The 72089-nt window shown below is 48.1% G+C and overlaps 1 protein-coding gene across 1 annotated transcript; it reads right to left on the bottom strand.

Annotated features, from left to right (window-relative positions):
- Window positions 1-4868: 4868 nt before the first annotated feature.
- On the bottom strand, window positions 4869-59248 carry snrpa1 (small nuclear ribonucleoprotein polypeptide A'). Its single transcript, XM_072468813.1, has 9 exons — window positions 59081-59248; window positions 56271-56418; window positions 56112-56190; window positions 46954-47000; window positions 38013-38115; window positions 28817-28896; window positions 28398-28473; window positions 16516-16609; window positions 4869-5271 (listed from the first exon to the last, which is right to left on the bottom strand). Exons 1-9 carry the CDS (start codon window positions 59160-59162, stop codon window positions 5210-5212), a joined length of 771 nt encoding a protein of 256 aa, XP_072324914.1. The 5' UTR covers window positions 59163-59248; the 3' UTR covers window positions 4869-5209.
- Between the last annotated feature and the right edge of the window lie 12841 nt (window positions 59249-72089).

The raw sequence follows: 72089 nt of genomic DNA on the forward strand, positions 1-72089 counted from the left end.
GCAAACAACCCCCCTAGTTCCAGTCTGCCCAGGTGTAGATCATCCGATTTGTAATGGTCCCATCACTCACAAACCGGTTCCAATGTCCCAAAAATCTGAATCCCTCCCTCCTGCACCGTCTCTCAAGCCACGCATTCATCCTGTCTATCCTGTCATTCCTACGCAGACTAGCATGAGACACTGGTAGCAATCCCGAGATTACGACCTTTGAGGTCCTACTTTTTAGTTTAGCTCCCAACTTCCTAAATTCAGCATGCAGGACCTCATCCTGTTTTTTTACCTATATCACTGGTGCCGATATGCACGACAGCTGGCTGGTCACCCTCTGCCATTAGAATATCCTGCAGCCATTCTGAGACATCCAGGACCCTTGCACCCGGGAGGCAACATACCTTCCTGGTGTCTCATTTGCAACTGCAGAAACGCCTGTCTACTCCCCTTACAATCGAATCCCCATAACTATAGCTCTACCACTCTTTTCCTGCCGTGCTGCACAGCAGAGCCAGCCACAGTCCCAAGAACGTGGCTACTGCTGCCTAGCCCTGGTGAGCCATCTCCCCCAGCAGTATCCAAAGCGGTATACCTGTTTTGGAGAGAGAAAACCGCATGGGAGCCCTGCACTGCCTTTCTACTCTTTCTCTGCCTTTTGGTCACCCATTCCCTATCTCCCTCAGTACTCTTTATCTGCGGTGTGACCAACTCACTAAACATGCTATCCACGACTTCCTCAGCATCGTGGATGCTCCAATTTGAGTCCATCCGCAGCTCTAGAGCCGTCAAGCGGTCTAACAGGAGCTGCAGCTGGACACACTTCTTGCACATGAAGGAGCCAGGGACAGTGGATGTCCCAAACTAAATAGCTAAATTACCCAATTTAACCACCCAGTGTAACCAATTCATTTTTTTTTTCCCAATTAAGGGGCAATTTAGCGTGGCCAATCCACCTACCCTGCACATCTTTGGGTTGAGGGTGAAACCCACGCAAACACGGGGAGAATGTGCAAACTCCACACAGTGACCCAGAGCCAGGTTCGAACCTGGGACCTTGGTGCCATGAGGCTGCAGTGCTAACCCACTGTGCCACCGTGCTGCCCGTTTGGGGGCACTGTTAGTGGCACCTCTGCCGTTCTCGCCGGCTCGGTACTCCACAAGCCCGGTTAGTAGTGGCAGCCCTGAGGGTGTGGTGACAGTGGAGGCAGCACATGGGAGTTGGTGGGGGCGTCGGTGTGGGCACCGATATGTGATAACCACCGGTTCGCCCCAGGACTGGATGGTGGCTTTCAGAGGTGGCCGCAGGCGGGGATCAAGAGATTTGGGGATCTGTTTATTGATGAGGGTTTCCCGAGCTTGGAGGAGCTGTCGGAGGTGTCCGAGTTGCCAGGTGGGAATGGGTTCCGGTATGTCCAGGTGAGGGATTTTATGCGGCGGCAGGTTGACCTTCTCGCACCTGCTGCTCCAGGGGCTACAGGATAAGGTGGTGTCAAGAACAGGAGTAGGCGAGGGGAAGGTCTCAGAGATCTATAAGGAGCTGATGGAGTGGGATGGAGCCCCGATAGGAGAGGTGAAGAGGAAGTGGGAAGAAGAGCTGGGGTGTTGGAGGCCAGGTTATGGGAGGATGTCCAGAGGACAGTTAATGCACCCTCGTTGTATGCCATGCTCATCCTGATACAATTTAAGGTGGTTCACAGGGCACCCATGACTGTGGCCCTGATGAGCAGGTTCTTTGAGCGAGTGGAGGATAGGTGTGGACGCTGGGCGGGGAGGGGGGTCCTGCGAACCTTGCCCATATGTTTTGGGCGTGTCCGAGACAGAGGGGTTTGATGTCATGTCAGAGGTCTTAAAAGGGAGGGTGGTTCCGAGTCCAGAGGTGGCAATCTTCGGTGTGTCACAAGACCAGAGAGTGAGGGGCAGGTGTCTTGGCCTTTGCCTCCCTGGTGACCGGAGACGGGTCTTACTAGGGTGGAGGGACTCGGATTCCCTGAAGTCGGGGGTGTGGGTTAGCCACATGTGGTTTCTCAGACTCAAAAAAATTAAATACGCCGTGAAGGGTTCATTGCCGGGCTTGCCCGGCGGTGGCAGCTGTTCATCGACTTCTTCGAGGAAAGTTAGGCTGTCAGCAGAGGTGGGGGGGGGGGGGAGGCGAGTAATGATAGGAGAAACAACAGAGGGGTGGAGTAGGTGGCACTATTTGTGTAAGCAACATTGGCTGGAGTTTGTTGGTTATAGTGTGCTTTTGTGTTTGTTGAAATTTAATATTTAAAATTGTTAAAATTATAAATGCCTCAATAAAATATCTTCTAAAAAAAAAAAATGTAAGCCTAATTGTGACCATAACAGCTCCATTTCTATTTTTTGCTTGGTTTCCCATGCAGTCCCTTGCCCATTGGTACCATGGTCTGGTTTGCACTCCTTCAAGTTCCAATGTGGAGTAGAGGTTTAAGTGGCACATTCTGAACAATTAGATACTTTCTGCCTCTTGCTATTCTCCTGGGTGGCCACCTATCCTCAACTCATTGCCTGTGGGCTGACCGATTCTGGAAACACAACCTCCCCAATGCTCCACAGTGACTCCAGCTACCCTGAGCTCAGAAGTGCAGCTAGACACTTCCTACACTGGTGGTCCTCCCTAGACATGGGTGCCCTGAAGTTCACACGTCGCAGCAATGTTAATCATTTGATTACCCTGCACGTTGTGGTCCTTGATCATGATTTTAAACGCTGGATGTTCTTTTAGAATCTAGTTGTATATTATTTAAACTATTGTTAATCCATGTCCCTTGACCTATTAATTCTGTAGATGGGTCATATGGACTCAAAACGTTAACTGTTTCTCTCTCCACAGATGCTGCCAGACCGGAGTATATTTATTTATTTGTTCATGGAAAGTGGGCTTTGCAGGCTGTGCCAGCATTTATTGCCCATACCGAATTACCCTTGAGGGGGCAGTTCTCACTCTTTCAACTTCTTCCATTGGGCAGGAGATACAAAAACCTGAGAACACGCATGAACAGATTCAAAAACAGCTTCTTCCCCGCTGTTACCAAACTCCTAAACGACCCTCTTATGGACTGACCTGATTAAAACTACACTCCTGTATGCTTCACCCGATGCCAGTGTCTAGGTATTTACATAATGTATCTTGTGTTGTCCCATTATGTATTTTCTTTTCATGTACTAAAGATCTGTTTGAGCTGCACGCAGAAAAATACTTTTCATGTGACGATAAACAAATCCATCCATCCAACCAACCACATTGCTGTGGGACAGGAGTCATATCTAGGCAAGAACATCAGATTTCCTTCCCTAAAGGACATTAGTGAACCAGATGGGGTTTTCATGGCAGTCGACAATGGTTTCATGGTCATCATTAGACTTTAATTCCAGATTTTTATGGAATTCAAATTTCTCCATCTGCAGTGGTGGGATTTGCCTGGGTCCCCAGAGCAAAACTCTGGGTCTCTGGTTTACTAGTCCAGTGACAATACCACTATGCCGTCGCTTATTCAGCATTTGTTGTATTTCACTGTTATACCAGTTTAAATATTTTCCAGCTCCTATTTTAAAAACACCCTAGTTTAGAGGGAGAATGATACTCACCAAATAATCACTTACCCACTTTCTTCTGATGTCAGGTTTTTCCTTTGTGTTGAACCCACTCGCTGTCTTCCACATTGCTTTCAGCTGGTGATTTCTGGTACTATGTTCTCTCAAGCTTGATCCCTTACTCCATTGATCAGCCCAAGCTTAAATGTTGTCCAGGTCTTGCTTCGTGCTAACACAAACTTCTTCATATGAAGAGTTGCAACTGGCACTGAAGACTGCAATTATCAGCATACTTCTGATGTCGTAATGGAGGAAAGGCCACTGATGAACTAACTTCAGATGCATGAATTCCTCAGGGTGACGCCCTGGGACCAAGATTATTGGCCTCCAACAAACACCACCATTTCCTTTGTACTAGATATGACTAAGAGCTTGCCTCAATTTCTATTGACATCAATTTTACTGATGCCGCACTCAGTGAGTGACTCCCCTTGATATCAAATGCTGCCTTGATATCAAGGGGAGTCACTCACCTCACCTCTGGAATACAGCTTTTTTTCCTCATGTTTGGACCAAGGCTATAATTAGGTCAGGGACCAGTTAATCCTGGTACAATGCAAATTGGTGAAGTTATTGTTGAGTAAATGCCACTTGATGGCACTGTTGACACCTTCCATCACATTGATGAGAGTAGACTAATGGGCTGGGCTTTTTGTGGACAGGACATATCTGGGAAATTTCCCACTTGTTTAAAATCTTGCCAACTTTTACAACTTTGACAAACAATCGTTGATATGAAACGTTAACTCTGTTGCTCACTCCATAGATGTTGCCTCAAGTGCTGGTTATTTCCAACATTTTATGTTCTTGTTTGGATTGAATAAAAATGAGCAGGCCATTTGGAATCTGGCACCTGCTCCACTATTCAATAAGATAATGGCTAATCTCCCACTTCAACTTCCCGCTCATTCCCCGTGTCCCTTGATTCTCTTTGCATCCAAAAAAGTGTTGACTCAGCACTGAGAAGTACTCTTTAGGTCGATGGTACAAGTGAGTGAAGAAATTACTCCTCCTCTTGGCCCAAAATGACTGATCCCTTATCCGGAGACTGTGACCCCTAATTCTAAACTCCTCAGCCTGAGGAAATATGCTCCAAACATCTACCTTGTAAAACCCTTTAAGGCACTTTATATTCCAATGGGATCACCTCATTCCTCTAAACTCCTGCTATTAGGGGCCCCACCCTATGTCCTGTCTGGCAATCCCCTTTCTCCCAGGAGCCAGCCAATTGAACTAAACCCAAATCCAGACCGACAACACACAAATGAAATGTAAACAAAAACGTTTATTATCAAAACTCTGGCAAAAATAACATTTACAATCTGAACATGATAATTAAGTTGCAAAAGTGAATTTCCTACTCAATTAAGAGTATAAATGTAAAACAAATCAATATTTACTGAAGTGAGTACTGATGTATATGGACATTGGGCAGAGGTGCCTCTGTACCTATTGCTATCCAGGAACCAGATGCAAAAACTCAAACAGGCTCCAGTTGAGATTAGAGTCCACCCACCACACCGGCCACTCAGTAAAACTGAAAAATATTCTCTCGAAACTGGAGCCTGTAAAACAAGAACAGCTAACACAAGCACAGAGGGAAACATTAGTTGCCATTGGTAATGGGATCCTCTTCCATATCTTCCTCTTCAACCTCATCAGCAGGACCTGGAAAATCACAAAGCAAAACATTTACCCAAAGTATTTCACTTGCTTTTTATATTAGTTCAAAGGCCAAATCAAACATTTATTACATTATTAAAATCACTTTCGATTTGATAAGTTTCCGTAAACAGCTGTAACATGTGCCTCAGAAGAATGAGTGGGCCAGTCACAAAGCAGGGTGTAAATTCCACCTCAAACATCTGGGAACATGGACCAAAAAGAAGCTGTTTTAATATGACCAAATTTCTGCCTCGGAGTGGTTCGGACCGCATGGTTTTACTCAAGTGCAGCTTTTTCTTCAGTTATTCAGGCAAAACGTCCTTATACGGGGGGGGCAGGAGGCCCACAGGTTGTTACACTGAATGGAAGGCACAAGATGTCAACACCTGTCGAAAATGGCAACTTGAAGCTTGTTAAAACTTGAAATCTTGTCACACTCTTACCAGTCGGTTGCTGGAAATTCAAATATCTTTATAAACGTCATCAGTCTCTTTGGTGTCTGTAACATTACATGTGTTTTGTGCTGTATTTTGAAGTTATGCTCTATGTTCTCAAGTCGGGGTCAGGATATATATCAAAAAGAACAGCGGTCTAACCACCAACTGCAGAGTGACGCCAATGACACCTGTGCACAACGACTCTGCTTTCTAGCTATTTGACAATTTTGTATCCATGCTGCCACTGCCCCTTTCATCACAGACTTGGACTTAAAGTGGTTTTAAAATATCAACTCCATGTCGTCAACTCTTAAGTTACTTCAAAGAATTCAATCAAGTTAGCCAAATAAGATTTGGTTTTAACAAATCAGTGCTGACTTTTGTTTACTCACTCTTATTTTCCCAAATGCCAATTTGTTTAGTCCAGGCATCGTCAAACTCGGGAGCGTGACCGGCGGGTGGGTCGCAGGCGGGTATCGGGAGGGTCGCGGAGCTCCCGATCGCGCAAATCCGTGCGCAACAGCCGGCTTTTAATAATGCCAGCTGAGCCAGGAACAGACGAAAGAAATTTGGCCGCACAGCGCATGCGCGCCCGATCATCGGTGCACATATGCAGTGCGGCCGCATTTGTTTTGTTTTTTTAATGGTCGCAGCCTTTTGTTTTTACAAGTTGGGGGGGCCAAAGGGACAAAGCAACCATTGGGGCCAAAGGGACCCAAAACCATTTCCTCCATTTTTGTCAGCAACAATGCAAGAGAAAATGGTGGGTCACGAAGGTCAGCCGGCGTGGGCCACGGAGGTTGGCAAAAATGGGTCCCCGGAAAAAAAGTTTGAAAAACACTGATTTAGTCTATAGAATCCCTACGGTGCAGAAGGAGGCCATTCGGCCTATCAAGTTTGCACCCACCCTTCGCAAGAGCACTCCATCCAGGTCCGCTCCCCTGCTTAATCCACGTCCTTCCAAAATCTAACCTGCACATCTTTGGACTGTGGGAGGAAGCCAGGGCACCTGGAGGAAACCCCGCAGACCACGGGGAGAACGTGTAAACTCCTCAGACAGTCACTTACAGGAAGAATCGAACCCGGGTCCCTGCCGCTGTGAGGCAGCAGTGCTGACCACTGTGTCAGTGGATCAATGTGTCAAAATCTCCCCATTTCCTTTTTTAAATGGCTGTAAATGTTCAACACTACAATCCTCTAGCTCCACACCCATGTCCAAAGGAAGGTATGGAAGATTGTGACCACTCCGCTATCTTCACCCGTATCTCCATCAGTGGTCATAGAGGTGTACAGCAGAGAAGGCCCTTTCATCCATCGTGTCAGCGCCAGTCAAAAGACACAACCCAAGTATTGTAATCCAATTTATTAGTTTTTTTAAAATTCATTTACGGAATGTGGGCCTTAAGACCATAAGACACAGGAGCAGAATTAGGCCAATCGAGTCTGCTCTGCCATTCAATCATGGCTGATATTTTACTCATCCCCATTCTCCTGCCTTCTCTCCATAACCCCTGAACCCCATATTAATCAAGAAGCTATCTATTTCTGTCTTAAAGACACTGTGGTTTGGCCTCCACAGCCTCCGATGGCAAAGAGTTCCACAGATTCACTACCCTCTGCCATCGCTGGTTAGGCCAGCATTTATTGCCCATCCCTACTTGCCCTTCAGGTGGTGAGTTTCCTTCTTGAACCGCTGCAGTTTCTGTGTAGGTACATCCACTGTGTTGTTAATTGAGGGAGTTCAAGGATTCTGCCGCAGCGACAGTGAAGGAACAGCGATATATTTCCAAGTCAGGGTGGTGAGTGACTTGGAAGGGAACCTCCAGGTGTTGGGGTTCCCAGCTAGCTTCTGCTCTTGTCCTTCCAGATGGTAGTGGTCGTGGGTTTGGAAGGTGCTGTCTAAGGAACCGTGGCGAGTTCCTGCAGTGAATTTAGTAGATGGTACACGGCTGCCATTGTTCGTCGGTGGTGAAAGTTTGAATGTTTGTGGAAGGCGAAGCAATCAAGTGGGCTGCTTTGTCTTGGGTGGTGTTGAGCTTAAGAGTGTTGTTGGAGCTGCACTCATCCAGGCAAGTGGAATATTCCATTGCACTCTTGACTTTTGCCTTGGAGATGGTGGACAGGCTTGGTGGGACGTGTGTCAGGAGGCGAGTTACTCACCGTAGGATTCGTAGCCTTTGACCTGCCCTGGTAGCCACAGTATTTATATGGCTAGCCCAGTTCAGTTTCTGATCAATGGTAAACCCCTGGGATGTTTTTGTGCCCTCAACGCATCTGCCTTGTTTGTCACACTCTTGCATTAAAATAGCTACCATGCAATTTTGCCAATCACCCTTGCAACTTAACCGGTCTATAATTGTTATGGCCTTCCTGACTCAGTTCCTGTCGTTTCTAATTTTGGCTGTGCATCTCCTCCTGCTGAACCTTCTCCTAGCATCCCATCCCCAGCCAAGTTATTGTCAAACCTCCCTACAAGGATGCTGGTCCCATTTCGGTTCAGGCTTAACCCGTCCACCTTGTACAGATCCCAGACTCCTAAACGACCCTCTTATGGACTGATGTGATCTCTTCACACATCTTCACCTGATGCCTGTGTCTATGTATTTACATTGTGTATTTTATGTTTGCCCTATTATGTATTTTCATTTTATGTACGGAATGATCTGTTTGAGCTGCACGCAGGACAATACTTTTCACTGTACCTCGGTACACGTTACAATAAACCAATCTTCCAATTTGCCATGGAGTTCTCAACATTGACTCCGGACCCCAAGAAGCCTCATGGCATCACATCAAGCACGGGTAAGGAGCATAGATGAAGCAATACTCCTCCACGTTGAACATCTATTGAAGAAGTACCGAGGGTGGCAAGGACACAATGTTCTCTTGGTGGGAGACTTCAATGTCCATCACCAAGAGTGCTTGACTGCACCACTGCGAACCAGAAGTCTGAAGGATTTATAAAGGAAAGGGAGTAGCATACTAGCTTGCCCTCACCAATCTACCTATGCAGATGCACATGTTATTTTTTAATTCATTCAAGGGACGTAGGCATCACTGGTTAGGCCAGCATTCATTGCTCATCCCTAATTGTCCTTGTGAAGATGGAGGCGAGCTGCCACCTTGAATCACTGCAGTCCATGACAGTATTGGCAAGAATGAACACCACAGAGTTCTTGTGGAGATGAAACACCACCTTCACTACCACCGTGCTAAATGGGGCATATTCTGAAAAGATGTAGCAACTCAAAAACTGGCCATCATCAACAGCAGAATGTAGTCAACTACTGCACTGTAAATTCTATGTTACAACCGTTAACCTTCTGCCCAATATGTTGTTCACTCTAACCTTACCATCAAGCCAAGATCGAAGAATAGAGACAAGGCAAGAGAGAAAGGTATTAATGTAGGAAATGCTAAATGGACCATGACATGAAGTGGCAGGGTGTAGAAATAAAGAGTAAATCATCCGATAAGACTTGAGAATACAAAAATAATAAAGGAACAAAACTGAAGGCTCAGTATCGGAATATACATAGCATTTGCAACAAAACAAGTGAACTGAAAGCAGAACTATAAACCAGTATAAATTATCCGATAGCCATCATAGAGACATTGCTGCAACATGACCTAAATTGGGACCAGAGTATTGAAAGGGACATGACATTTAGGCCTGTCAGGAAGCTAGGAAAAGATGGAGGGTTGGCTCTGTTAGTTAATGTTACTTTTAGCACAATACAGATGACCCAAGTTTCAGGTAACCAGGATGGAGAAGCAGTTTGGGTAGAGATGTGCAGCATGATGCCAAGGTGGTTAGCACTGCTGCCTCACAGCGCCAGGGACCGGAGTTAGATTCCGGTCTTGGGTGACTGACTTTGTACGCTTTCCCAGTGTCTGCATGGGTTTCCTCTGGGTGCTCCGGTTTCCTCCCACCGTCTAACGGTGTGCAGTATAGGTGGGTTGGCTATGATCAAAGGTGCCGGGTTATGGCGGGGGAGTGGGGTGCTCTTTCAGAGGGCTGGTGCAGATTGATGAGCCAAATGGCTTCCTTTTGCATTGTAGAGGTTCTAGGAGATGAGAAATGATGAAGGCAAGAAGTTACTTGTGGGAGTGGTGTACAGGCCCCCTATCAGTAACCATATGATAGGACGGACTATAAAGGAAGAAACAATAGGGGCTCATCAAAAAAAAAAAAGGGGGGGATTTTAATCTACATACAGATTGGAAAAATCAGAAGTAACCTAGATGAGGGATTCAAAGAATGTTTCTGGGATAGTTTCTTAGAACAATACGCTCTTCAGGTAGCCAGAGAGCAGGCTCTCAGAGCTGGTATTGAGAGAGATTGGATTAATTAATGACCTCATGATGAAGCCACCCCTTGATAGCAGTGACCATAATATCATTGAATTTTATTTTCAGTTTAAGGGAGAAGACAGTGTCTAAGGCTAGTATTTTAACCTTAAATAAGGACAATTATGAAGGCATGAAAGCAGAGCTAGCTAAAGTGAACTTGCAAATTAGGTTAAGGGATAGGTCAATAGAGATGCTGTCGCATACATTTAAAGGAGATATTTCAGAATAGAACGAAAAAGAAAAATTCCAAGGGCCCACAATCCAAGGTGAACTAAAGTTAAAGATGTCAAACTTAAACAAAAAACATAATTGTACAAAGGTGGGTGGTAGATCAGAAGATTGGAGAGAATATAAAAACAGTAAGGAATGACTGAAAGATTGATAAAGAAGGAAACATTTTAGAATAAGCTAGCTAGAAATATTTTTATAGAAAATATTTTATTGAGGCATCTATAATTTTAACACTATTCACCAATAATATCCAGCAGAACCCACAATCAAATAACCATCATCCCCCCCAAACACAAACCCTAACCAACATGGCTTATAAAAACACACCACCAGCCCTTTCCTTTAAGATCCTGAGGGGTAGTGACAGGGTGGATGTGGAGAGGATGTTTCCTCTTGTGGGACCCCGAGAAACAGGGTTACTGTTTAAAAATAAAGGGTCACTCAATTAAAACAGAGATGAGGCGAATTTCTTTCTCTGCGGAACAGGAGTCTTTACAACTCACTTCCTCAAAGGTGGTGGAAGCAGAGTCTTCGAATATTTTTAAGGCAGAGTTGGATAGATTCTGGATTAACAAGGGGGAGGAGAAAGGTTATCCGCAGTAGGCAGGAATGTAGCGGTTGAGGTTCTTATTGAATGGTAGGGCAGACTCAAAGGGTCGAGTGGCTCTCTGTTTCTTCTCATTCTTTTGTTCATATGGGAGTTCATATGTAACCCTGGTTCAATGAAAGGTGCAGGAGGGAATGCCTGGAGCAGCACCAACACATGCAAAAATGAGGTGTCAACCTGGTGAAGCTAATACACAGGATTACTGGTATCCCAAACTGTGGAAGCAGCATTTGACGGACAGAGCCAAGAAATCCCACAACCAATGGATCAGCTCAAATTTCTGCAGTCCTGCCACATCCAATCGTGAATGGTGGAGGGCAATTATAGGCTAAGTGGAGGAAGAGGTTCCACAAATAACCCCAGCATCAGTAGGGTGGATAAGGTACATTTGCAACAATCTTCAGCCAGAAGTGCCATGTAGATGGACCATGCCGGCCTCCTCCGAAGGTCCCTAGCATCACTGACATCAGTCTTCACACTCCACGTGGTAAAAAATGGCTGAAGGTACTGAATACTGCAAAGGCAATGGGTACTGATAACATTTTGGCAGCAGTACTGAAGATTTGTGCTCCAGAGCTAGTCACACCCATATGTGAAATGTGGAAAATATGCCCTGTCCACAAAAAGCAGGACAAATCCAACCCAGCCAATTATTGCTTCATCAGTCTACTCTTTCTTGATCACCAGCAAAGTGATGGAAAGTATCATCACAAGTGCTATCAAGCAACACTTACTCAGCAACAATCTGCTCACCAATGCTCAGCTTGGGTTCCTACAGAACCACTTAGCACCTGACTTCATTACAACCTTGGTTTAAATGTGCAATAAAGAACTGAACTCGAGTGAGAGTTATAGCCCTGGACATCAAAACAGCATTTGAGAGTGTGGCATCAAGGAGCCCTGGCAAACCTGAAGAAAATGGAATAGGAAAACTCTCCACTGGTTGGGAATCATACCTAGCACAAACAAAAGGTAGTTGTTGGAGGACAATCATCTCAGTCCCAGGGCCTTGCTGCAGCAGTTCTTCAGGTAGTGTCAAAAGCTCAATCTTCAGTTGCTTTATCAATGGCCTTCTCTCCGTAAGGTCAAAAGTTCAGGATGTTCACTGATGATTGCAGAGCTGATATTCGCAACGCTCCAGATAACGAAGCAGTGTGTGTACATGTACAGTAAGGCCTGGAAAACATTTGTGCCACATATGTGCCAGGCAATGACCATATGAGGTTGAGTGTAGTTTTAGATTGAAGGCAGCCTGGGGTGAACAGTTTCCCCATTTGTTCTGTGGATTATCTCCACACTTGTGGGTAATTTGCAGGTGGTGAGGTGCAGTATTGCAGTGAGGAAAATGGAGAACACATTTGATGCAATGACACTGCCTTGTCTGACCGCAGTTTTCACTAAGGCAGAATTTAGAATCATCGAATACTTAGTGCAGGAGGCAATTCAGCCTTCTCAAGGAGGCACCGACCCTCTCAAAGAGCACCCTACCCAAGCCCACTCCCCCACCCTATCCCCGTACCCCATAACCCAAACTAACCTGCACATCTTTAGACTGTGGGTTAAAGCTGTTTTGATGTCCAGGGCTATAACTCTCACTCGAGTTCAGTTCTTTATTGCACATTTAACCCATGCACACATGGGGAAAATGTGCAAACTCCACACAGTCGGCCAAGGCCGGAATTGAACCTGGGTGCTTGGTGCTGTGAGGCAGCAGTGCTGATCACTGTGCCACCATACAGCCAAATTGGAGGCAGACACTCCATAAGTCATTGCAATTGAGAGTGTACTGCCAAAATTCCACCAGCACATCTCCTGTCCCACCAGAGGCGACAACACACTTGACCACTGCTACTCAAAAATCAAGGGCGCCCATCGTTCCATCCCCCGACCGCACTTTGGGAAATCAGACCATAAGACGGTGCTCCTTCTCCCGGCATACAAGCAGAAACTCAAGCGGGAGAATCCAGCCAAGAAGGTTGTGCAGTGCTGGTCCAAGGAGACAGAAGAGCTCTTACGTGACTGCTTGGAGACAGTGGACTGGTCCATATTTAAGAACTCAGCGACCAACTTAAATGAGCATGCCACCACCGTCCCAGACTTCATCATCAAATGTGTGGACGACTGCGTGCCAAAGAAAGCAGTATGTGCGTTCCCCAACCGGAAATCATGGCTCAATCGCGAGATTGACTCCCTACTGAAGGACAGATCTGAGGCGTTCAAGGCAGACGACCCTGACCTATACAAGAAATCCAGATACGACCTCCGCAAAGCCATCCAGAATGCCAAGAGAGAATATCAAACCAAGCTAGAGTCACAGACAGACTCTCGGCGGTTGTGGCAAGGACTAAACAACATAACGGGCTACAAAGCGAAGCCGAACAGTATCTCTGGCAGCAGCGCACCCCTCCCCGATGAACTCAATGCATTCTATGCTCGGTTCGAGCAGGTAACCAACAATCCACTGTCGAGTGCCCCAGCAGCCCATAATTCACCCATACCCACCATCACAGCTTCCGAAGTCAGATTGGCCTTCCTGAAAGTGAACCCTCAGAAGGCGACGGGCCCGGACGGGATCCTTGGTCTCGCACTCAGAGCCTGCGCGGACCAGCTGGCAGAGGTATTCACGGACATCTTTAACCTGTCCCTACTCCACTCCGAGGTCCCCACCTGCTTCAAGAAGACCACCATCATACCGGTACCAAAGAAGAAACAGGCAACGTGCCTCAATGACTATCGACCAGTGGCCCTGACTTCAGTCGTAATGAAGTGCTTCGAGAGGTTGATCATGAAGCGCATCACCTCCATACTCCCAGAACGCCCTGATCCACTGCAATTCGCATACCGCTGCAACCGGTCCACATCAGACACCATTTCCCTGGCCCTACACTCATCCCCAGAGCATCTCGAAAACAAGGACTCCTACATTAGACTCCTATTTATTGACTACAGCTCCGCCTTCAACACCATAATCCCAGCCAAGTTCATATCAAAGCTCCAAAACCTAGGACTTGGTTCCCCACTCTGCAACTGGATCCTCGATTTTCTGACCAACAGACCACAATCAGTAAAAATGAACAACACCTCCTCCACAATAGTCCTCAACACCGGCGCCCCGCAAGGCTGCGTACTTAGCCCCCTACTCTACTCCCTGTACACACACGACTACGTGGCAAAACTTGGTTCCAACTCCATCTACAAGTTTGCTGACGATACGACCATAGTGGGCCAGATCTCGAATAACGATGAGTCTGAATACAGGAGGGAGATAGGGAACCTAGTGGAGTTGTGTAGCGACAACAATCTCTCCCTCAATGCCAGCAAAACTAAAGAGCTGGTCATTGACTTCAGGAAGCAAAGTACTGTACACACCCCTGTCAGCATCAACGGGGCCGAGGTGGAGATGGTTAGCAGTTTCAAATTCCTAGGGGTGCACATCTCCAAAAATCTGTCCTGGTCCACCCACGTCGACGCTACCACCAAGAAAGCACAACAGCGCCTATACTTCCTCAGGAAACTAAGGAAATTCAGCATGTCCACATTGACTCTTACCAACTTTTTACAGATGCACCATAGAAAGCATCCTATCGGGCTGCATCATAGCCTGGTATGGAAACTGCTTGGCCCAGGACCGCAAGAAACTTCAGAGAGTCGTGAACACCGCCCAGTCTATCACACGAACCTGCCTCCCATCCATTGACTCCATCTACACCTCCCGCTGCCTGGGGAAAGCGGGCAGTATAATCAAAGATCCCTCCCACCCAGCTTACTCGCTCTTCCAACTTTTTCCATCGGGCAGGAGATACAGAAGTCTGAGAACACGCACGAACAGACTCAAAAACAGCTTCTTCCCCACTGTCACCAGACTCCGAAATGACCCTCTTATGGACTGACTTCATGGACAATACACCCTGTATGTTTCATCCGATGCCAGTGCTTATATAGTTACATTGTATATGTTGTGTTGCCCTGTTATGTATTTTCTTTTATTCCGTTTTCTTCTCATGTACTTAATGATCTGTTGAGCTGCTCGCAGAAAAATACTTTTCACTGTACCTCAGCACACGTGACAATAAACAAATCCAATCCAAAGGCTTTCACGAAGTGAAAAAGGCCATGTACAGTGGTTGGTGCCATTCCTCGCCTTGTGCTTGAATTTGCTGCACAGTGAAGATCATGTGTGTGGTGTTTCTCAATAGGTGGAAACTGCAGTGTGACTCTGGGAGGAGTTCCTTGGCCACTGGGAGGAGGTGGAGGCCTTGCCATTGGGCTCCGAAGGAGTGCACACCATGATGTTTGGCTGCAGGAGTTGTTGAAATATGCCGAAAATAACACACGACTGTATCATGGGGTTCCACTCCAGATTTTCTGTTAGGGTTTACATCCTTAGCCTTAGTCCTTCCCAAGACGCCCACAAGGGAGTGGGGCTTGTATTCTTGAGCAGGGACTCTGACCGGCTACCGTCAGCTGAGCCCAGGTCTCGAAGCCAGGGTTGACACCCCCTGCAGTAGCGCCAGTTCACAGGCGCTACCCATTATCCCAGTAACTCAGTTATTCACCCCATTCATACATTTACACACATGTTCCCTATCCGGCCTTCACTTTAATGGTAGCTGTATATCCCATTCTTCTGTACACCTTGCATCCCCTCAATAATGCTTAATCCTGACAGTGCTACTCCAACCTTCCAAATTAATTTAAATGCTCCCACACATTTGCTAACCGCCCCACATGCATATTGGTCCCAGCCTTGCTGATGTTTAACTGGCCCATCATCTCCACAACTGGTCACAACACATGTAGAATCTGAAGTTTCATCTCATCTTACCTTACTAAGTGAGATCCAGTGATTAACTCCTTTTGAGACTCTCTAGCCATCATGCTCCCGAGCTCTCAAAACTACCCTTTCCAAGCTACATCACTGGTTCTCGTCTGCACCATCCCTTCTGGTTGTTCCCCTTTTCCACACAACATATTCTGTATCCATACACAATTTACTCCTATAGACTCAATTAGAAGGAAGCATCAACATTTCTAACTCCTGAACTATGAGTTTTCGTAATAAGGCATTAATAATTCAAGCCACTCGGGGCTTTTCACAGTAACTTCATTGCAGTGTTAATGTAAACCTACTTGTGACAATAAAGATTATTATTACACAGTACATCAGAATTGTGCTTTCTGCTAGTTGGAACGTAGAGCAGGACTTCCACACTTTACAACTCAGTAGTACAAGCGAGGCTGTCTGCTCTGATACACAAACCCTGATACATGACAGAAAAGGCTAGGCTTCACTTGCTGGGAGGCAGACCTGTGGAGAGACTGGGAGTGAACACGTGTTACAAAGTTCAGAGAGTAGGTAGAAAGCAATGCCCAAACTTGAGATTAGAAAACCCACAAGCACAGCCAGATGGGCACATGGGGCAGACATTAATGAAAGTGATCAATGTCTGCCACAGGGGAAGATTAGGTTCTCTAGACGTGATGATTATGGTACAAAAACAATGGGTAGCCCACGATAGAAACATTCCACGTGGATCTTGGATAGAATGGCTTTAATGGCTGAATAGCCTTTCCTTTCTCAGGAGTCCATGATGCTGTCTTTTACTGCCAGCCACTCACCAGCCTTCCTGTCCCTGCCTGGGATTTGTCCAGCCTGTAGCATGCCCTTCAGTTTCTCCACCTCAGCCAGTGTTGATGCATTTGCAATAGCATTCTGCAAATCAATAAAAGGTACTTTTAACTCAACATATGCATTTCAGGATTTACAGGTTCACGGGCATTTTGATGTTCCTGAAACCTTCAGCCTTTTCACGTCTTGATTACCATGCTCCAAGCACAGGTGTTCCAGGCAAAACCCCCCACAGCAAGTATGTATTGTGTGTGTATATATATATATATATATATATCCACAGTTAAGAGAAGTAGCTAGTTGGACCTCAATAACCATTCACATGAAGCAACAAAAATACTAGGTGAATAAAAAAAACTTTAGGGGAGAAGCCAATATAAATGGGGATGGCCATAGAGATATTTGAAGGAAGAGGGGAAGCGGAGACACCTGGTGAGAGAAAAGTTACTTCTTCAAATCTAAGTTAAAGAACCTCTGTTGATAGGCCAGAGACGCTTCTAGATCGGTTAAAAACATCTGGCCCGGACTTCTGGTTGCGGCCATGCCAGAATAAGGCCATAAGCCATTGGAGCGGAAGTAAGACCATTCGGCCCACCGAGTCCACTCCACCATTCAATCATGGCTGATTTCAACTCCATTTACCCACTCTCTCTCCATAGCCCTTAATTCCTCGAGAAATCAAGAATTTATCAACTTCTGTCTTAAAAACACTCAACGTCCCGGCCTCCACCGCCCTCTGTGGCAATGAATTCCACAGACCCACCCTCTCTGGCTGAAGAAATTTCTCCGCATCTCTGTTCTGAAGTGACTCCCTTTTATTCTAAGGCTGTGCCCCCGGGTCCTAGTCTCCCCTGCTAATGGAAACAACTTCCCTACATCCACCCTATCTAAGCCATTCATTATCTTGTAAGTTTCTATTAGATCTCCCCTCAACCTCCTAAACTCCAATGAATATAATCCCAGGATCCTCAGACGTTCATCGTATGTTAGGCCTACCATTCCTGGGAGCATCCGTGTGAATCTCCGCTGGACCCGCTCCAGTGCCAGTATGTCCTTCCTGAGGTGTGGGGCCCAAAATTGCTCACAGTATTCTAAATGGGGCCTAACTAATGCTTTATAAAGCTTCAGAAGTACATCCCTGCTTTTATATTCCAAGCCTCTTGAGATAAATGACAACATTGCATTTGCTTTCTTAATTACGGACTCAACCTGCAAGTTTACCTTTAGAGGATCCTGGACTAGGACTCCCAAGTCCCTTTGCACTTCAGCATTATGAATTTTGTCACCGTTTAGAAAATAGTCCATGCCTCTATTCTTTTTTCCAAAGTGCAAGACCTCGCACTTGCCCACGTTGAATTTCATTAGCCATTTCTTGGACCACTCTCCTAAACTGTCTAAATCTTTCTGCAGACTCCCCACCTCCTCCATACTACCTGCCCCTCCACCTATCTTTGTATCATCGGCAAACTTAGCCAGAATGCCCCCAGTCCCGTCATCTAGATCGTTAATATATAAAGAGAACAGCTGTGGCCCCAACACTGAACCCTGCGGGACACCACTTGTCACCGGTTGCCATTCCGAAAAAATACCTTTTATCCCAACTCTCTGCCTTCTGCCTGACAGCCAATCATCAATCCATGTTAGTACCTTGTCTCGAATACCATGGGCCCTTATTTTATTCAGCAGTCTCCCGTGAGGCACCTTATCAAAGGCCTTTTGGAAGTCAAGATAGCTAACATCCATTGGCTCTCCTTGGTCTAACCTATTTGTTATCTCTTCAAAGAACTCCAACAGGTTTGTCAGGCACGACCTCCCCTTACTAAATCCATGCTGACTTGTCCTAATCCGACCCTGCACTTCCAAGAATTTAGAAATCTCATCCTTAACAATGGATTCTAGAATCTTGCCAACAACCGAGGTTAGGCTAATTGGCCTATAATTTTCCATCTTTTTCCTTGTTCCCTTCTTGAACAGGGGGGGGTTACAACAGCGATTTTCCAATCCTCTGGGACTTTCCCTGACTCCAGTGACTTTTGAAAGATCATAACTAACGCCTGCACTATTTCTTCAGCCATCTCCTTTAGAACTCTAGGATGTAGCCCATCTGGGCCCGGAGATTTATCAATTTTTAGACCTCTTAGTTTCTCTAGCACTTTCTCCTTTGTGATGGCTACCATATTCAACTCTGCCCCCTGACTCTCCTGAATTGTTGGGATATTACTCATGTCTTCTACTGTGAAGACTGACGCAAAGTACTTATTTAGTTCCTCAGCTATTTCCTTGTCTCCCATCACTAGATTACCAGCATCATTTTGGAGCGGCCCAATGTCTGCTTTTGCCTCCCGTTTGCTTTTAATGTATTTAAAGAAACTTTTACTATCATTCCTAATGTTACTGGCTAGCCTACCTTCATAATTGATCCTCTCTTTCCTTATTTCTCTCTTTGTTATCCTCTGTTTGTTTTTGTAGCCTTCCCAATCTTCTGACTTCCCACTACTCTTTGCCACATTATAGGCTTTCTCTTTTGCTTTGATGCATTCCCTAACTTCCTTTGTCAGCCATGGCTGCCTAATCCCCCCTCTAATAACCTTTCTTTTCTTTGGGATGAACCTCTGTACTGTGTCCTCAATTACTCCCAGAAATCCTGCCATTGCTGTTCTACTGTCTTTCCCACTAGGCTCTGCTCCCAGTCGATTTTCGTCAGTTCCTCCCTCATGCCCCTGTAGTTACCTTTATTTAACTGTAACACCTTTACATCTGATTCTACCTTCTTTTCAAATTGGAGATTAAATTCTACCATATTATGGTCACTGCCTCCTAAGTGTTCCCTTACTTTAAGATCTTTAATCAAGTCTGGCTCATTACATAACACTGGCCTGTCCCCTCATGGGCTCCATCACAAGCTGTTCCAAAAAGCCCTCCTGTAAACATTCAATGAATTCCCTTTCCTTGGGTCCACTGGCAGCATTATTTACCCAGTCCACCTGCACATTGAAGTCCCCCATGATCACCGTGACCTTGCCTTTCTGACATGCACTTTCTATTTCGTGGTGCATTTTGTGCCCCTGGTCCTGACCACTGTTAGGAGGCCTGTACATAACTCCCATTATGGTTTTTGTGCCTATGTGGTTCCTCAACTCTACCCCCACAGACTCCACATCATCTGACCCTATGTCGTTTAGTGCTATTGATTTAATTTCATTCCTAATTAACAAGGCAACCCCGCCCCCTCTGCCCACCTCTGTCTTTTCGATAGGTTGTGAATCCCTGGATGTTTAAATGCCAGTCCTGAACCCCCTGAAACCACGTCTCTGTGATGCCTACCACATCATACCTGCCAGTCACAATCTGGGCCACAAGCTCATCTACCTTGTTCCGTACACCGCGCGCATTTAAATATAGCACCTTTAATTCTCTGTTGACCGTCCCTTTTTGTTTTCTTAGTGTGGTGGACCTTGGTTTACTGAGCCTTTCCATACACTGTCATATTTTGTGGGATGGGGACTATCGTAACCTCTCCTGAGTTTTGTCTTTTTGTGCTTTTTTGTATTCCTAAGCAGCTACGCTTCCCACTGATTGCTTCACCTCTTGGTTCCCTGACTTTCCCTTCCCCCCCAATCTCTAGTTTAAAGTCCTATTGACCACCCTATTTACTCTTTTCGCCAGAACACTGGTCCCAGTTCGGTTCAGGTGGAGACCATCCCAACGGTATAGGTCCCCCCTGTCCCAAAACTGATGCCAGTGTCCCATGAAAAGGAACCCCTCTTTCCCACACCACTCTTTCAGCCACGTATTAACTTCCCTTATTCTTGCCTCCCTATGCCAATTTGCACATGGCTCGGGCAGTAATCCAGAGATTATGACCCATGAGGACCTGTTTTTTAAAATTTGAATCCTAGCTCTTTATAATCTCTAAACAGGTCCTCTTTTCTAGACTTGCCTATGTTGTTGGTACCGACATGGACCACAACAACTGGATCCTCCCCCTCCAGTATCCTTTCAAGCCGGTCAGAGATGTCCCGCACCCTAGCACTGGGCAGGCAACATACCATGCGGGGCTCTTTATCCTGCTCACAAAGGATACTATCTAGTCCCCTGATAATAGAATCCCCCACAATTACAACTTGCCTATTTACTCCCTCCCTAGGGAATAAGTCGCACGTTCGGCAGCTCCTGCCGGGAACGGACTTTAGGGCTCTCTAGAGGGGCCCCAACGGCACTTGTTCAACGGCTTCCAGTGTGGGAAGGTAACAGCAAGGTCCCCCACAACAGTGTATGGATTGGACCAGGAGTGGAGCAGTGAAAAAAGGGATCTTGGAGCAGCGAAAAGTGAGGGGGAGAAAAAGCAAAATGGCGGCGGGTGGAGACCAAGCAGCATGGGCGCAGGAGCAGCAGGAGTTTCTTAAACACTGCTTTGAGGAGCTGAAGACAGAAATGCTGGCACCAATGAAGGCGGCGATTGAGAAGCTAGTGGAGACCCAGAGGGCCCAGGAGGGCGATCCGGGAGGTGCGGCAGAAACCCGCCAGACTACCCCCACCTGCACCTTCCCGCGCTTGGGAAGGACAGCAGTGGGGGTCGGAGAAGCGCACACTGACTGAGGGGCGGGGTCGTTGGGAAGGCGGGAGAGGCCGGGGTCAGCAGGAGTCAGCTGACTTACGGGAGTGTTATGGGGGGAGCAAAAGAGCTATATACGGATCTAGCGGGGAGAGGGGGGGTATAGGGTTGCTGCTGCATTGGCCAATGGGGAACTGGAAATAGGAGAGCTGGTCGGGGCGGGGGTCCGCCGTCTGGGGGCCTGGAGGGTGCGGGAGGCGCGGGCACGTGACTGGCCTAGAAAAGGAGATGGCTAGTCGGCAGGGGGGGGGGGGGGCGGTGTGAGAAGCCCCCCAATCCGGCTGATAACTTGGAATGTGAGGGGCCTGAATGGGCCGGTTAAGAGGGCCCGAGTGTTCACGCACTTAAAGGGACTGAAGGCAGACGTGGTCATGCTTCAGGAGACACGTTTGAAGGTGGCAGACCAGGTCAGGTTGAAAAAGGGATGGGTAGGACAGGTAATTCCATTCGGGGCTGGATGCGAAGAACAGAGGGGTTGCAATACTGGTGGGGAAGCAGGTGTCGTTTGAGGCCAAGAATATTGTAGTGGATAATGGAGGTCGATACGTGATGGTGAGCGGTAGGTTGCAGGGGGTGTGGGTGGTACTGGTAAATGTATATGCCCCGAACTGGGATGATGCCGGATTTATGAAACGCATGCTGGGTCGGATTCCGGACCTGGAGGCAGGAAGCTTGATAATGGCCGGGGGGTGGGGGGGGGGATTGATTTCAACACGGTCCGGCTGCGGCCAAGGTGCTTAGGGGGTTTAATGGACCAGATTTTGGGGGGGGGGGGGGGGGGGGGGGGGGAGGGAGTGGATCCATGGAGATTTGCTAGGCCTTTGGCCAGGGAATTCTCATTCTTTTCCCATGTACATAGAGCCTACTCCCGGATAGATTTCTGTGTTGAGTAGGGCGCCAATCCCGAAAGTGGAAGGAACGGAGTATTCGGCCATAGCTATCTCAGACCACGCCCCGCACTGGGTGGAGCTGGAGTTAGGAGAGGAGAGGGACCAGCGCCCACTGTGGCGTCTTGATGTGGGATTACTGGCGGATGAGGTGGTGTGCGGGAGTGCATTGAGAGATACTTGAAGGCCAATGACAACGGAGAGGTGCAGATGGGGGTAGTCTGGGAGGCGTTGAAGGTGGTGGTCAGGGGAGAGTTAATCTCCATTAGGGCCCACAGGGAGAAGAGAGAGGGCAGGGAGAGGGAGAGGTTGGTGGAAGAGATCTTAAGGGTGGACAGGAGATATGCAGAGGCCCCCGAGGAGGGGCCACTTAGGGAGCGGCGAAGCCTCCAGACGGAGTTTGACCTGTTGACCACAGGGAAAGCAGAGGCACAGTGGAGGAAAGCATAGGGGGCGACGTAAGAGTATGGAGAGAAGGCGAGCCGGATGCTGGCACACCAGGTCCGTAAGAGGGTGGCAGCGAGGGAAGATAGGTGGAGTTAAGGATAGCAGGGGGAATACAGTGCAGAGTGCGGTGAGAGTAAATGAGGTATTTAAGGACTTCTATGAGAAGCTGTACAGATCTGAGCCCCCAGCGGGGGAAGAGGGGATGCGACGATTTTTGGATCAACTGAGGTTCCCGAGGGTGGAGGAGCAGGTGGTGGCTGGTTTAGGGGCGCCAATTGGGTTGGAGGAGCTGGTTAAAGGATTGGGAAACATGCAGGTGGGGAAGGCCCCGGGGCCAGATGGGTTCCCGGTTGAGTTTTTAGGAAATATGTGGACCTGCTAGATCCGTTGTTAGTGAGGACTTTCAATGAGGCAAGGGAGGGGGAGACCCTGCGCCCAACAATGTCCGGGGCGCTGATCTCGCTGATTCTGAAGCAGGAGAAGGACCCACTGCAATGTGGATCGTATAGACCGATCTCGCTCCTCAATGTGGATGCTAAGTTGCTGGCAAAAGTGCTGGCTACGAGAATTGAGGACTGTGTCCCTGGGGTGATACACGAGGACCAGAAGGGATTTGTAAAGGGCAGGCAGCTAAACACTAATGTGCAGAGGCTCAACGTGATTATGATGCCATCGGTGGAGGGAGAGGCGGAGGTAGTGGCAGCTATGGACGTGGAGAAGGCCTTTGACCGGGTGGAGTGGGAGTACCTTTGGGAAGTGTTGCGGAGGTTTGGGTTCGGGGAGGGGTTTATCAGTTGGGTCAGGCTCCTATACAGAGCCCCGGTGGCAAGTGTGGCTACGAATCGACGGAGGTCGGAGTACTTTCAGCTGTACCGAGGGACGAGGCAGGGGTGCCCCCTGTCCCCCTTGTTGTTTGCATTGGCAATCGAGCCTTTGGCCATGGCACTAAGGGAGTCCAGCAAATGGAGGGGGTTGGTCCGAGGAAGAGAGGAACATCGGGTGTCGCGGTATGCGGACGACCTGTTGCTGTATATGGCAGATCCAGTGGAGGGGATGGTGGAGGTCATGCGGATCCTAAGGGAGTTTGGGGACTTCTCGGGCTACAAGCTCAACGTAGGGAAAAGTGAGCTCTTTGTGGTGCATCCAGGGGACCAGGGAAGGGGGATTGAAGAGGGCGGAAAGGAACTTTCAGTACTTGGGGATCCAGGTGGCTGGGAGCTGGGGGGCCCTGCACAAGCTCAATTTGACGCGGTTGGTGGAGCAGATGGAGGAGGATTTGAAAAGATGGGATGTGCTGCCACTCTCGCTAGCGGGCAGGGTACAGTCGGTTAAAATGATGGTCCTCCCGAGGTTTCTCTTTGTGTTCCAGTGCCTTCCCATTATGATTACCAAGGCCTTTTTTAAAGGGGTAGGTAGGAGCATCATGGGTTTTGTGTGGGCAAATAAGACCCCGAGGGTAAAGAGGGTGTTTCTGGAGCGTAGCAGGGACAGGGGAGGGCTGGCGCTGCCGAATCTGTGCGGCTACTATTGGGCAGCCAACGTGGCGATGATCCGTAAGTGGGTAATAGAGGGAGAGGGGGCGGCGTGGGAGAGGTTGGAGATGGCGTCCTGCAGGGGCACGAGCCTGAGGGCGCTGGTGACGGCACCGCTGCCCCTCTCGCCGGCAAGGTACACCATGAGTCCGGTGGTGGCGGCAACGTTGAAGATCTGGGGGCAGTGGAGACGGCATAGGGGCGAGGTGGGAGCCTCGGTTTGGTCCCCGATTCGGGAGAACCATCGGTTCGTCCCGGGAAGGATGGATGGGGGTTTTCGGAGGTGGCATCGGGCAGGGATCAGAAGAATGGGGGACCTGTTTATAGATGGGACGTTTGCGAGCCTCGGGGCGCTGGAGGATAAGTTTGGGTTACCCCCGGGAAATGCTTTCAGGTGCATGCAAGTGAGGGCGTTTGTGAGGCTGCAGGTGAGGGAATTCCCGTTGCTCCCGGCAGAGGATTCAGGACAGGGTTATTTTGGGTGCATGGGTCGGAGAAGGCAAGGGTTCGGCGATCTATCAAGAGATGAAAGAAGAGGTGGTGGTTTCGGTAGAGGAGCTAAAGGGCAAGTGGGAGGAGGAGCTTGGGGAGGAGATTGATGAGGGTCTGTGGGCTGATGCCCTGAGTAGGGTTAACTCCTCTTCCTCTTGTGCCAGGCTCAGCCTAATACAATTCAAGGTTACTCACAGAGCGCATATGACAGGGGCGAGGTTGAGTAGGTTCTTTGGGGTGGAGGACAGATGTTTCAGATGCTCGGGAAGCCCGGCGAATCACGTCCACATGTTCTGGTCGTGCCCGGCATTGGACGAGTTTTGGAGGGGTTTCGCAAGGACTATGTCCAAGGTGGCGAATGTCCAGGTCAAGCAGAGTTGGGGGTTGGCACTATTTGGGGTCACGGACGAGCCGGGAGTACAGGAGGCGAAGGAGGCCGGTATCCTGGCCTTTGCGTCCCTGGTAGCCCGGCGGAGGATCTTGCTATTATGGAAGGATGCGAAGCTCCCCAGTGTGGAAGCCTGGATAAATGACATGGCAGGGTTCATTAAGCTGGAGAGGATAAAGTTTGCCTGGAGAGGGTCTGTGCAGGGGTTCTTCAGGCTGTGACAACCGTTCGTAGACTATCTCGCGGAGCGCTAGGAGGTCAGCAGCAGCAGCAACCGGGGGGGGTTCCCCAAGGGTACTTTTGAATGTCATATGGGGGGGGTTAATATATACGGGAGAAACCCAATGTATAAATAGTTTATTATTTTTGATTGTGGTGTTTGTGTTCTTTCTTTTTTTTTTGTTATTGGGGGGGGGGGGGGGGTTGTTTGTTACAAAAATTTTGTTGGAAAAATTTGAATAAACATTTTATTATTTGCGAACTCGAGTGTGGTCGTGTGCCTCGACAGCGGGCTGCAAAAGGAAAACTCTCTCTCCCCTTTGAGTTGCACATAGTCCAGAGTGAGGTAGCCTCGTCAGAAACTTCTAATCAGAATAACTCATCTGTATTTTTGAAAGGCTGCAAAGTTGAGACAAGCGAGCATTATCAAAGACAGTGCTTCAAAGATCCATCTGAAAGGACTTCCAGACCAATTGTGTCAGAATTCTACTATATCAACAGCATCAAACCCTTTTTGAACTTGATCCTATTTTAAATAAAAGTGTGCATACTCCAGAGACCGTGTTTGCTTTGTGTTTGTGTGAAAGTGCATAGGTGATGGGATTTTTTTTAAAAAAGGGGAAATTGTTGCACTTCCAAGCTACAAATTTTATGTTCACCAGTTTTGCAAATTGTTTTTAAACAGTAGTTTGTTTTATAATAAATCAATTGTGTGTTTATTGAAAGAAGCCTGGTTAAAGTCTTTAGTATAGCCTTCGCAAAGATAAACAATTGGCCATTTCAGTGAGGGATTTAAACAGTTATATCTATTGTTACGACCTGTGGAGAAGTGGGGCTAGAATTCACCGTGCACTCCTCCCTCCGTCATAACAATATGTGTAGCTTATTAGTGAGCTCATTGAGAAAAGAAGTGGCAGAGTGCAGATGCATTGAAGGGAGATTAACTCAAACAGGGAGGAGGTGGGAACATAATGGTATTACAATGGGAGGGTTATGAATACCACAATAAGCACAGTCGTGCAGTGATTAGCTTGAGCAGTTAGGATAATCTCTGCAAACGAATTGGTCAATGTTTTACTATTAAATCGATTTGATAATAAAAAGTATTAACCAGACGTCACTCAACATGCAGAATAAAAAGGACAGATATCTGGAAGCTTGGGTTAACATTTGCAGACTGAACGGAGATATTCTGCAAAGCAATCATTCAATCTGCATTTGGTCTCCCCAATGTAAAGAAGACTACATCATCTAGGGTATATTAAATCGAAAGAACGAGAAATCACTTTATCATCAGAATGCTGTGTTTGGGGCCCTAGACTGTGGAAAGGGGTAAAAGGACAGCTGATGCAACTTTCGTACTTTAATGCGAAGGGAAGGGGGCCACTGATAATGATTCAGGAGTGGACCAGGAGTCAGAGGGAACAGTCCTTTTGGAGAGGGGATGGGAAGATATCTGATGATGGCATTTTACCAGATTTGGTGGAAATGGCAGAGTATGATCGGTTGAATGCCGAGCTCGTGGGGTGTTATTGGAGGGGAGGGTACAGAAGTGTAGGAAATAGAACTCACACTCCATTCAATCCACAAGTGTGGCTCCGAGCTCTTGCTCTTTTACTTCTCCATCCACACTGGATTTCTGTCCTACACCTCCCAATTTGTTCCAATGAAGCTTAACACAAGTTCAAGGACAGCATCACATCCTTTGATTAGGTACTTTACAGCCGTCCACAATCAATACCAAGTGCAACAATTTCAGATCACAACCACTGCTCCCTTTTCTGGACAGCAGCTGCTCGTGATACTGCTTTTCATATTTCCGTCTCCTCTAGTCTCCTTACTTGTTGCAGTCCCATTCCTTTCACCTTGTTATTTAATCTCTGCCCTCCAATCATTTACAGATTTTCCCTTTTGTTCTTTACCTCCACTTTTCCTGCCTTGTTTAAAATTTGTTATGCCTATAATCACTCAATTCTGATGTAGGGTTAATCCAAATGGATCTGTTGCCCTCCCCAAAGACGCCACTGGACCAGCTGAATATTCCCAGGGTTTTGTTTCTATTTTGGATTTCACAGGGATTTAGAAAAAAGACCATTTAGCCACTTGAGCATGTTCTACCATTCAATGAGATTATCGCTGATTTGTGACCTCGCTTCACGGTCTTTGTCCCACATTCCTTAATAATTTAAAATGTACAGTTGAACTACTATTAATTACAAAAGAGAGTTCCAAACTTCACCAAAGTGTTTAGAAGTGTTACCCAATTTCATTCCCAAAAGGTCTGGCTCTCATTTTTAACACTCTGTCCCCTAGTTCTGGACTCCCCATCCACGAAAAATAGTTTTTCTATCCAACCTATCTGTTCCCCATAACATCTTGAAAGCTTTGCTGCCAGATAATCCCAACTGCCATCTTTCCCGTACCGCGCTCTTCCCAAGTGCACCAGACTCTCCTCAATCCCCAACTAATTCCAATGCCCTGCTCTCTCTCCACAATCCTGAATACACTTCAAACTAATCCCACTGCCCACTCATTCCCCACTGCCCTGTCTCAAACCCCAACTAAATTCACTGTCTCAATCTCTCCCAATAACACTGCGCCTTACTTGGCTCAATCATCTTCAGGGTGAAAATGGGTATTAACATGTGCCTACACCACGCATTAGGTCAAAGCTATCCAGGCGGCACAGTGATTAGCACTGCTGTCGCACAGCACCAGGGACCCGGTTCGATTCTGATCTCGGGTGACTGTGCGGAGTTTGCACATTCTCCCAGTGTCTGCGTGGGTTTCCTCCGGGTGCTCCAGTTTCCACCCAGTCCAAAGATGTGCAAGTTAGGTCGATTGGCCATGATAAATAGTCCCTTAGCGTCCAAAGGCTGGGTAGGATTGCAGGGAAAGGGCAGGGGTGTGGGGCTACGGTAGGGTGCCCTTTTGAAAGGTTGGCACAGACTCAATGAGCTAAACGGCCTCCTTCTGTAGTGTAGGGATTCAATGCTCCAACAACTCGTGTAGATATTTCTTCAAACTACCAAGTGACTTGGATCATTTCTATCAAGCTCAGCCCAAGTCAGCATCAGCTTATCTGTGTTTAAGATTATCTCCCCTTTCATCTTTATTGAGCTTCAACCAGAGCAAGATGCTTGCTCGTTTTAGTCTTCAGCACCGTTCCAAGTGCAGTTCTCCACATCCTAACCCAGTATTAGTATTGACCATCTTCTCTTCAGTTTTTATTGCTGATTTCCAGCTTTTACCGTTTCACATGTAGAGCCATTGAATGCACAAGCCTACGTACCTTAATTGCTTCTACTTCAGGACCAGAAGGACCAGCTTTCTTCTTCTCTCCTGACAACCCTGCGCCTGGTGTGAAACTTCAGAACAAAACAAATCATTTTGTTATTTATGGGTCCCATAAAAAACTTCTCTGGACCTTTAAAGCCACAAAGTTGAAAAACCAGTGCAGTATCTGATCTTTTCATAAACTGATACATTTTACAATGCTCCGCTGAATGGAGCAGTACTTGAAGTAGCTTCCCTCAGAAACGCCAACATTTTAGCACAACGATCAAGAAACCACCAATTTGGAAACACTGGCCCTCCCCTCCCTCAGATATAGAGAAAAGCCTCTTTAACAGGTTTACTCCCACGTAACAAACTCCAACTCTAGTGTTTCTGAGGCAAGACATCAAGTCAAATTTAGTATCTGTATCTTACGTCTTTGTTTTCTTGGTTATATCCTTTGCAAGTTGCGCCCCACGCTTGCCTTTGAACATTCGATCCGCTTCCTGACGTTCCTGTGGCAATACATCACATCCAGTTACAGTCAAACTGATTGACTCTAGCTGAGCAACATCTGCCCAAATCACACAATTCTTCACTCGAAGGAGCAGGATCAGATTAGAATCCCAGGAATGCTTGCATCTTGAGATATTGACCAAGATGGGTATAGTTTCAATGGCCTTGCTCTGTAGTCAGTAAGGGTGAACATGCTGCAGCTCACATTGGGGAGAAATTGAACTTGTACCCTCCCCACAGAAACCAGATTGGTTATTTCTATAGGGTAAAAGTTGTAGCAGTAGTTTGAACTCAGGAAAAATCTGCAGGATCATGGGGAAAAGGCAGGGGAGTGGGACTAGCTGAGTTGCTCTTGTAGAGAATTGACACACAGGACAGATGGATCAGTTTCCTTCTATGTTGCAATCATTCGATGAATCTATTCCATTTGGCGACTGTAAAACTTCCCAAAACTCTTATTTGCAAACACATGTTAGTAAATCACCTCTGCCCTGATTAAAACAACAATTAACTTTGTATTCTTAACAGGGTCAGACATAGCAAAGATCACTTACAGGTGATATTTTAAATGAGCCTGGCTATATCTTCCACAAACGTGTGGCTAAATCTAACTACAGCATATCCTCACAGGAAACAAATCAATATTAGACACTGCCGCCTCCTAACCCATTTAATTCAAGGCAGCAAGCAGATTTTAAAGTCAACACGATACATAAAAACATTTTGTCTTAGAACCCTGGATGTTTTATTACATTAAAAACTCTGCACAAATGGAAGCTTCTGCTTTCGATCTTAAACATCCAGTATTCATTTCAGCCCCAAGTATTCTGCACTTATTTAACAGCTTGTCTTTAGAAGTTTCTGGGAATGATGTATACGCAGTGCAGAGGACAGAGGCTCAGACATCCCAATGCTCAGACGACATACGGGAAGCAACATCACAACCCAGTTATTAAACTTGGCCAACATGGAATTAAATCCAGCCTCTGTGGTACAATTAGCTGCAGTGACCTTTTTGATCGAAATAATTGAAGAAGCAAAATAGCAAACAAAACAAGTATTCTCTCTGGTTAAAATCCCAAAATTTCAGTCTGTATTTTTATGGTAAAATTGGACCATATCTTGAGCAGATGGGAATGATGAAACAATTTAAAACCTACATCATGGTTTTGAGAGTGTTACCAAGTAAAGAACATGACGCACAGCAAGGCTTCCGGATCGGATGGACGGTTTCCCACATTTCGGCCGAATCGGGGACTTGGGTCAAGAGTTCTGCAATGGGGAAGAGCTTTCAATGATGAACTGTGGAGAGATCATGCATCAAGAGCTCCCCAACAGCCTGAACTCCAGCAACAATCTGGATGGATGGAGCAGAGAGCACACGCATTCAGCAGTTTCATTGCATCCATGCTAGGAATTCAAGCTAAAATCCAAGTTCTCATTCGACAGGTGGTATTATCTTTTTTTTAAATAAATTTAGAGTACCCAATTCATTTTTCAAATTAAGGGGCAATTTAGTGTGGCCAATCCACCTAACCCTGCACATCTTTGGGTTGTGGGGGTGAAACCCACGCAAACACGGGGAGAATGTGCAAACTCCACCCGGCAGTGATCCAGAGCCAGGATCGAACCTGGGACCTTGGCGCCATGAAGCAGCAATGCTAACCACTGCACCACCACGTTGACCCTGATATTATCCGGAGGGGTGCAGCACAGACTGAACTGTCAAGGGGGCAACCTCTTTATGGGTTGCGTGACCCGTCAAATTTAACATTGGCTGCTAGGTCATGTATAAAAAGATGTCATATCTGTGTTTACAATTGTTGAGCTATGGAAACGTTCAGCGACTTCCGGTGGCGACATGTTGGTGGTGGGGCCACACGTTTGGTGGCTCCTGTTAGAGGTTTTGTTTTCGCACCCAGTTGTTGGGGAGAATTTTGTGTGATTACGGAAAGCCCAAGACAACCAAAGAATATCAAAAACGCAAAAAAAGAATCCGGAAAAAAGGGAGCGAGCAAAAGTCCTTTGGGGAGTTTAGCAGGAGGAAAGATGGCGGGAGCAGGCTCGCCAAGTTGGGCCATTCCCATTATGGTGGATAAGTTGGCCGAGGTAATGACAGGGGAGTTTGATCGGCTTTTTTCTAAGCACTTTGATAGACAAGGAATGATGGACTCACTCAAGGAGCGGGTGGATGAGACTCTTGCACTGCTGGAGGCGGCTCTGGCTAAGATGTTGATGGAGGTGCAGAATCAAGGAGATGCACTGAAGGGGGTGGAGGAAGCATTGCCGCAGCACAGCAACCAGTTCACCTCAATAGGTGAGGAGCTGTGGAGGGTGGTGGAGAGTAACAAAGGGTTGAGTGCCAAAGTGGAGGACCTGGAGAATAGGTCACAAGGACAGAATCTGAGGATCATGGGACTGCCCAAGGGGCTGGAGTGTCGGAGGCCGACAGAGTATTTTGCAGAGATATTCCTTTATGTGCAGGACAGGGGTTACCAGTCTCTCCAGTCAAAACCAAAGGAGCCACCAAGAGCTGTGATAGCATGCTCCCAGTTATCAGGTGAAGGAAAAGGTTCCGAGGTGGATGAAGCTGAAACGAGGGGTGAGGTGAGAAGGCGGTGATATTCATATATACCAGGATCTCATGTCAGAGCTGGCAAGAAGCTGATGGGTGGCCGTTGGTCAGGCTAAGAAACTAAATGAAAATCGCTTATTGTCACAAGTAGGCTTCAAATGAAGTTACTGTGAAAAGCCCTTAGTCGCCACATTCCGGCGCCTGTTCAGTGAGGCTGGTACAGGAATTGAACATGCGCTGCTGGCCTCCCTGGGTCTGCTTTAAAAGCCAGCTATTTAGCCCACTGTGCTAAACCAGCCCCTAGGCGACTTTGTATAAAAGCAACGTGGCGTTTGGGGTGGTCTACCCAGCGAAGCTGAGGGTCAAAGACTACTATGAGACGATGGAGGAGGTGGAGGCATTTGTGGAGGACTGGGACTGAATTGAGTTTAGACTTTGGCTGTGTTAACATTTTTTCTCGTTTCTCGATTTTCTTTCCCACCCCTTTTTTGTTCTCTTGGCAGGTTGTGTTTGGGAAGGGATAGATGTGGGATTTGCGGAGATTTGTTTTGTTTGAGTTTGAAGGGTAATTGGGTTGGGAGTGCGGAAGGTTTGGGTGTGTGGGCCTTTGTGTTTGTTTTCTCTATGTAGGGGAGGGGCTCTGGCCGATGCCACCTCGCTGGCAAACTATGCCGGCTAGTGAACGGGAGAGGTTGGGGGGGGGGGGGGGGGGAAAGAGAGAGTCGGCCGCGGGCATTGGATCCTGTATGGTCAGATTTCGATCGGCCTTGGGAGGTGTGAATGGGGAGGGGGATGATACTAGGAAAGGTGGTTTCGAGAGAAAGTGGTTGGGGGCTTTCTGGGAAGCGGGAATGGTAGCTGGTCAAGTGAAGGACCATGGGAGGCTTCGATGGGCTGGATGAGTCAGGTGTTACACTCAGGCGTTGTAAGCGAGGGCAGCGATACAGGTGGGTAAGAGGGTGAATTCCAGATGGAGATGGCTGACCAGGGAGATTGGTACATAATAGTAAAGGGTGGTTTGGAGGGGAGGTTAGCGTATGTGCCCAGAATTGAGACAGTATAGGTTTCTCAATATTATGTTGACTGCCATAGCGAATTTGTGTACACACCCAGGGGGAGACTTGAATACAAGTACTGCATCCGAAGGTGGATAGAATCATAGAATTTATCGTACAGAAGGGGCCATTCAGCCCATCGAGGCACCAGCCCTTGGAAAGGGCACCTTATATAATTTCAGGCTACCTCCCTATACCCGTAACCCGACCTAACCTTTTGGATACTAAGGGGCAATTTAGCGTGGCCAATCCACCTAACTTGCACATCTTTGGACTGTGGGAGGAAGGAAACTGGAACGCCCGGAGGAAATCCACGCAGGCACGGGAAGTGCAAACTCAACACAGACACTCACCAGAGGCCAGAATGGGGGGGAAATGGGCGTAAAAGTGTTGGCTACGTTTATGAGGATGTGAGGGGCGAACCAGTGGAGGTTTTTGCACTTGCACGATAAGGAGTATTAGTTCTTTTCGCCAGTGCACAATGTATTCTAGGATTGACTTTCTTGTCGTGGGGATGGCTCTGTTGGCCGGGGTAAGGAATGCAGAATATTCGGCCCATGCTCCACATTGAGTGAATGAGGTCCCGGAGAAGGGGCCGGTACAGAGGCCTGCGTGGAGATTGGACGTGGGGCTGTTGGCAAACCTAAATGTTTGTACCAAAATGGTAAAGGTGATTGAGGACGATGCAGGGTTTAATAGGAACAGGGAGATTTCACCGTCAGTGGTGTGGGGAGCGTTGAAAGCAGCAGTGAGGGACGAGGTCATCTTGTTTAAGGTGGACAGAGGCAAGAGAGGGGGGTCAGCGGTTGGTAAAGGAAGTTTAGGAGATGGATGGAAGGTATCCGACTCCGGATCTTCTGGTGAGGAGGAAGGAGTTGCAGGAGAGGTCTAACCTTCTGTCAACTGGGAAGGCAGTTTGGCAGTTGAGGCAGGCGAGGGGGGCCATGTACAAGTATGGGGTGGAAGAAGTGCGGGTGGCGATAGGGAAGATGCAGACAGGTAAGGCGTCGGGGCCAGATGTTTTCCCAGTGGAGTTTTGTAACAGGTTTATGGAGCTGTTTAGCACACTGGGCTAAATCGCTGGCTTTGAAAGCAGACCAAGGCAGGCCAGCAGCACGGTTCAATTCCCGTAACAGCCTCCCCGAACAGGCGACGGAATGTGGCGACTAGGGGCTTTTCACAGTAACTTCATTGAAGCCTACTTGTGACAATAAGCAATTTTCATTTCATTTCATAGGTCACGCTGCTGTCGGTGGAGATGTTTGAGGACACTGGCTAAGGGGGCACTGCTGGAGACAATGGGACAGGCATCCATTTTATTGCTGCTTAAAAAGGACAAGGACCCAGAGGAATGTGGGTCGTATATGCCAATCTCTCCGTTGAATGTGGATGCCAAGATTTTGGCAAAGGTTCAGACGCTCAGGTTGAAGTGCCTCCCGAAGATTATTGGGGAGGTTCAGACAGGGCAGACAGTTGTCGTTGAATAGAAGCACAAAGAACAACAAAGAAAAGTACAGCACAGGAACAGGCTCTTCAGCCCTCCAAGTCTGCGCCGACCATGCTGCTTGTCTAACATAAAACCTTCTACATTCCCGGGGTTGGTATCCCTCTATTCCCATCCTATTCATGTATTTGTCAAGACATACCTTAAATGTCACTGTCTTACCGGCTTCCAACACCTCCTCCAGCAGCGAGTTGCAGGTACCCAATATGCTCTGGGTAAAATACCTTCCCTCACACATCTCCTCTAAACGTTGCCCCTCGCACCTTAAACCCATGTCCCCATGTAATTGACTCTTCCATGCGCGGTATCTGTTGATTGTGGTGCTTTCTCAGCAGAGGGGAGGGAGTTGGAAGTGATACTGGATTCGTAGAAGGAGTTTGATCGTGTGAAGTGGAGCTATTTGTTTGCGGTGTTGGAGAGGTTTGGGATTGAGCCCAAGTTTGTGGTATGGGTGAAATTGTTGTCTAAGGACCCAATGGCGTGTGTACGCACAATTGAGGAGTCCTGAGTGCTTCCTGTTGCACAGGGGAATGAGGCAGGTGTTCCCCATGCCTCATTCACCTTCTGTTTGCACTGGCAATAGACCCCTTGGCCATAGGGCTGAGGTGCTTGGATAAATGGAGGTGGATAGTGGGGCTGGGGGAATTGGGTGTCCCTGTATGCTGATGATCTGTTGCTGTATATCTCCAACCCGGGCTCTTCAGTGGGGGATATAATGTGACTGCTGAGGAGACTTGGGGCATTTTCTGTCTAAATTTGGGAAAAGAGGGGTGTTTTGTGGTGTCTTCTCCAGGGGCGGGAGGGTTTTGGGTGGCAACAACCCACTTCAGGTACCTGGGAGTACAAGGGGCTAGGAATTGGGCACGGCGTTTGGTGGGCAGGGTCAAGGTGGATTTATTGAGGTGGGATAGCCTTCCCCCCCATCATTGGCAGGCCGGGTGCAGGTGGTTAAGATGAACATCTTGCCGCTGTTCTTATTTTTGTTTCAGTGCCTGACGGTCTTTCTACCTAAATCGTTTTTATGGGGGAGGATAGGTTGGTACTGTTGTTTGTGTGAGCAGGGAAGATGGCAAGGATTAGGAGAATGGTGCTGCAGAGAGGCAACAGTCAGGTAGCCTGGCCCTTCCAAACCGGTTATATTATCGGGTGACAAACGCAGAGAAGGTGCGGGGGTGGAGAAGGGAGATGGAAGCTTTGTGGGGGAGGATGGAGGCAGGCTCTTATAAGGGGTTGCAGAGGCTGGTTAACTGCATCACTCGGGCAATCGGTGATGGTGGCCACACTGAAAATATGGAGGAAATTTCGGCAGCACTTTAGGGTGGGGTGGAAGTTGATGCCGATTCAAAGGAACCATGGGTTTGAGCCAGGGAGGATGGATGTGAGGTTTCAGGGCTGAGGGAGTGAGGGGTGATGCAAATGATGGGACATATTTTTAGAAGGGCGGTTTGAGTTTGGAAGAGTTGGCAGAGAGGTTTGGGATCCCGTGAGGGGAGGTTTTCAGGTATATGTAGGTGTGGAATTTCGCGAAAAAGGTTTTCCCCGGTGGCATCATGCTCCTCGTTGTTGGAGAGGGTGCTATCGGTGATGGGGCTGGAGGAGAGGGCCATCGCTGATCGAAATGAGGATTTTGGAGGAGGATAGGCGTCTCTGGAGGGGGTTAAAGCCAAGTGGGAGGAAGAGCTGGGGATGGCACTGGAAATAGGGATGTGGTGTAAGGTGCTGTGGAGAGTGAATGCTTTAACCTAGTGTGCGAGGCTGGTGCTGATACCGCTAAAGGTAGTACAGATGAAGTAAAGGATGCGCTGGTTGTTGGAAGGGGTGGAGGTTATTTGTGAGCAGTGTGGGAGGGGACAGGCCAATAATGCACATATGTTCTGGTCCTGCACCAAGTTGGAGAAATTTTGAAGGGAGTTCTTCAGCACCAGGTCGGCGGTCTTGCATGTGGATTTAGAGCCCAGTCCCCTGGGGCCACATTCAGGGTGTCAGACTTGCTGGAGTTGCAGACAGGAGCGGAGACAGGTGTTTTAGCCTTTGCCTCATTGATCGCTCGCAGGCGGGTCCTGTTGGGATGGTGGTCAGTTTCTCCACCCTGTACGTCTGTGTGGTTGGGGCATTTAATGGTGTTTTTGTATTTGGAAAAGGTGAAATTTGCTCTGAGGGGAGCGAGTGATGAGTCCCATAAGAGATGTACTACATGTCAAGGAGCTGGTTACCGTCAACTGCTAGGGAGAGGATGAGGCGGGAAGGATTTGAGGTTCTGGTAATGTTGTGTTTTAAATGTTAAAATGTTTTTAAAAATTGAATAAAAATACTTTTTTAAAAATTAGAGCTATGAAGATTGTAATGTTTACACAAGACAGAATGCCTGTTGTGACTATACCATTTTCAACAGCAGCTAGACACGTTTTTCCAGTTTGACCTTCTAGAAAATGCAACATTGCACTCAAAGCTGAAAAGATTGAATCCGATACAAAAAGGTCAAAATCGTAAAAGATTGAAACCATTGCCTTTATATACATGTTGACATATATCTGATGTGCAGATATATGGGTCACCAAACGTGGCAAGGCAGGTAGAGGTCAGAGCTCAAAATTATTTGTTTCAAAACTAGAGACAGAGAATATCAAAGGGATATGGGTGAATTTGAACAAGGCTCCAGATGGAAGCATTTACAATTCCTCATGCCCCATTATTTGGGGCAGCACAGCGCCAAGCACTGCTGCCTCACAGCGCCAGGCACCCGGGTTTAATTCTGGCCTTGGGTGACTGTCCATGTGGAGTTTGCACGTTCTCCCCTTGTCCACATGAGTTTCCTCCGAGTGTTTGGGTTTCCTCCCAGTCAATGATCTGCAGGTTAGGTGGATTGGCCATGCTAAATTGCCCCTTAAGTGTCCAAAAATGTGCAGGTTAGGTTGGATTACGGGGATAGGGTGGGGGCATGGGCCTGGGTGGAGTGCTCTTTCGGAGGGTCGGTGCTGTTTAGGTGGACCGAATGGCCTCCTTCTGCACTGTAGGGGTTCTGTCATAGGAAAGATTCAAGCAATGGAGGAGCACTGGCATTACCTGGGATGAGGGCTGGCTGGACCCAAGCGTTCAATGGTACTGATAAAATAAATAGGAATAAATATTCTTTCACTGGTCACTGAGCTATTAACTTGACTTAAATTTAACATTGCATAAAAATTTAAAGATGGGCTGGAAGAGGAATCCATTACACAGGAGATCAAACTGCTGAATTCACAGCAACAAGTTCCTGTTGAAACAGATTCTTCACACTAGGAATTAAAAATTGGTTCCAAAGTGGAGCTACAAAGACTCGTTGGAAAGGAGTGAGAGTAGACTGAGTGGGGGAAGAGAGTGGGAAATAATGGAGAAAAATCTGGACATGGGACATGTTTCATATCGAGCAAGGCAAATTCCAATAGACATAATAATAATAATAATCTTTATTGTCACAATTAGGCTTACATTAATACTGCAATGATGTTACTGTGAAAAGCCACTAGTCACCGCATTCCGGCACCTGCTCGGGTACAGAGGGAATTCAGAATGTCCAAATTACCTAACAGCACGTCTTTCAGGACTTGTGGGAGGAAACCAGAGCACCCGGAGGAAACACACGCAGACACGGGGAGAATGTGCAGACTTCGCACAGACAGTGACCAAAGCTGGGAATTGAACCTGGGACCCTGGTGCTGTGAAGCAACAGTGCTGACCACTGTGCTACCATATTCTGCATTAAGGCAGCGGTGGAATAAAGGAATTAGAGATTGACTTTTTTCTCATGCCCATAGATTTCAAAAGAGACACTATTATACTCCTGTTTACACATAAATGGACCCCAAAACAATATCCAACAACCACCACAACAACTTTTTTTCTAAAATGAAATCCGATTCTGTGGAAACAAAGATTTGCAGATTTGACGTTGCAGCTAATGATGAATGCAGAATACCTTGTTGCAGTCAGTCTAAATCATACCTTCAACTTCACTTTCTGGAAATCCAGGACTCTGACCTGTGGGACTTTGTGGATCACATACAGACGATAATGCTTCTTGTTTGTTACCGGGTTCCTCAGGATGCTGTAAATCAACCCAGTTCATCATTTCAAACTGATCTAATTACTGTCAAACCCCACTGAGTGGAAGGGGTAGAAAAGAAAGACTTGCATTAATATACCACCTTTTCTGACCACCAGGCTTTAAAAACAATGAAATACTTTTCAAGTGTAGTCTTTGTTGCAATCTAGGAGATACAGCAGCCAATTGGTGCATAGAAAGCTCCCAAAATCAGTAATCATGACCAGATAATCGATTTATGTGATGTTCAGAGGTAAATATTGACCAAGCATCAGGGAAAACTCCCCATTCTGCTTCAAAACAGTGGCATGGAATGTTTTACATTCATTCGAGCACGGAATTGGTTTAAAGTTGCGCCAGAAAGACCACTGCTCCAACAGTGAGGCACTTCCTCAGTGTTGCACTCAGATGAGTGACGGAGGACAAACAGCTGCAGAATTTAGTGGCTGAAGGCAAAAAAAATCTGAAAATTGTGCGACAAAGAATTATGTACATACAGCACAAAGCAGCAGACACTGCAGCATGAAAAATTATAACACTGCTTTATGATTTGTCGTGAAATACAAATACTTCTTAATCACTGCATTGAGGTCAGGTTCTATTGGTGGATAAACAAGTAGTCACCATTCCCGATGGGACCGTTTGCTATGTGTGGCCTTGTCTGGACATCCCCAATCCTCATACTTCTTTGCATTAAATTCCATTTGACACTTTTCTGAAAAACAATTATGTAGCAGAATATAACTCCCCACAATAACTAATATGCTGGAGTCCACACACACCAGCACCCAGAATGGTGCAGTCAAAAATGGTGCATGGGATTTCCAGTAGAATCTTGAGATGGATAGAAAGCTGGCTAGCAGCCAGGAAGCAAAATGTTGGAATAAATGGGTATTTTTCGGATTGGCAGTGCTGAGTGGGGTACCGCAGGGATCTGTGCTAGGACCCCAACTGCTCACATTGCATATTAATGATTTGGACAGGGGAACTGAATGTATTATCTCCAAATATGCAGATGATGCAAAATTGGGTATGAGGGTGAGCTGTGAAGAGCATGCAGAGATGCTTCAGCGGGATTTGGACAGGCTGAGTGAGTGGGCAGATGCATGGCAAATGCAATGTAACGTGGATAAACAGGAGGGCATCCGCTTCGGTAGCAAAAATAGGAAAGGCAGATTATTTTTTGAATAGGTGTAAATTGAGAGAGGTAGATACCCAGCGAAACCTTGGTGTTCTCAGTCGCTGAAAGCACACACGCAGGTACAGCAGGCAGTAAAGAAGGTAAATGGTATATAGGCCTACATAGCGAGAGGATTTGGGTGTAGGAATAGAGATGATTTACTGCAATTGCATAGAACATTGGTGAGGCCACACCCGGAGTATGGTGTGCAGTTTTGGTGTCCTTATCGGAGGAAGGACATTCCTACTCAGAAGGGAGTGCAGCAAAGGTTTACCAGACTGATTCCTGGGATGGTGGGACTGTCATATGAAGAGAGACTAAATCGGTTAGGATTGTATTCATTGGAGTTCAGAAGAGTGAGAGGGGATCTCATAAAAACTTACAAACTTCTAACAGGATTAGACAGGGTGGATTCCGAAACAATGTTCCAGACGGTGGGTGAGTCCAGAACTAGGGTCATAGTTTGAGGATTAGGACTGAGGTGAGGAGGAAGTTCTTCACCCAGAGAGTCAACCATGGCTGGAATTGAACCTGGGTCCCTGATGCTGTGAGGCAGTAGTGGGATGGGAGTCCTGAATGGGATGGAGTCCTTCTAGGATGTTGGGTGTGAAGAGCTGCAGTCAAGGTAGCTGCGGGAGTCAGGGGGTTTGTAAGGGATACTAGCCGACAGCCTATTCCCAGAAATTGAAACAGAAAGGTCAAGGAAATGCTGGAGATGGACCATGTACATGTGGTAGAGGGGTGGAAATTGGAAGCAAAATTAATAAATTTTTCCAGGTTCAGATGGGAACATTCAATGGCAACGAAACAGTCATCAATGTACCGACAAGAGAGTTGCGGGATGGGGCCGGAGTTGGATTGGACCAAAGAATGTTCCACATACTCCATAAAGAGACAGGCAAAACTGGGACCCATGCGGTACAATCTTTGGTTTGGAGGAAATGAGACATGCTAAAGGAGAAACTGTTCAGTGATAGGCTAAGTTCAGCCAGACGGAGGAGTGGTGGTGAATGGGGATTGTTCAGTATTAATGTTTGTGTATTGTGAAAGTAGTCAGTGTAATACGGGTTCACACATGGACGAGATCAGGTCATTAGAATATTGCAGGCCAAAGTGGACCATTCAGGATGTTTGTTCAGTCTAAAGCAATTTAACCAAAGGACGTGTGCGAGATGAAGTGTGAAGTGCAATATTGCCACCTACTGGTCTAGTAGCATTTGAAAATCTCAGTTTTAGGACAAATCTCCCCTCCAGGGTTACATCAGTGATCTGGCACAACTCCATATTACTCAGTCCTACGTGGAGCCCTTGTGACTTTGCAGCCGTTTTCTTAAGGGCCAATTTAGCTTGGTCAATCCACCTACTCTACAGATCTTTGTGTGTGGGGGCGAGACACATGAAGACATGGGGAGAATGCGCAAATTCCACACGGACAGTGACCCAGGGCCGGGATTAACCAGTTTGCAAAGAGCTATTGATAGGTTAAGTAAGTGGTCAAAAAGGTGGCACATGGAGTGTAATGTGAAGTTGTTCATTTTGGAAGGGAGAACAAAAAAACTTCAGATGTAGGGAAGTTGCTGAAGTCCTTTATCAAGGATTTCATAGCACAGCATTTTTTGAAAAGCAGTGGTGTAATCAGACAAAGTCAGCATGGATTTCCGAACAGGAAATCATGCTTCACAAATTTATAGAATTATTTGAAGATGGCGGCACAATGATTAGCAGTGCTGCCTCAGAGCGCCAGGGACCCAGGCTCAATTCCAGCCTTGGGTCATTATCTGTTGTGGCGGTATCCACCCATATTAAAGGCTAATCAGAACTGATTTTATATTAAATCATATATTCACTAGATTAAAAACTGATCAGAGCTGAGGTTATATTAAATCATGTATTTAACCCTATATTAAAAACTGATGACTGATGAAGTTGATTATCTCCTGAAAACCATTACTTATCGCAATAAAGTGTTACAGACATTATCTTAGTAAGAGTCCAGATGCAGTGAACTCATTAAGTCTTGTGGCCTTGTCTGGGAATAAGCTTTCCCAACTAAGGGATATCACTTGTATAGTGGCCTTGCCACTATGGGGGGGCTACTGTTTGGCAAGAGACCTTGCCAAGAAGGGAGGCTGATGTTTTTCTGGAGATAGCTACCAGAGGTATCAACCTCGTATCTTTAGGGACAAGTGCCCTGTTAGACCTCCCTAGAAACCAAGGTCTTGCCGACCAAGAAAGAGACTGTTCTTTGTCTCGAAATAACTAGGGAGCCAAACTCCCCAAGTAAGAAAAGGATATAAATGTTTAAACACAGGCTGCGAAAGTTAGAGTTTCGCTTGGAGAGCTGTTTAGGAGATTGCTGGGTGTTTATTTGACCAAGCTGCTATCTCGACTCGTAGAGTTCTGCTCTTGATTGAGTATCGAGCTCAGAGACTACTAGTCGATGGAAGTATGAGATGTTTATAGCTTGAGCAATTATGTAGTTAGGGAGGTCACAGGTTAACTCATCACATATCCTGTATTTGTCAAACTGTATCATTTATCAAAAATACTTGTATTACCTTTTTTCTTTAAATAAATTGCGTATATATTTTACCATACAGATCCATGTCTATTTTAATAAATAAGAGTGACATTTAACCAAGACTCATCATATTCTCACCCTTGAGGCTATCTGAAGTGTCACTTGCCCATGCCTGGCTCTCAAGAATTAGACATATTTAGTCGACGTTAAGGAAAAGATAGCATCTAAGTCAGTCTATCCTGTACACTGAAGGTAATGAACGCAAGGCACATTGTGGATACTATAATTAGAACTCCCAAATAGCGAGCCTTACTTTAGATGTTCACAAGGCCTTGTCTGGTAGCTTATAACCTCAACTAATCAGGAAGATCTTAGATAGAATACTCCTCAACAGTCACATTGTGTGGAGCTTGTACATTCTCTGTGTCTGCGTGGGTTTCCTCCGGGTGCTCCGGTTTCCTCCCACAGTCCAAAGATGTACAGGTTAGGTGGATTGGTCATGCTAAATTGCCCCCGACTGTTCAAAAGGTTAAGTGGGGTTATTGGTTTAGATGGCAGAGTGGGAGTGTGGGCCTGGGCCTAGGTAGGGTGTTTTTCCAGAGGATCAGTGTCGACTCAATGGGCTGAATGGCTTCCTTCTGCACTGTAGTGATTATTTGATTCTATGCAACTAGTAGAGTTGACTAGGGAGAACCAGTGGACGTGGTTTATTTCGACTTTCAGGCGGCTTTTGACAAGGTCTCACATAGCAAATTACTATGTAAAGTGAAAGTGCATGGGATTTCGGGTAGTTTCTTGAGATGGATAGAAGGCTGGTTAGCAGACAGGAAGCAAAACATTGGAATAAACCAATTGGAAGCGGTGACGAGTAGGGGACCACAGGAGTCTGAGGTCGGACCCTGACTGTTCACATTATATATCAATCATTTGGACGAGGAAACCAAAATGTATGATCTCCAAATTTGCAGATGGCACAGATGGTTCTAAATTGGATGGGAGGGTGAACTGTGAATAGGATGCAGAGATGCTTCATAGAATCTGAGACTGCCTACAGTGCAGGCCATCGAATCTGCAACAACCCTCTAAAAGAGCACTAACTAGGTCTACTACATCTCCTTATCACTGTAACCCCATGATCCCACCTAACCTTTGGACACAAAGGGACAATTTACCTTGGCCAATCCAGCTTATCTGCACATTTCTAGACCGTGGGAGGAAACCGAAGCACCCAGAGGAAACCCACACAGACACAGGGAGAAAGTGAAAACTCCACACAGTCACCCAAGGTTGGAATTGAACCCGAGTTCCTGGCACTGAGGCAGCAGTGCGAACCACTGTGCTGCCCACTCTGCCGCCGTGCCACCCATGAGATTTTGACAGAGTGAGCGGGTAGATGTATGGCAGAACCAGTATATTGTGGATAAATATGAAGTTATCCACCTTAGTAGCAAAAGTAGAAAGGCAGATTATTATTTGAATGAGTGTAACAGCGAGACTTTGGGTGTCCTTCTGCACTAGTCGTTGAACGTAAGCGTGCAGGGACAGCATGGCAGTAAAGGAGGCAAATGGTACGTTGGCCTTCACAGCGAGAGGTTGAGAGTATAAGAATAGGGATGTTTTACAGCAATTGTATAGGGCATTGGTGAAGCCACACCTGGAGTACTATGTGCTGTTTTGGTGTCCTCTTTTTTTAATAAACATTTTATTGAGGTATTTTTTGGTATTATAACAACAACACAATGAACAATGAACAGGAAACTATAAACATAGTGCAAAAGCCGTCTCCCTCCCTTACAGGTCCCATCCTTATTAACCCCCTACTCCAAGCTAAACTAACCACCCCCTCCCACTTCTGCTGACGATTAATTTTCCGCAAAGAAGTCGACGAACGGTTGCCACCTCCGGGCGAACCCTAACAGTGACCCTCTCCAGGCGAACTTGATTTTCTCCAAACAGAGAAAGCTAGCCATGTCCGATAGCCAGGTCTCCGACTTCGGGGGCTTTGAGTCCCTCCAAGCTAATAGTATCCGTCTCAAGGCTACCAGGAAAGCAAAGGCCAGAACGTCTGCCTCTTTCTCCTCCTGGATTCCCGGGTCTTCCGACACCCCAAAAATCGCCACTTCTGGACTCAAGCGCCACCCTTGTTTTTAACACCGTGGACATGACATCTTCAAACACCTGCCAGAATCCCCGAAGCTTCGGACATGCCCAGAACATGTGGACATGGTTCGCTGATCCTCCCGCACATTTTGCACACTTGTCTTCCACCCCAAAGAATCTGCTCAGCCTGGCCACTGTCATTTGAGCCCGGTGAACAGCCTTTAATTGTATCCGGCTGAGCAGTTTTGGTGTCCTTATCTGAGGAAGGATGTTCTTGCTCTGTAGGGAGAGCAGCGGAGGTTTACCAGGTTGATTCCTGGGATGGCAGATTGTCAAATGAAGAGGCGCTAACTCGGTTGGAATTATATTCATTGGAGTTTCGAAGAGTGAGAGGGGGTCTCATGGAAACTAACAGGATTAGACAGGGTAGATTCAAAGAGGGCAGCACAGTGCCTAGCACTGCTGCCTCCCGTTGCTCAGGACCTGGGTTCAATCCCGGCCCCGGGTCACTGTCCATGTGGAGTTTGCACATACTCCCCGTGTTTGCGTCGGTCTCACCCCCACAACGCAAAGATGTGCAGGCTAGGTGAATTAGCCACGCTAAATTGCCCTTTAATTGATAAAAAATAATAATTGGGTACGCTAAATTTATTTTTAAAAAAGATTGAATGTTTCCGATGGTGGGGCGTCCAGAATTAGGGATCATAGTTTGAGGATAAGGGGCAAACCTTTTAGGACTGAGGGGAGGAGAAATTTCTTCACCCAGAGAGTAGTGAATCTGTGGAGTTCACTACCACAAAGTAGTCAAAGCCAAAACTTTGTGCAATTTCAGGAAGATATAGCTCTTGGAGCTAAAGGGATCAAGGGATATGGCCGGGGGGGGGGGGGGGGGGGGGGGGGGGGGGAGCGTGGCGGGCTCAGGGTATTGAACATGGATGATCAGCCGTGATCATGATGAATGGCGGGGCAGTCTTGGAAGAGCCAAATGGCTTCCTCTTGCTCTATTTCTTATGTAACAGGGGATTACTTAATTGGAGAAAAATTGCAGAAAGCTGCAACACAGAGACTTGGGAGCACTCGCGCACGAAGCACAAAGCTAGCACACAGGTACAGCAGGTATCAGGAAGGCTAATTTTCCCGAGTATGAGGGCGCTGGAGGAGAGGTTTGCGTTGGTGAGGGGAAACGAGTTTATATATCTGTAGGTGCAGGACTTTCTGCGTAGACAGGTACCAACCTTCCCACTCCTGCCGCCGCCACTCAGCGGGATTCAGGACAGCGTAGTTTCCAGAGGATGGTTAGGTGAGGGGAGTGTTTCTGACATTTATAAGGAACTTATGGAATCAGAGGAGACGCAGACCAAGGAGCTGAAGCGCAAGTGGGTGGAGGAGTTACGGGGAAGAGATAGAGGAGGGCCTTTGGGCGGACACGTTGAGTAGAGTCAACGCAACCCAACTTGTGCCAGACTCAGCCTGATTCAATTTAAGGCTGTGCACCGGGCTCACATGACAGTGGCCCGGACGAGCAGATCCTTTGGGTTGGAAGGTAGGTGCGCAAAATGTGCGGGAGGACCAGCGAACCACGTCCACATGTTCTGGTTATGTCCAAAGCCAAGGGGATTTTGGCAGGGGTTTGCTGACGTCATGTCCAAGGTATTAAAAACAAGGATGGCATTGAGTCCAGAGGTGGCGACTTTTGGGGTGTCGCAGGATCCAGGAGGAGAAAGAGGCAGATGTTCTGGCATTTGCATCCCTGGTAGCCTGAGGCGGATATTACTAGCATGGAGGGACTCAAGGCCCCCGAAGTCAGAGACCTGGCTATCGGACGTGGCTAGCTTTCTCTGTCTGGAGAAAATTAAGTTCGCCTTGAGGGCGTCACTGTTAGGGTTCGCCCGGAGGTGGCAACCAATCGTAGACTTCTTCGTGGAGAATAAATCGTCAGCAGTGGAGGGGTTGGGGGTAGGGTTAGGGTAGCATAGATTAGGGGGTTGATTAATGGTGGGGCCTGTTGGGGAGAGGTGGTATTTGCACTATGTTTATATTTTCATGTACATTGTTTATATTGCTGCTGTCACAATGCCAAATAAATACCTCAATAAAATGTTTTTTTTTTTAAAAAAAGGCTAATTGGCCCTTACTTCAAGGGGGGGAGCATGTGGTGTCCACAGGTACCCTCGAGACCTTCCATGCCTGTTGGGCACTGCAGGAACTGGGATGCCTTATTGACCCCATCAATCACATTTTGGTCTGACGATTTAAGACTAATTTTAAGGTAGTTTCCCTTTAAGGGACTCCCTTTATTTTGTCCCTCAGTTCATTTTATTTTGTTTACTTGGTTATTTATGTTCAATCAAAATAGTTGGGAGTATACAAGGTACTGGTGAGACCACATCTGGAGTACTGCGAGCAGCTTTCTTCCCCTTCTTTAAGGAAAGATATTTTATTGCAGGCAGTTCAAAGAAGGTTCAACTAGGATTCTCCCCGGTATGGAGTGTCTTATGAGCAAAGGCTAAACATGTTGGGACTGTATTCATTAGAATTTAGAAAAATGAGAGGTGATCTCGTTGAAACATATAGGATTCTTAAGGAGCTTGACAGGGTAAATGCTGAGAGAATGGTTCCCCGCATGGGAGAGTCGAGGACCAGAGGGTATCGCCTCAGAATAGGGGGGGGGGGGGGGCAGTGTAAGATGGAGATGAGGAGGAATTTCTTCTCTCAGGAGGGTTGAGTACCTTTGGAACTCCTTGCCACAGAGAATTGTATGGGCAGAGTCCTTGTGTATATTTAAGGCCGAGATAGAAAAGATTCTTGGTCAATAAGGGAACAAAGGGTTACAGGAAAAGGGCAGGAAAGTGGACGTGAGGAACGGCGGATTAGACATGATCCCATTGAATGGCGGAGCAGACACAAGGGGCTGAATGTCCGATTCCTGTTCCTATTTCTTATGGTCTTAACACCAACAAAAACAGGCCGAGAGAAAACCCGTGACAGGAGCTGTTCCACTGGCATCAAGCCTTGACCACATTCTCATTGAAACACTCACCTCAGGAATGTCAGGGACTTGATGGTTGATAGTGTGTCCAGATCTCCCTGTAGGGACAGATGGAAGATAAGAATGACCAGGTTAACATTGAAACAGCTCACAAACAGGCTGCAATATTTGTTGTGGGTCAAAAAGGAGAATTAGGAGCACACAATGCTACACAACGACACACTGAACTTGTTCCACCATTACATTAGATTGTGGCCAATTGCCCATGTTAGTTCCATATCCCTTGCCTCGCAAACACGGACTTCCAAACTTCCTAACAGATTTGTATTGGAGGGGTCCTGATTTCCACGCTGTGCGAAGTGAGTCCAGACAGCACTCCCAAAGGCCTGGCTCCAACTTTAAGGTTAGCTGCCTCCTTGATGTCTGCGCTCCGCACCTGAAGAAATAATTTGTCTTCAGCATTGCTGAAAAAACATGGTGCAGTTGAAACTTTTTGTCTTGCACTCCTCAGGACAATATGCAAGAATAGCCCAAATTGTAAAGGGAACAACAATTTCTACTGCATGAGAAGAGGGTGCTGATTGGTTGGCTGGCAAGTGGACTCAAACAGAATTGTTGCACTAGCTACTGATAATTGACCGTTAACTGCCATGTTCTTTAAAATTCAAACACTGCAAGTTGACTATGATTGGTCATGGTATTGTCCTGGGAAATGAGTCAGGGAATAGCTGTCACCTAGTTTGTTTAGTTGGAAAAGGCACGTGTAAACAAGTGAGCCATACTGCGAGCCTGACTGATAGCTTTAAATTGGTTGTCAGTATGATTCTTAGTACGATCAGGATTGAATTTGAGAGCAATATGGAGCCCATTAAGGTTTGTAAAGAAGGTCTTACATGCCGCTGTGGATTGAAATATAGGAAACATAACATATCACCCACATATGAAATGAAAATCGATTGTCATAAGTAGGCTTCAATGAAGTTACTGTGAAAAGCCACTAGTCGCCACATTCCGGCGCCTGTTCGGGGAGGCTAGTCCGGGAATTGAACCGTGCTGCTGGCCTGCTTGAAAAGCCAGCGATTTAGCCCAGTGTACTAAACCAGCCCCCGTAATGTACGAGGGGTAGGTAGGTGTTTCGGTGTCATTCCATTGAAGAACCATCTCACATGGAACCCAACAAAGATGTTTGAGAGAGTTGGGCAGAGAGGGGATCCCATGGCAACACGTTCTATTTGGGCAGACATGGCGTCATTCAATCTCAACTCAATTGAGCGAGTCGCTGATCCCGAGTTTAATGAACACTGATACACACAACGGTTGTGAATCTGGATCGCCATGATATAGTGCTGCAATGTAAATGTCTGTGGCTGCCTTAAGCGGTACATTGGTGAATAGGCTCATAATGTCAAATAAGCACACAGGCATGACATCGCTATGATTTGCAAGTCCTGTATGGACTCTGCAAATGTGAAGGAATTTTGCAGTGTATGTGAAAAACATGCTCAAAACTGGTTGCAACAACTCACTCAACCATTTGGCCAAATCATGATGTATCAAGCCAGTCATCGATAGGCTTGTGTGCAAAGGCACATCACTTGTGTCTTGGGCAGTCCATACATACGTGTGCACAGTGAGCTGTGAAGACCAACTCTACCACATATATCACGCGATAATTATTTGTCTACCAGTTAGCATATCGGAGGTAGAAGTACAAAGGCCAAATTCAAGATTACAAAAACATAGTTTGACTCTCAGGTAAATTATCTCTCAATTTTCTGTGTTTTAAACATAAGGTTGGGTCAGTTTTCATTTCCAAGCATATTAATAATGTTAAAATGAGAGATTCCGACGATTGAGCATGTTGATACAAGATGAGATTGAACAGATTGGCAATAGGGTTACCAATTTGAACCATGTCTGACACTGCGTTTGGCCTGAGGGGGGCAAATTTCTTTCATTAATCGATTTGATCAGTTTATGTCACTATAATGCCTCAATAGGCAACCACACCATAAACTAGAGCCACTTGAAACACACCTGCACCGAAGTGGAAGAGGGTGGGCAATGCCATCAACAATGCCAATAAACATAGAAATCTCTCTGGCATGTGCTTCCTGAAAGCGAAGAGTTTGCTCTTACACTTGGTTTCAGTTTTGGTGTGCCTTCATTCCACATCGAATGGGAAGAGGTATTTACGGAGTTCAAATTCCTCTACCCCAACTATCCTGCCACAAACCAGTGTCCACTGGAGTGACTGAATCATTGAAGGTGCACTGAGCTGATCTAGTGGATGCACATAGCGGAATTCCAAACAACAGGTCTGATTTTCACATGCAACGCGGTTGCAAGGCCTGAAACCAACCTGGACATACACATCAGTAAATCCGACAAAGAGACAGGAATAGTCATCCTGAATAAGTGGGAATATATCAACAAAAAGCATGCCGAGTCCAAATTAGTATCTGTTGGGCCTGCGCGCAGTGTGACCAGACAGCTTTGCTCAAAAGCAAGCTAAAAAAGCTTGTTGGATTTAAGATCATCAGGTTGACGGGTGATCTATATAATATGGCTCAGTGTGCATGTATGTATGGGCTGCCGAAGACATCCTATCTTATCAACAACCGGTTCTATACAACGTGAATTGGCCCAATAGCTGGGTGAGTTGCTGCAACCAGTTTTGAGCAAGTGTTCCACACCCAGTGAAGAGTTCCTTTAGATTTGCGAAGACCATACAGAACTTGGGCATAACATCGCTATCAGTTTGCATGTGCTTATTTGACATTCCTACCCCACACACCAATGTTCCACTTAATGATGACAGACATTCAGGTCTACTCCACCTCTGTCTCAATGCCATATTGCAGGGTTCTCCCCATACCCCTTGACACCTTTAGAGTCTAGAAATCTATTTCCTCCCTGAATATTCAGTGATTATGCTTCCACAGCCTTCTGTAGTAGAGAATTCCATAAGTTCACCATTCTGAGTGAAATTTGCATCTTAGCCCTAAATGGTCTACGCAGTATCACAAGACTGAACCCTGCTTCTAGAACCCCCCACCCCCAGCAGAGGAAACAGCATCTCTGTATCCAGTCTGCCCAGCTGTCTAGAGTTCTATACGTTTCAATTAGATCCTCTTTCATTCTTTGAACTTTCTGTGAATACACAAGTCGACCCAGACTTTCCTCACACGACAAGCCTGCCACCCCAGGAATTAGTCTGGTTAACCTTTGCTGCACTCCCTTTATAGCAAGAACATCCTTTGTTAGATAACGAGACCAAAACTGCACACAATACTCCAGGTGTGGTCTCACCAAGGCCCTTTACAGCTGCAGCAAGGCATGCTTGCTCCTGGACTCAAATCCTTTTGCAACAAAGGCCAACATACCATTTGCCTTTTTTCCCAAATTTTTTGTTCAAGGAATTTTCATATAAGCAGATTAATGAAAGCAGAGGAACAATCAAACAACTCCATAAACAGCCAACACCTACTTCCCCCCCCCCCCCCCGTGCTCCCCGACTCCTTCTCCCTCTCACATCCCACCTTCCCCATTTTAACCCCTTACCCCCCCCCCCCCTCGCTCCCCCCTCCCATCCGCGGACCCCCTCAAGACTAACTCAACCTTCTCCAACTTCAGGAACTTCGGCAAGTCGCTCACCCGCAGCCCTGCCTTTGGTGGCTCCAAGTCCTGCCACCTGAACATAATCCACCTCCAGGCTATCAGGGAGGCAAAGGCCAAAACATCAACCTCTCTCACCCCTGGACTCCCGACACCCCAAATATAGTCACCTCTGGACTCGGGACCACCTCCACACCCAGCACCTCTAACATCACACCTGCAAACCCCAGGGGCGGCAGCCCAGGAAATGGCGGTACCGCTCTCCTTACAAAGTCTCGAATCTGCAGCCAGCCCCGCCAGTGCAAACCTATGGTTATTGCAGATTGGTGTCCACACCGAGGCACCCTCCAGCCCTAACTGCTGCCTCCACCGCCCCCACACCCTTAGGATCGACACCACACTGGGCTCACAAAACACCATGTCAGCAAGAATAGTAAAGGTGCCGACATCAAAGCCTTAAATATGTTCCTCTACACGGTGCCGCCTCCACCCAACTCCTCCCCCACGGCCCATTTCCTAACCGTAGCAATACTCGCCGTCCAGTAGTAATTCGCCATATTCGGCAGTGCCAGACCCCCCCCACTCCAAACACCAAGAAAGCCCCCCTAATCCATGGGGTCTTCCCCGCTCACACAAATTCAGAGATCAGCACATTGACCTTCTTAAAAAAGTCTTGGGGACAAAGATTGGGAGGTTCTGGAACAAGAAACAAAACCTTGGCAGCACCGTCATTTTTACTGTCTGCACCCGCCCAGCCAATCTCTCAAAATCCACTTTCATCTGTTCCACCAACCGAGCCAGGTTCAACTTATGCAACTGTGCCCAGCCCTGCGCCACCTGGATACCCAAGTGTCTAAAACTCACCCTCACCACTCTAAATGGCAACTCCCCTAACCTCCTTTCCTGCCCTCATCTCAATCGGGAACACCTCGCCCTTCCCCAATTTCAACATATATCCTGAGAATCGGCCAAATTCCTCCACGATCCCCATGCTGCTTCCGATACTGCCCAAATATACAGCAACATGTCGTCCACATACAATGAGCCCCTGTGCTCAATCCCTCTCCAGCTCCCCCTACGCACCATTGCCAGCAGCTCTATCCCCAAGGCAAAGAGCAATGGAGAGAGCTGGCACCCCTGCTTCGCCCATGATGCATACCAAAGTACCCCGAATTTGCTTGGTCCATCCGCAATCTTATAGAACAATCAGACCCAGTCCACAAACCTCTGCACAAACTGCCCCAGCAACTCCTAGCTCCACCCGATCAAACGCCTTCTCCACGTCCATCGCCACCACTACCTCCGCCTCTCCGAAGAAGTCATGATTACATTAAGAAACCTCCCCACGTGGGGCCGACAACTGCCCCACCTTCACAAAACCCGTTTGATCTTCGCCTATCACCCCCAGGACGCAGTTCTCGATTCAAGAGGCCAACACCTTCACCATTAGTTTGGCGTCTACGTTTAGTGATATTGGGTAGCATGACCCGCACTGCCCCGGATCCTTCTTCTTTAGAATCAGGGAGATGGAAGCCTGCGACAATGTAGGGGGGAGTTTCCCCGCTCTCCCTTGCTTCATTATACACCCTCGCCAGCAGCCGCCCCAGATCTGCCTCCACCCTGTCCACCCTCAAAATCTCATCCACCAGTCAAGCCATCTCTACCTGCTCCACTTTCTCCCTATGCACCTGTATTGAAATAACCTCCCCGCCCCCCCCTAACCACCGCCTTGAATGCCTCCCAGTGTGGCGGCTGTGACCTCCGGCATATCGTTTAGTTCCACGTACCTTCAAATGGCAGCCCACGCCTGCGTTTACCAGGACCACCGGCATTGTTTCCAACTTCCCACTCACCATCATACCACCTCCAGTCCACCCGCAAATCCACCCAGTGCGGCGCGTGGTCGGAAACCACAATCGTCAAATACTCCCAAGTCTACCACCCCCGCCAATAGCATCTTGCCTAGCTCGAAAAAAATCAATCCGTGAGTACACCCGAAGCACATGGAAGTATGATAATTTTCACCTTTGAGCCAGCCCCGGCCCACGTCACGTGACCTTCGAGGTCCGTCCTCTGATATCCACCATCAATCTCTTCCCAACTGCGCCATACCAACCGCACCCTTGTCAGCAGCCCTCTCCTCCCCCACCCCACCCGCAAACAAAGAACCAACCCTATTTCCCACCCACCCCACTCTTCTGGCAACCCTCCACCTCACTCCTGTTAATTAGCCCGCCCAGCTAACATGGTGGCCCCCGCCCAAGGCCTCCAACCACCCTTCCTCCCTCCAGTTCCCCTCACACCTCCCGACTGCACATCCCTGAAGAGTAACAAAAGGCACAGTCACCATCATTGCTCCCCCACGAAAATCTGTCCCCAAAAATCCAACAAAACTTTAAAAAGCATGCAAAACTCCTACAAAGTTCAATGTTGCAGTCCATTGTCCCTCAAGTTCCATCGCCTCCCCTAGCGCTTCAAAATAAAACTCACTTTTGGAAAGTCACTCACAGGTGGGCCGGGTATAATACTCCAAGCTTCACCCACTTTTTAAAGAGGGCAGCCTTAAACCGGTTAAACCCAACCTATTCTTCGCCAGCTCTGCACCCAGGTCCTGGTGCACTCACCCACAGCTCATTCCCCTCTCAGGTGCATTCCCTGGTATGCCTCGCCCATCGGAGGATCTTCTCCTTGCCCAGAAAGTGTAACCGCACCAGCATCGTCCTTGGCGGCTCATCTGCCTGCGGCATCCTCCACAGCTCCCCGTGTGCTCGGTCGGCCTCCAGGTCAATTTCTCCAGCATCCTGGCCAGGTACACACCAGCCTCCACACCTTCAATGCCTTCAGGCCTTCCGACACTCCTGAAGTTTTGCCTTCTGAATCGATTCTCTAAATCCCCCACTTCTCCCTCAGCCTCTTCTGGCTCTCTCGCATCACTCCCATCGCAGCCACCGAGGCCAACTGGTCTGCGTGCAGCCTCACCACCTCCTCCATTTTCTGGATCGTCAGGCCCTGGGACTCCAGCCTCTGCTCCACTTGCTCAATCCCAGTTTTAGGCTGTTCCACCACCTTGGCTAGGAGTTCCTGGGCCTCTTCCGTCTGCTGCTGAAACTCATCGTTGAGGAACTTCACCAACTGCTCCGTCGACCACTGGGCAGGCAGCGCAACCCCCCCTTGCCTTCGGTCATCTTTCCCTGTGATGCACTACGAAGACTCTCCTGTTCCAACAGCTCTTACCTTCTCGCACCACTCCTTGTCCATGGATCCATCCACCAGTCAAACCAGAGGAACAAAACCCTCCCCAGGCACTCCTGCACCTCTTGCTCTCAAATAATTTGCTCTTTGGGTGGGAAAAAGACCGGAAAAGTCCATTTTGAGCAGGAGCCATCAAATGTGCGACTGCTCGCACCACGGCCGCCACCGGAAGTCCCATTTGCCTTCCTAACTACCTGCTGTACCCGCATACCTGCTTTCAGTGACTGGTGTACTAGGACACTCAGGCCCCTTTGTACATCAACATTTCCTAATCTACCACCATATAAATAATACTTTACCATTCTGTTTCTCTCTCTGAAGTGAATAATTTCACAATTATCCACGTTATGCTGCATCTGTCACATATTTGCGCACTCGCGCAACTTGTCTAAATTACTGAAGCCTCTTAACATCCTCCTCACCACTCATGGTAGCACAGTGGTTAGCACAGTTGCTTCACAGCACCAGGGACCCGGGTTTGATTCCCGGCTTGGATCGCTGCCTATGCGGAATCTGCATGTTCTCCCCATGTCTGTGTGGGTTTCCTCAGTGCGCCCCGGTTTCCTCCCACAGTCCAAAGATGTGCGGGTTAGGTGGATTGGTCACGCTAAATTTCCCCATAGTGTCCAAATGTTAGGTGGAGCTGCTGGGTTACGGGGATAGGGTGGAGGTGTGGGCTTGTTAGGGTGCTCTTTCAGGGGCTGGTGTCGACTCGATGGGCCAAATGGCCTCCTTCTGCACTGTAAACCCTCTTACCCATTTTTGTATGAATTGAAGATGAGAAGATAACTGAAAAGTGGATGGATTGGCAATATTCAAAAAATTATACAGAACAGAAGAGGTTCTTTGGCCCAACAAGTCTGCTCCGGCAAAAAAACTACTCTGATCAACACGAATCCCACTTCCTAGTACTCGGCCCATAGCCTTGAATGTTATGACATTTCAGGTGCTCATCCTAGTACCTTTTAAAGATTGTGAGGTTTCCTGCCTCAACTACCCTCCCAGGCAGTGCATTCCAGATATCCAGCACCTGGCTGAAAAATATTTCCCTCAAATCCTCTCTAAACCTCCTGCATGTAACTTAAAAAGATGTCCCATTGTTATTGACCCTTCAACGAAGAGGTGCCGAATATTAAAATGCATCAGTTAGCTTCTCATCTTAAGATTCATTTCCACCATTTGGCTCAATATTGAAACTGGCCAGTCTGTGTATTCCTTACAGGCCCTGTTGTTCAAGGATTTCAAGGCTGTGCCTGTCAAGTGTAAAAATCCTTATAGCCATTAACAGTCAGAGCGTGGAGGATGGTCTGTGAGCTGGGAGGTCTAATTTAACTTCCGTTCTCTCTCCCATCAGGTCTTATGGACCATGGATTTGATATCTGGGGGGATAGAGTTCTTTATAGGCTGGGCGATATGTTTAGTGGTGCTTCCTTGTTACCTTTTGAGCAGCTGTCAACAATTTGATACCCAAGGTGCGGTTTTTTCAGATATCTACAACTGAAACTTCATCCTTTTCTGCATCTCGATGGGCAGCACGGTAGCATTGTGGATAGCACAATTGCTTCAAAGCTCCAGGGTCCCAGGTTCCATTCCGGTTTGGGTCACTGTGTGCAGAGTCTGCACATCCTCCCAGTGTGTGCATGGGTTTCCTCCGGGTGCTCCGGTTTCCTCCCACAGTCCAAAGATGTGCAGGTTAGGTGGATTGGCCATGATAAATTGCCCTTAGTGTTGGGTGGGGTTACTGGGTTATGGGGATAGGGTGGAGGTGTTGACTCTTTACAAGAGCCGGTGCAGACTCGATGGGCCGAATGGCCTCCTTCTGCACTGTAAATTCTATGAAATTCTATAATGTCTCACTAATGCAAAACATCCTAATATCCACAGAACCTATGCAATTAATCAGCAGGATTTATGATTGTTCTAGATCCTGTGTGAATATACTAGAGATTCTGCCGTCTTGGGGAGGGTTTGCCAATTATCACGGAGAGGACGGCTGGGCCTCAAGTTTAATATCTTGTCCAACAATGGAACTGACAATGCAGCTCTCCGTCAGTGCTGCACTGGGATTGTCAGTGTGCTCCAGTCTCTGGAGTGGGGAACAAACAACAGTGTGACTTGGAGGCAGGAGCACTACCACAGACAGAGCGGCTGGAGAAATTGTGAAATTTGCCTCAACTACTTCGGAGTGAACTTTTCAAATGCATCAGGAAACCGAGATTGTGGAGGAGGAGGCAGAGTCACTGAGCACGGGGTGTGTGTGTGTGGGGGGGGGGCAGGTTTTGCAGCATATTGTTGACAGCACTCACATTGACCACATTTCTCAAAGACATGCAACTTACCAGTTCCAGTAAGTTGTTGTTGGTGAGTATCAACTCCCGCAGATTGGGCAACGCCTGCTCGAGCCCTTCACCTACCCGGCTGAAACAGAGAAATTTTTTTAAATCTTCCACTCAGTTCCCCCATTCACAGCTTTGAAAAGAGCAGGTTTGAGGACTCACCAGATGCGGTTGTTGTTGAGCAGGAGACTCTTCAATCGCCGCAGCAGCGGGAATCCATCTAGTTTGCGGATCTCATTGTCTGAGAAATCAATGCAGTCAAATTGATCGAATGTCGCTCCCAAATTCTCCACAACTGGGATTTTGTAACCTGTAAACCAGCAAAAACTATCAAGAGCCTGAACCACAACTCAGACATAGGGGAGGTAGAGCCACAGCAGACCAGGGCCTGGGGGTGGGGGTAAAGGGCCTGACTGTGGGGGTGGGTGTAAAGGGAAGGGGGAGAGAAACGGGCGGGGGGGCGGGAAACGGGGAGTGGGGGGGGGGGGGGGGGGGAGACGGGGAGTGGGGGGGCGGGAGAAGGGGAGTGGGGGACGGGAGCCCGGGTGGGGGAGACCAGGTTGGGGGGGGGGGGGGCGGAAGACCGGGTGGGGGGGGGGGGGGGGGCGGGAGACTGGGTTGGGGGGGGGGGGGGCGGGAGACCGGGTTTGGGGGGGGCGGGAGACCGGGTTGGGGGGGGGGCGGGAGACCAGGTTGGGGGGGGGGGCAGGGGCGGGAGACCGGGTTTTGGGGGGGGGGGGGGGGGGAGGGGAGACCGGGTTTGGGGGGGGGCAGGGGAGACCGGGTTGGGGGGGGGGGGGGAAAGAGGGGAGACCGGGTTGGGGGGGGGGGGGCAGGGGCGACCGGGTTTGGGGGGGGGGGGGGGCGAGAGACGGGTGCGGGGCGTGAGGGGGGGAAAGGGTGCGGGGCGTGAGGGGGGGGGGAAAGGGTGCGGGGCGTGAGGGGGGGAAAGGGTGCGGGGCGTGAGGGGGGGGGAAAGGGTGCGGGGCGTGAGGGGGGGGGAAAGGGTGCGGGGCGTGAGGGGGGGGGAAGGGGGGGGGGCGTGAGGGGGGGGGAAGGGGGGGGGCGTGAGGGGGGAAGGGTGCGGCGCGTGAGGGGGGAAAACTGTGCGGGGTGGGGGAAAAGGGTGCAGGGCGGGAGGGGGGGAAAGGGTCTTGGAGGGGGGGTTAATGGGTCTGGGGGGGGTAAATGGGTCTGGGGGGGTAATGGGTCTGGGGGGGGTAATGGGTCTGGGGGGGGTAATGGGTCTGGGGGGGGTAATGGGTCTGGGGGGGGTAATGGGTCTGGGGGGGGTAATGGGTCTGGGGGGGGTAATGGGTCTGGGGGGGTAATGGGTCTGGGGGGGGTAATGGGTCTGGGGGGGGTAATGGGTCTGGGGGGGGTAATGGGTCTGGGGGGGGGGTAATGGGTCTGGGGGGGTAATGGGTCTGGGGGGGTAATGGGTCTGGGGGGGGTAATGGGTCTGGGGGGGGTAATGGGTCTGGGGGGGGTAATGGGTCTGGGGGGGGTAATGGGTCTGGGGGGGGTAATGGGTCTGGGGGGGGTAATGGGTCTGGGGGGGGGTAATGGGTCTGGGGGGGGTAATGGGTCTGGGGGGGGTAATGGGTCTGGGGGGGGGGTAATGGGTCTGGGGGGGGGTAATGGGTCTGGGGGGGGGGTAATGGGTCTGGGGGGGGGTAATGGGTCTGGGGGGGGGTAATGGGTCTGGGGGGGTAATGGGTCTGGGGGGGGTAATGGGTCTGGGGGGGTAATGGGTCTGGGGGGGTAATGGGTCTGGGGGGGTAATGGGTCTGGGGGGGTAATGGGTCTGGGGGGGTAATGGGTCTGGGGGGGTAATGGGTCTGGGGGGGTAATGGGTCTGGGGGGGTAATGGGTCTGGGGGGGTAATGGGTCTGGGGGGGTAATGGGTCTGGGGGGGTAATGGGTCTGGGGGGGGTAATGGGTCTGGGGGGGTAATGGGTCTGGGGGGGTAATGGGTCTGGGGGGGTAATGGGTCTGGGGGGGTAATGGGTCTGGGGGGGTAATGGGTCTGGGGGGGTAATGGGTCTGGGGGGGTAATGGGTCTGGGGGGGTAATGGGTCTGGGGGGGTAATGGGTCTGGGGGGGTAATGGGTCTGGGGGGGTAATGGGTCTGGGGGGGTAATGGGTCTGGGGGGGTAATGGGTCTGGGGGGGTAATGGGTCTGGGGGGGGTAATGGGTCTGGGGGGGTAATGGGTCTGGGGGGGTAATGGGTCTGGGGGGGTAATGGGTCTGGGGGGGTAATGGGTCTGGGGGGGTAATGGGTCTGGGGGGGTAATGGGTCTGGGGGGGTAATGGGTCTGGGGGGGTAATGGGTCTGGGGGGGTAATGGGTCTGGGGGGGTAATGGGTCTGGGGGGGTAATGGGTCTGGGGGGGTAATGGGTCTGGGGGGGTAATGGGTCTGGGGGGGTAATGGGTCTGGGGGGGTAATGGGTCTGGGGGGGTAATGGGTCTGGGGGGGGTAATGGGTCTGGGGGGGTTAATGGGTCTGGGGGGGTAAATGGGTCTGGGGGGGTAAATGGGTCTGGGGGGGTAAATGGGTCTGGGGGGGTAAATGGGTCTGGGGGGGTAAATGGGTCTGGGGGGGTAAATGGGTCTGGGGGGGTAAATGGGTCTGGGGGGGGTAAATGGGTCTGGGGGGGTAAATGGGTCTGGGGGGGTAAATGGGTCTGGGGGGGGTAAATGGGTCTGGGGGGGGTAAATGGGTCTGGGGGGGGGTGTAATGGGGGTGTAATGGGCCTGGGGGGGGGGGGTGTAAAGGGTGTGGGGCGGGGTTATGGGTCGGGGGGGGGGGGTAAAGGGTCTGGGGGGGGGGAAGAGGGGTAAAGGCTCTGGGGTGTAATGGGCCTAGGTGTTTGATTCAGTATTCCCTCCCAGGCTGTGTGTCCCATGGTCCGCGCTTCTAATTGCGGCGGGGTCAGTGTCTGAACTGCGACTCTCTCTCATTCTCACCCCGCAGGTCCAGCTCCCGATCCCGCACGGGGTTGGTGTATTGAGCCGCCAACTCGATCAACTCAGCCGTGAGCTTCACCATGATGGTCCGGACTCCCAGACCGCACCGCGACCAAGTGCGTGCGCCCGCGCCGCCACCCCCACACTGCACCACGGCCGAAGCACGTCCTCACCCCCACACTGCATTGCGCCTGGGCTTGCCCTCACTTCCTGAGCGCCGAAGGGGCGGGGCATTGCTGCAGGGGGCGGGGCTAGGGTGGGTGGGGATTGTGTCTGGAATGGGCCCAATGAGAGTGGCCCGTAACTTCCTCCCCGGTCAGCGACTGGTCTGCCGCACATGCGCGGCGTAACGGGGGTCGACAGGCACGCGCGGGAAGCGCGCGGCCTTCAAACTCCTCGCAGGTTTTATTTATCTGCTTGATGCAGTGCGCATGCGCTGGAGCTGGAGCTGCTGAAGCAACCTCGGCCACTTACCTGGATGTTAGGTGAGATTTGTGCACTGTCATAATATACACCAGTATATTATGGTGCAGACACACACACACACACTGATGGACATGCAGTGGGACCAATCAGCATACACAACACCGCAGCCAATCACCAGTGAGAGCACACGCACTATAAAGACAGGGGACAGGAGAGTTCCCGCTCATTCTAATAGCAGCCAGCTCGGAGCACAGAGCTCACAGCCTGCAACACAGACATTCACCATTTGCTGAGTGCATCACCTGGTTAGGACTAGGCATGGATCAACAGTTAAAGCTGGTATTGCATTTACCCACAGTTCAAGTATGTTAATATAGTTAACCTTATAATAAAATAGAGTTGCACCACTTCCAGTGTTGGTGACCTGTTTGTGATCCAGAACACCCAACACATCATGATACAAGGAGTGGTTGCATACTAGCACTTCTGAGACGCACCTGCAATTAATCAGCATTCCGGCATCCTGAAGTATGGAGAACATCAACCCGCCGCTCCGCATCGCCGGCAATCGCGGGGTCTGTTGGAAGATTTTTAAACAGCGCTTCCAGCTCTTCCTCAAAGCCACGGACAGAGAGAACGCATCGGACACCAGGAAGATTGCTCTGCTCCTGTCCACGGCCGAGCAACACGCCATCCACATCTTCAACTCCCTCACATTCGCAGACGACGAGGACAAGACAAAGTACAAGACGGTTCTCCTCAAATTCGATACCTACTTCAGCATAGAGATCAATGAAGGCTTCGAAAGATACCTGTTCCAGCAGCGCTTGCAGGGTAAGGACGAGCCTTTCCAATCCTTTTTAACACACCTCCGTATCCTTGCGCAGTCCTGCGGCTACAGGCCCACCTCCGACTCCATGATACATGACCAGATCATATTTGGTGTTCTGTCGGACCCCCTGCGTCAGCAGCTCCTCAAAATTAAGTAACTCACCCTAGCGACTACCATCGAGACCTGTGTCCTGCATGAAAATGCCACCAGCCGGTGCTCCCACATACAGGCAGCTGAAACGGCGCGGCAAGGTCCCCATGGGACGCAACAGGTCCAAACAATTGAACACCTCCAAGGCTGCAGCCTGGATGAGGGCGGCCATTTCGCATGCTTTTTGCGGCCTCCCGCGCTTGTATGCGCCAAACGAGGGGACGGTGACGTGGAGGAACGTGATGCACAGGCGTGCACCACGCAGGACCGCACCGCGCATGCGCGGGTGGCGCAACGAGCGTACTGACGTCACGACATGCGGCAACTGTGGCTCCGCCCATTTAAAGCGGCAATGTCGTGCAAAATCGCGACAATGCCTACGATGTGGCAGACTTGGCCACTATGCTGCCTGCTGTCGAGCAGCTCAGCCTGCCAATTCGTATCGCTTCAGCCAGCCTCGCAGGAACGTTCGTGCAATTCAACCCACGTTCAACGAGTCCGATTCCGACTTCCCCAGACCAGTGACAGCGAGGACCCGAGGGAGCCTTTTCGAGTCGCTGTTATAACAAAGAACAGGCTGTCCCCCGAATCAAAACCACCAATGCTGTCGGTGCACAGCATTGATCCAGACGACGAGTGGTGTGGCACGCTGACGGTCAACCAGAATTCGGCGCCCACCTCAGAGACTTGATTTATGAGTTTTTACTATGTTGGACTCTTTGATCTGTTCTGTTATCCTGTTTCATCGTTCCAGTAGTTTGTATATAATGTTAATTTTGTTGTTGGTGTGACACCCTATTTCTCTGCACCAGGCACCTTCCCGTGTAAATAGATTAGCCTCATGTACATAGTCATGTAAATAACACGCGCACACATAGTCAGGTACATTCACTACACGATATTTATTGTCACGCAGGCACATGTTATTTATATAAATGGGGGAATGTCATAATATACACCAGTATATTATGGTGCAGACACATACACACACACTGATGGACATGCAGTGGGACCAATCAGCATACACAACACCACAGCCAATCACCAGTGAGAGCACACGCACTATAAAGACGGGGGACAGGAGAGTTCCCGCTCATTCTAGTAGCAGCCAGCTTGGAGCACAGAGCTCACAGCCTGCAACATAGACATTCACCATGTTAGGACTAGGCAAGGGTCAACAGTTAAAGCTGGTATTGCATTTACCCACAGTTCAAGTATGTTAATATAGCTAACCTTATAATAAAATAGAGTTGCACCACTTCCAGTGTTGGTGACCTGTTTGTGATCCAGAACACCCAACACATCACATCTTTTTATATACACGGACATTTTTCAGTCTATTTGTTTGGAAGGTTAGTGTTTTAAATTATTAGTGCTTAGCGTTTATAAATATGTTCAAAATGAAAGGAAGATATATTTTTACTTTTTTTTAACTTTGGTTTGTCATGACGATGTTAATTCCATTGAAGGAATGAATAGAATACAGTGATCGCTCGCTAACAAGTATGATTGTCCACTTAAGATTCCCAGTGTGATTGGTCGCGGGTTCTGCGGGTCCTTGCTTGGCTGAAGATCCCGATCCTAGAACCGAATCTTCAATCACTCACTTGGCAGGAGTTTTCAAACGGTGGGATCGGTCCTTGGCCAGGAGGTCGCGGGTATTCCTTTCTCAGGCTCCTTTTCCAGGCCTCCTTGTGGTGCCGGGTGTTCTCAAAGAATTGTGACCCTTCTGTCAGGAGGTTCCTCCAAGTAGGTCTCTTTTGATCCAAGGTCTCCCACGCATTGACGTCTATGTTCCATTTCTTGAGGTAAACCTACAAGGTGGCTTTGGAGAGCTTCCTTTGTCCTCCTCTTGTTCGGGATCCTTCCTTGAGCTGGGTGAAGAAGATTTGCTTTGGCAGTCAGGACTCTGACATCCTAAGCATGTGGGCGACCCAGCAGAGTTGGTTTCAGATGTTCATGGCCTCGATAATGGTGCTACTGGCTCCTTCAAGGACACTAATGTTAGCATAGCATGCCTGTCCTCCCAGCTGATTCAGAGCTAAAGTACATTTGGATTTTGCAATGTATTTTAAGATGAGCTGTTTAAGAGTCTCCCTGATGTAATGTTCATCCTTACAAGCCTCAGTGATAACTTCAAATGCTTTATCAAAGTTTAATGCCATAGTTGACATATGCAAGCCTCTTCTAAGCTAATGTGAACTATCTCTCTGACAGATATTGCAGCGAACGAATTACCCATCCTTCAGAGTGTACTGTTAACGGACATCCCAAAATGATGTCAGAGGAGATGTGTGCCAGGACACTACGCTTCAACAATTGCTGCTTTCGGACTTTGAGCTTGTAACATTAACAATTGATATGCCAGAACCCTCCCCTTCCCACACTCTGTACAAACAGACAGAACCATTGCATTTATGCGGGGAAATATATTTGTTTTGAAAAATAATTGATTGGAGGCATTTTCAAATATATACATAATGAAGAAGAAAAATGAAAACCAACCACAACAACAACAAACAGACACAACCACCTTACACCCCCCCCCACAAAATCTCACCTCCATTCTACCCGCTGCCACCCCGGCTCTTGCCCCCCCCCCCCCCCACCTTTACACTTTTAAGCCAGTCCCACAGCCCAAACAGAAAATAACCTCCATCCATCACTCCCCCCCCCCCCCCCCCCACTGCTGCTGACTCAATACTTCTTAACTCCTTAAAGAAGTCAATGAACAGCTTCCACCTCAAGGTGAACCCCTCCTCTGCATCTCTGATGGCGAACTTGATTTTCTCTAACTGTGCCAGATCGCTCACTCATACCCCTGCTCTCAGCGCCTCTGAGTCCCTCCAGCCCAACAAAATCCGTCTCCGGGCTACCCCAACCTGCACTCCCGGATCCTCCAGTACTCCAAATATTGGCACCTCTGTACTGGGCGCCACTGTTACATCCAAAATCTTCAACATTATATGTGCAAATGCTGCCCCCCCACAACCCCCCACTACCACGGACACGCCCAAAACATGTGGACATGGTTCGCCAGCCTCCCTTGTCACCACCCTCACCTATCCTCCATTCTTGGAAAGAACAAAATCATCTTGGACACTGTCATGTGGGCCATGTGTACCACTTTGAACTGGATGAGACTCAGTCTTGCGCATGACGAGGACGCATTAACCCTTTGCAAAGCCTCACTCCAGCACCCAAAGCCCCACCCAGTTCTTCCTCCGACTTAAGCCTAACCTCCTCCACCAGGACACTCACACCCTTCAATTGTTTCCCATATATGTCCAAGACCCTGCCTTCATCTATTTCTTCCTCAGACAGGAGTGTGTCCTACAGCACCAGGAGTGGTAGTGCCAGAAACAAAGCCACCTCTGAACTCACCCTCCTTTGGCAGCTGATATGTCCCCTCCAGTTCCTCCAAATCTGCAAACTTCCCTCCAACAGTCAAGTCCCTAAAATATTCCAGCCCCACCTGCTGCCAGCCTGGAACTGCGCATCCAACCCGTTGGGGCAAACCTATGATTGTTGCCAATCGGCGCCCACAGGGACATGCCTTCCATTCTAAAATGTTGGTGGCACTGGTTCCACACCCTCAATGATGATACCACCACTGGGCTCATGGAGTATCTGGCTGGAAAGAAGAGATGGGCGCCAGCAATACTGCCCTCAAAGTGGCCCCTGTGCACAAGGCCGCCTCCATCCGCTCCCATATCGACCGCTCCTCCACCGGCATTTCCTAACCGTTGAAATGTACGCTGCACTATAATACTTTTGCAAGTTTGGCAACACTAATCTCGCCCCCCACCCCCGTTGATGTTGTCCAAGAATACCCTTCTAGCCTGCGGAGCCTTATAGGCCACACAAATGTTCCTAAAAAAGGATTTTGGTACAAAGATTAGGAGGTTCTGAAACGCAAACAAAAACTTCGACAACCCCGTCATCTTTATCGTCTGGACCTGACCAGCTAACGACAATGGCAGCACATCCCACCTCTTAAAGTCCGCCTGGAAAAGACGGTTCCCAGACTTGATTATCATCCCTGAATCGTGTGGTATTTATAAGCTGTTTCTAACTTATAGATTTGTTTACTTTGCATGTTGTTTGGGGAAGCCTTATGGACTTCAGGTATCGTAGATATATTTTGAAACGAGAGGTACGTTCTACATGAACTGGGGTGTGTTTAGCAATTCATATACCTTAATTGTAGTGGAGTCATCCTGTGCATGTGTATTTGACTTTTCCTTACTTTAATAAATAGTCTTTAATAATTGTTAACGAATTTCTGGGTTGTTGATTCTCACTTGTCTCCTTACACCAAAACAAATTAAACTATACACCCCCCACTAATCAGTGTTTCATAGAACATAGAACGATACAGCGCAGTACAGGCCCTTTGGCCCACGATGTTGCACTGACATGGGAAGTCAAAAAACAAAAGCCATCTAACCTACACTATGCCATTATCATCCATATGCTTATCCAATAAACTTTTAAATGCCCTCAATGTTGGCGAGTTCACTACTGTTGCAGGTAGGGCTTTCCACGGCCTCACCACTCTTTGCGTAAAGAACCTACCTCTGACCTCTGTCCTATTATCTATTACCCCTCAGTTTAAGGCTATGTCCCCTCGTGCTAGCCATTTCCATCCGCGGGAGAAGGCTCTCACTGTCCACCCTATCTAACCCCCTGATCATTTTGTATGCCTCTATTAAGTCTCCTCTTAACCTTCTTCTCTCTAACGAAAACAACCTCAAGTCCATCAGCCTTTCCTCATAAGATTTTCCCTCCATACCAGGCAACATCCTGGTAAATCTCCTCTGCACCCGTTCCAAAGCTTCCACGTCCTTCCTATAATGAGGTGACCAGAACTGTACGCAATACTCCAAATGCGGCCGTACCAGAGTTTTGTACAGCTGCAACATGACCTCATGACTCCGGAACTCAATCCCTCTACCAATAAAGGCCAAAACTCCATAGGCCTTCTTCACAACCCTATCAACCTGGGTGGCTACTTTCAGGGATCTATGTACATGGACACCGAGATCCCTCTGCTCATCCACACTTCCAAGAATTTTACCATTAGCCAAATATTCCGCATTCCTGTTATTCCTTCCAAAGTGAATCACCTCACACTTCTCTACATTAAACTCCATTTGCCACCTCTCAGCCCAGCTCTGCAACTTATCTATGTCCCTCTGTAACCTGCAACATCCTTCCGCACTGTCGACAACACCACCAACTTTAGTGTCGTCTGCAAATTTACTCACCCACCCTTCTGCGCCCTCCTCTAGGTCATTTATAAAAATGACAAACAGCAACGGCCCCAGAACAGATCCTTGTGGTACGCCACTTGTAACTGAACTCCATTCTGAACATTTCCCATCAACCACCACCCTCTGTCTTTCAGCTAACCAATTTCTGATCCACATCTCTAAATCACCCTCAATCCCCAGCCTCCGTATTTTCTGCAATAGCCTACCATGGGGAACCTTATCAAACGCTTTACTGAAATCCATATACATCACATCAACTGCTCTACCCTCGTCTACCTGTTCAGTCACCTTCTGAAAGAACTCGATAAGGTTTGTGAGGCATGACCTACCCTTCACAAAGCCATGCTGACTATCCCTGATCATATTATTTCCATCTAGATGATTATAAATCTTGTCTCTTATAATCCCCTCCAAGACTTTACCCACAACAGACGTGAGGCTCACCGGTCTATAGTTGCCGGGGTTGTCTCTGCTCCCCTTCTTGAACAAAGGGACCACATTTGCTATCCTCCAGTCCTCTGGCACTATTCCTGTAGCCAATGATGACATAAAAATCAATGCAAAGGCTCAGCAATCTCTTCCCTGGCTTCCCAGAGAATCCTAGGATAAATCCCATCAGGCCCCGGGGACGTATCTATTTTCAGCCTGTCCAGAATTGCCAACACCTCTTCCCTACGTACCTCAATGCCATCTATTCTAATAGCCTGGGTCTCAGCATTCTCCTCCACAACATTCTCTTTTTCCTGAGTGAATACTGACGAAAAATATTCATTTAGTATCTCGCCTATCTCTTTAGACTCCACACACAACTTCCCATCCCTGTCCTTGACTGGCCCTACTCTTACCCGAGTCATTCTTTTATTCCTGACATACCTATAGAAAGCTTTTGGGTTTTCCTTGATCCTACCTGCCAAATACTTCTCATGTCCCCTCTTTGCTCGTCTTAGCTCTCTCTTTAGATCCTTCCTCGCTACCTTGTAACTATCAAGCGCCCCAACTGAAACGTCACACCTCATCTTCACATAGGCCTCCCTCTTCCTCTTAACAAGAGATTCCATTTCTTTGGTAAACCACGGTTCCCTCGCTCGACGCCTTCCTCCCTGCCTGACCGGTACGTACTTATCAAGAACACGCAGTAGCTGTTCCTTGAACAAACTCCACATATTCAGTGTGCCCAACACTTGCAGCCTACTTCTCCAACCTACCCCCCCCCCCCCACCCCGCCCCCCCCCAGTCATGTCTAATGGCATCATAATTGCCCTTCCCCCAGCTATAACTCTTGCCCTGCGGGGTATACTTATCCCTTTCCATCATTAACGTAAACGTCACCAAATTGTGGTCACTGTCCCCAAAGTGCTCACCTACCTCCAAATCTAACACCTGGCCTGGTTCATTACCCAAAACCAAATCCAAAGTGGCCTCGCCTCTTGTTGGCCTGTCAACATATTGTGTCAGGAAACCCTCCTGCACACATTGTACAAAAAACGACCCATCTAATGTACTCGAACTATATCTTTTCCAGTCAATATTTGGAAAGTTAAAGTCTCCCATAATAACTACCCTGTTACTTTCGCTCTTATCCAGAATCATCTTCGCCATCCTTTCCTCTACGTCCCTAGAACTATTTGGAGGCCTATAGAAAACTCCCAACAGGGTGACCTCTCCTTTCCTATTTCTAACCTCATCCCATACTACCTCGGAAGAAGAGTCCCCATCTAGCATCCTCTCCGCCACCGTAATACTGTTCTTGACTAGCAGCGCCACACCTCCCCCTCTTTTGCCTCCTTCTCTGAGCTTACTAAAACACCTAAACCCCGGAACCTGCAACATCCATTCCTGTCCCTGCTCTATCCATGTCTCCGAAATGGCCACAACATCGAATTCCCAGGTACCAACCCATGCTGCCAGTTCCCCTACTGTCTGTGTGTAGTTTGCACATTCTTCCCGTGTCTGCGTGGGTCTCACCCCCACAACTCAAAAGATGTGCAGGGTAGGTGGATTGGCCATGCTGAATTGCTCCTTAATTGGTAAAAAAAAAATTGGATACTCTAAAAATTTTTTTAAAAAAAAACTGTAGCAAGAACGTTCTTCTTGTATTCTAGTCCAGTTATAATAAAGGCCGCCATGCCATTTGCCTTCTGTCACGAAGCACACTGATGTTATCTGCGAGGTTATCCCAACTCTATTTCATGTCTGTTGACCAATTCTCAATCCATGCCAGTATATTACCCCAATCCTATATCCTCTAGATTTGTTTAGCAAACAGCTCATCAAAAGCCTTCTGAAAATCCAAATATATCACATCCACTGGTACCCCATTATCTATGCTACAAGTAGCATCCTGAAAATACTGCAACGGGTTTGTCAAGTAGGATTTCCACTTTCAGAAATCCATCTTTACTCTGCCCAATCATAACATTATTTTCTAGGTGTCCAGTAATATAGATTCTAACATTTACCCTTCTAGTAATGTCCAACTAAGGTATGCATCTCATTATATTCTCTCTCCTCTCTTACATAGTGGGTTATATTTGCTACTTTCCAGAATCTATAGAATTTTGAAAGATAACCACTAATGTATCCACTATCTCCACATAGCCATCTTCTCTAATATTCTCCACCATTTCCCCATTCTCCATAATAGATTCTCCTGTCCCACTGTTATGGGCCAGGGTTTAGAGAACCCCAGAGTGTATCATGGAGTTCACCTGACCCACAACTTTTCATAGATTGTGGTATCGGGAGCACACGGCCCACTCTACAGGTGTGGTAGAGCAGAAATGGAAAAGTATTTTTTAAAGCAAAACAATGTTTATTCTATGAACTCATGTTAACCTTTTTAAAACGTACAGTGAACATCTTAGCAACCATTAATTCAAATACAACCCCAAAGAATACATCACTAAGTAATCCTTACTTTCCTTTTAACATCCATAAGACTTTTTAAAAAAAACTTTTCACAGAAGCACATCAGGTTTAAATTCACTACTGAGAACAGTTATCACTCTAAATTCACCAAATGATCAAGAGATAGTCTTTACATGGCAGAGAGAACAACATTGCACATTCTGTGGCTGACTGCAGCTCCAACACTGAAACAAAACCAAAAAAAACACCGACACCCAAGCTTGTCTCAAAGTGAAACTAAAAGCTGACAGACAGCCCAGCTCCACCCACACTCTGACATACTGCAGTAATAAACACCCATTTCTTAAAGGTATACCCACTACAGTTATTCCATAAAAAACACTCATTTCTTAAAGGCACTCTCACATGACACCCACATTAGTCTTTACTAATCTTTTCTTTTCACATCCTGAAAGAAGCTTTCACTATCTGTTTTTCTGTTTCTCGTGAGCATTTGTTCACATTCTCTTCCTTTTTTTTGTGAGTTTCTTATCCTCCTTTGCTGGATTCTAAATTGTACCAAATCCTCGGGTTTGACACTTTTTTCAATTACCTTCTCAGCCGCTTCCTTTAATAGGGACAGATGGAGTCCACACCGAGTAAAACTGAGAAAAAAGTTTTATTTACAAACGATATATACACTTCCCGTAGACCCCTACCTGGTTCCTGTTTTGGTCGGTGCCTTACTGGCCCTCATATACACTGGATAATTGAGATACTCTGCCCCTTGTGGGGGAGCTCGTACTCCACAAGGAACACGGGGAAGACAAGCATTCCCGCCCTGTAGGTATCGCGCCGGATATTACATTTCTGCTGCTCCCCAAAGTCTGAAGGTTCCCTCGACGAGCGATGAGAAGGAGGAGCAGGCGGAGAACGTCAGAGACTTTACGGCTCCGGTAAACCCTCATGCCGCTGATGTAGCAGATCAGTCGGTTTATACTGCCCCAGTGAACGCCGTCTGCAGCAGGAGCGACATGGCAGGCGATCGACAGGAGACGGCAGAACTATGGAGTCGGCGTCTGAGATCTCCGAGGTCTATGTCTCCATCTTAGAGTTGGAAGACACAACGTCGAGCATGTTGGCGTCGAGAGAGACTGGAGGTGTCACAGCAGGCTGGTTCGGCAAAGAAGCAAGAGGATCCAGCGCAAGTTTCTATCGAGGCATTTTACAAGGGAACAACTTCGAATGTGATCCAGGTGTCATTTTATTAGCTGCCTCCAGACCTGAACTTGGTAAGAGACTGGTCCCGTTAGATGGATGACGATCCCAGAGAGCTAGCGAGCACTGTTGTTGAAGTTACGAACGAAAACTTGCCAGTCTTGTGTCCAGAAAGCTGATGTCTGTTTCTTGAACTCTTGTTTAACAGTCTGCATGGCCTTTTCTGCCAAACCATTCGATGCCAGGTGGTATGGGTTGATGTGGACGTGGCGGATCCTGTTGCTTTTCACAAAGGCGGCAAACCCTTCGCTCACGAAAGAGACCCCACTATCGGTCATGAGTACCTCCGAGATTCCGTGAGTGGAAAAAGAAATGTACAATCGCTCGGGTTGCCCGGGAAATGATCAACGCCATTTTGTGGACCTCCAGCCACTTTGAGAGGGCATCCACCAGGACAAGAAACACCAAACCCAAGAAGGGACCAGCACAAACTGCATGCATATGAGTCCAAGGGCTCCCTGGCCATTTCCAAGGGTGTAGGAATGCTGCCGTGGGAAGCTTCTGATCCTCTTGACAGATGGAGCACTGCTGAGCCAACGTCTTGATATCTGTGTCCAAGCCGGCCATCATACGTAACTACTCGCCTGCGTCTTCATTTTAGACACTCCAGGATGTCTTTTGTGAAGGTTATTCAACACAACCGCCTGTCCCTTCACTGGGCCAACCATCATAGCGCCCCACAGAGGATACCATCCTCCACAGTCACCTCCAACAATTTTGAGGAGAAAGCCTTCAACTCCGATGGCAGCTGTCGATGCTGACCACCGTCGAGCACCAGATGTCACACATTGGCAAGTACAGGGTCAGTACTTGCCAATGTACACACGAGGCAGTGATGGGCAAGGAGTCCATGAAATTTTGGACAGCAATCACTTTGTTCGCCATAGGAAGTTTCGCGGATTCGATCTGTAAGAGATGATGGCTCAACACATCCGCATGTGCAATCTTTGTGCCTGGGCGGTGCTCAAACGGGTATTCATAAGCAGCCAGTAGCAGAGCCCTGCACTAAATCCTTGCAGATGCCATTGGCAGAATCGCTTTGTCTTCACAGAGGAGGCCTAGCAATGGCTTGTGATCGGTGATGATAAAAAAATGGCGGCCATAGACACATTGATGAATTCGCTTTACACTGAATACGACCTTCAGACCTCCTTTTTCGATACACCCAATTGGGGAAAATATGCCGAGTTGGGGGGGGGGGGAATACATACGGGAATGGGGAAATACACCGGGGGGGGGGGGGGGTAGATTGAAGTCACCCATGATTACTGTATTCCCCATGATACGTGTAATTCTAATTTCCTGATTTATAGAATCATAGAATTTACAGTGCAGAAGGAGGCCATTCGGACCATCAAGTCTGCACCGGCCCTTGGAAAGAGCACCTTACCCAAGTCCACACTTCCACCCCATCCCCATTACCTAGTAACCCCACCCAATCCTTTTGGACACTAAGGGCAATTTAGCATGGCCAATCCACCTAACTTGCACATCTTTGGACTGTGGGAAGAAACCGGAGCACCTGGAGGAAACCCGAGCACCCGGAGGAAACCCACGCAGACACAGGGAGAACGTACAAACTCCACACAGAGTGACCCAAGCCGTGAATCGAACCTGGGACCCTGGTGTTGTGAAGCAACTGTGCTAACCACTGTGCTACCATGCTGCCCTGCTCAACGTTCGCACCACTGTCTGACAGCCTATAAACAACTGCCAACAATGTTTACTGTGGTCCAAGTTAATTCTAATCTTGATCCTTTGATCTAAAACCCTTCCTCACTCGTGTATCGATTTTAGCCTCATTAACAGCACTGCCCTCATCTCTACCTCATTTTCAATGTTTAAACATCCAGTTTCCAGCCTGGTTCACTCTGTCACCACATCTCCATAATAGCCACTAAATCATACCCGTTTGTGCCTTCAAATCATCAACTTTGATGTGAATACATTCAGATAGAGTGCCCTTGCTGAAACTAGATCTAGACTCCAGATTTATTAATTAAATTCAAAATCCAGCAGCTGCCATGGTGGGATTTGAATCTGTGTCCCCAAAGAATTAGCCCGGACCTCTGGTTCTCCCGTGACATTACCACTACACCACTATCTCCCCGCCTTCTTATCTATGACTGAAGTCACATATCGGTCAGACCAGGGTGGCAAAAACAAGTTTAATCTCTGAAAGGATAATAAGGATCCGGTT

Source organism: Scyliorhinus torazame, chromosome 12 (assembly GCF_047496885.1).
Source record: "Scyliorhinus torazame isolate Kashiwa2021f chromosome 12, sScyTor2.1, whole genome shotgun sequence".
Lineage (NCBI taxonomy): Eukaryota > Metazoa > Chordata > Chondrichthyes > Carcharhiniformes > Scyliorhinidae > Scyliorhinus > Scyliorhinus torazame.

Excerpts from the sequence above, each read along its gene's own strand:
- snrpa1 (XM_072468813.1), bottom strand. The coding sequence starts at position 59,162 with ATGGTGAAGCTCACGGCTGAGTTGATCGAGTTGGCGGCTCAATACACC. Across the intron at positions 28,897-38,012 it reads TCCAGAAAGTGAAGTTGAAG|GAACGTCAGGAAGCGGATCG; the intron begins GTATGATTTAGA and ends GTATTGCCACAG. Across the intron at positions 16,610-28,397 it reads CTGAAGTAGAAGCAATTAAG|AATGCTATTGCAAATGCATC; the intron begins GTACGTAGGCTT and ends ATTGATTTGCAG.